Source organism: Glycine max, chromosome 4 (assembly GCF_000004515.6).
Source record: "Glycine max cultivar Williams 82 chromosome 4, Glycine_max_v4.0, whole genome shotgun sequence".
NCBI lineage: Eukaryota > Viridiplantae > Streptophyta > Magnoliopsida > Fabales > Fabaceae > Glycine > Glycine max.
The window spans coordinates 49,285,115-49,346,062 of NC_016091.4; the positions used below are offsets into that span (position 1 = coordinate 49,285,115).

General features: G+C 32.5%; 4 protein-coding genes and 1 long non-coding RNA gene across 9 annotated transcripts; 3 read left to right on the forward strand and 2 right to left on the reverse strand.

Annotated features, from left to right (window-relative positions):
• The first annotated feature begins 11,723 nt into the window (after nucleotides 1-11,723).
• Nucleotides 11,724-16,977, forward strand: LOC100814332 (CCT motif-containing protein). Of its 3 annotated transcripts, none has more exons than NM_001255954.3 (4): nucleotides 11,724-12,029; nucleotides 14,445-14,948; nucleotides 15,917-16,063; nucleotides 16,535-16,977. In NM_001255954.3, exons 1-4 carry the CDS (start codon nucleotides 11,925-11,927, stop codon nucleotides 16,622-16,624), a joined length of 846 nt encoding a protein of 281 aa, NP_001242883.2. In that variant the 5' UTR covers nucleotides 11,724-11,924; the 3' UTR covers nucleotides 16,625-16,977. The 3 variants fall into 3 exon arrangements, with proteins under 3 accessions (NP_001242883.2, XP_006577858.1, XP_006577857.1); XM_006577795.4 differs by lacking the exon at nucleotides 11,724-12,029 and adding an exon at nucleotides 12,079-12,840 and having other exon boundaries at nucleotides 16,535-16,898; XM_006577794.4 differs by lacking the exon at nucleotides 11,724-12,029 and adding an exon at nucleotides 12,861-13,012 and having other exon boundaries at nucleotides 16,535-16,898.
• Nucleotides 16,978-23,735: 6,758 nt separating this feature from the next.
• LOC121174809 (uncharacterized) lies at nucleotides 23,736-38,672 on the reverse strand. Its single transcript, XR_005891214.1, has 2 exons — nucleotides 38,346-38,672; nucleotides 23,736-23,906 (listed from the first exon to the last, which is right to left on the reverse strand). It is a non-coding gene; the product is annotated as an uncharacterized lncRNA (long non-coding RNA).
• On the forward strand, nucleotides 24,286-37,461 carry LOC100808761 (histone-lysine N-methyltransferase ATX4). Its single transcript, XM_006578847.4, has 23 exons — nucleotides 24,286-25,871; nucleotides 25,977-26,032; nucleotides 26,142-26,355; nucleotides 26,963-27,088; nucleotides 27,210-27,278; nucleotides 27,397-27,465; nucleotides 27,569-27,660; nucleotides 28,012-28,104; nucleotides 28,788-28,923; nucleotides 29,592-29,694; nucleotides 29,798-29,897; nucleotides 30,251-30,375; nucleotides 32,311-32,456; nucleotides 32,849-32,953; nucleotides 33,744-33,808; nucleotides 34,008-34,218; nucleotides 34,955-35,041; nucleotides 35,178-35,234; nucleotides 35,318-35,407; nucleotides 36,475-36,561; nucleotides 36,664-36,738; nucleotides 36,845-36,945; nucleotides 37,037-37,461. The coding sequence occupies exons 1-23, from the start codon at nucleotides 24,987-24,989 to the stop codon at nucleotides 37,125-37,127; spliced, it is 3,183 nt and encodes a 1,060-aa protein (XP_006578910.1). The 5' UTR covers nucleotides 24,286-24,986; the 3' UTR covers nucleotides 37,128-37,461.
• A 551-nt stretch (nucleotides 38,673-39,223) lies between the features above and the next one.
• LOC100809306 (probable plastid-lipid-associated protein 14, chloroplastic) lies at nucleotides 39,224-44,923 on the reverse strand. 2 transcript variants are annotated; one of them, XM_006578848.4, is made up of 14 exons: nucleotides 44,742-44,923; nucleotides 43,823-44,146; nucleotides 43,694-43,737; nucleotides 43,535-43,613; nucleotides 43,339-43,455; nucleotides 43,006-43,188; nucleotides 42,783-42,869; nucleotides 42,184-42,287; nucleotides 42,017-42,104; nucleotides 41,383-41,463; nucleotides 41,218-41,294; nucleotides 40,743-40,878; nucleotides 40,432-40,494; nucleotides 39,224-39,935 (listed from the first exon to the last, which is right to left on the reverse strand). In XM_006578848.4, exons 2-14 carry the CDS (start codon nucleotides 44,129-44,131, stop codon nucleotides 39,282-39,284), a joined length of 2,022 nt encoding a protein of 673 aa, XP_006578911.1. In that variant the 5' UTR covers nucleotides 44,132-44,146; nucleotides 44,742-44,923; the 3' UTR covers nucleotides 39,224-39,281. The 2 variants fall into 2 exon arrangements, with proteins under 2 accessions (XP_006578911.1, XP_006578912.1); XM_006578849.4 differs by lacking the exon at nucleotides 44,742-44,923 and adding an exon at nucleotides 44,321-44,723.
• Nucleotides 44,924-52,669: 7,746 nt separating this feature from the next.
• LOC100814864 (uncharacterized) lies at nucleotides 52,670-60,610 on the forward strand. Of its 2 annotated transcripts, XM_014774950.3 has the most exons (6): nucleotides 52,670-53,895; nucleotides 56,478-57,324; nucleotides 57,877-58,116; nucleotides 58,216-59,239; nucleotides 59,512-59,595; nucleotides 59,841-60,610. In XM_014774950.3, the coding sequence occupies exons 1-6, from the start codon at nucleotides 53,361-53,363 to the stop codon at nucleotides 60,495-60,497; spliced, it is 3,387 nt and encodes a 1,128-aa protein (XP_014630436.1). In that variant the 5' UTR covers nucleotides 52,670-53,360; the 3' UTR covers nucleotides 60,498-60,610. The 2 variants fall into 2 exon arrangements, with proteins under 2 accessions (XP_014630436.1, XP_003523374.1); XM_003523326.5 differs by having other exon boundaries at nucleotides 57,877-59,239.
• The last annotated feature ends 338 nt before the right edge of the window (nucleotides 60,611-60,948 follow it).

The window sequence follows — 60,948 nt, forward strand, 5'->3', positions numbered from 1 at the left end:
TTCTATCAAACATCACGGACGTTTCTTACTAAAATCGAATACTCAAATTAAATAGATTTTTTTTTACACGTGAACAAAATAAATTTTATACCATCATGTGAATCTTTTATATTTATCTTAATCTCAAATTAATATTTTTAAATTATATTTTATCTTAGTTTTTAAAATTGCAACATATAATTGTTTGTCACTAATCTCGGCTAGAAAGTCAAATGTTAAACATGCAATGCAATGTCTTAACACCATATTATTTAAGAAAACAATAGTATATTTATTGTTTATTATATAAAATCATAAGAAATAGTTAGCATTTTTTCTTGTCGAGTAATTAAAAGTATTTAATAGAGTATATTAAAATATATTTTTACTAACCTTGTAAGAAATTCAGAAATATTTGTAAGACTCTAAAAATAATTACAAAAAAGTGCAAATAAGTAAAAGCTAATATTTCTTATAAATTGACCTATACATATCAATGATGGATCCACGTGTTGTACTATGGGTAATTGCACCCACTAACATTATACCATTAGTAAATATAATGTGTATGTATTTTTTTTTCTTCAAGAAAGAAATCGTACTAAGATATCAACTCACATACATTATTTAATTAACTGACTTAGACTTTTTTATTATAAAATATGTATGTAAATTATAAATTATTTATATAATATGAAATGTAGTGGAAAAAATATTTTATAATTAAGTATTGTGCTTGTAAATTTATTTCTAGTTTCATTATTCTTACTCAATTAGATATTTTTCTCCTTCTCTTCTTTAAATGTGTACAAAATATATATTTTTATTTTTATTTGTATCTTAATTTTTTTAACAGCCTAACTCTTTTAATATGCTCTATTTTACTCTTTTTTAAATTAAATATCAATCATATTTTAAGAAATTATTATCAATAGCTACAAATAATCTAATATCAAAACTTAAATTCTTTGTCATAAATCCAAAGTTCAATTTATATATTTAAATATATTTATTTACTAGGAATTTTAATTATAATTCAATTTAAATATTGAAAACTAATTTTTATTATTTTAATTTTAATTATATATAAAAATATCATATTTATAATACACCAACTGAAATATTAATTTATATATATATATATATATATATATATAATTATTATCATGATAACTTAAAATTTCTAGATTGTCATTTGTATCCAAGTGCCATTGTAGCAATGCTCAATAATGGGTCAGCATCATGTGCATTACGAGTAGCTTTTCAATTTTATTTATTTTTTTGACAGCAAGCTTTTCAATTTTTATTCATGAAAAAAATATGCCGAATTGTTACCCCTCCGGCAGGAAAAAAACATTTGTTAGTTTTGTTCCTTATTTAATTTTTTAATTTTTAAAATTATAGAAATTATGTATTTTAGACTTTAGTCATTGTTTAACGGCTGTTGAGCGACTACAAACACGTAGGAATTAAAATCCAAAAATTTAAATAGAGATTAAAATACAAATATTTTATTTTAAAGGAATAAATTATGCTTGTATATTTTTTATAATAAATTACATTCTCCCTTTTTTTTTTATATTGGTCCTTAGTATCCACTCAAGGGGACCAAGTCCGGTATGATAAATAAAGATATTAAGAGTGATCAACGGTCAGGTTCGGGTTCAAAAACCCAAATCGCATTGACCCGTTAGTTTCTATAACAGATCCATTTTTGCCTTATATGGTCTTTCGGGTTTGTCCGGTCCGGTTTGACCTTGGTTGGATTTCAATCGGGTCAAATGGATTTAATCAGGTGTGAGTGATCAATTTTTTTTGTCTGTTTTTAAAAATAAATAAAAAATAGTTTTCCAGTTTTCACGAGCAAAACCTTTACTGAAAGTTTGATGATTTACTTAGCATGAAAAATTGTTTAAGGTTGATGTAAGTAAAGAATTATAAGGAAAAACAAATTATATGTATGATTTGAAGAAATTTAATTATGATTAAACGCTAATTGAAAAGGTAAATTTGATGGTTGTTGAAATTTTCTACAGTTTAACACAGAGCAATAATCATGTATATAAATAATTGATAAATATATTTTCTATTATAAATTTAAATGGAGCTTAAATATATTTTTTATTTTATATACGTAGAGGTGTCAAAATAAGTAAATTCAAACTTACCATGAATTAAGGTTTAAAATGAACAATCTAATTCAACTCACTTGTGGTGAGCCAAGAAGATCCTAATCCACCTCAACCCACCAATAAACCCACCACATTAGTGGATTGGGTGAGTTAACTCACTAAATTAAAAAAATGTATAAATAAGATAATAATAATGTTTTTCTTTTAAATAAAATCATCTTTTTTCATCTAGTCATTCAATGATTCAAATGATTCTATTACAAATATAAATATAAACATAAACAGTAGCACTGTAAATTAGTAAAAGAAATAATCTCATACATATTACTAAGGCTTTTACACCATTAGTCAAACCTTAATGGTATGATTTATTCAACTGATATGATGCTTTTTTTCATCATTCCAACTCATATGATATGCCTTTTATATACAAAAAATTGTGTTTAAAGTTATTTGTAAATAATATTTTAAACATAATTAATACCATCATATAACTCGATATCTTTAGGGGAAATATTAGAAAAGTGATACATAAATTATTTTTGTTTCCTTTTTAATTTTTCTTTGGAAAAGAAACATTAAAATAAAATCTCTCAAAATTGGGGATAATGATAATTCGTGTTTCTGATAATTAACATAATCCCTGTTAGTTTTTTAGAGAAGATAGTTTTTTTCCCGGATAATAATAATAATAATAATAATAATAATAATAATAATAATAATTATAATAATAATAATAATAATAATAATAATAATAATAATAATAATAATGATATAAGTTTCACAATAAATTACAAAATAGTTTAAAATAAATTAACGTTATATTTATGTATTTATTTAAGAGATATTTCTAATAAATAGATGTTTTTTTCTAAAAAAATGGATTAAATAATTAAAATTCAAGAATCCTGAACTGACCTAACTCACAAAGTCATGTATACTTTTTAATCCTATAAGCTTTTTTTTTTCACATAAACCTTTTGATCCAATGAACTTTTTAAACCCTAGCATGCATACATTAATAATATGTTTGGGGTGGTAATGAGATGAGCCAAAATTAATTTTCATTTCACACTAAATGTGAAGCAACATATTATTCCTATGGAAAAATTATGGTGATACCTTAGTTTTGAGATAGCCATCCTGTTTTTTAAAGGTATATAAATATGTTATAAATTAAGTGTGTGTTTGATTTATTGACAACATGCACTTCAAGATTGTTGAACAAACAAATATGTGAGAAATAGCTTTATTGGGGTAATTGAACAAAAAAACAAAGTGTCTATTTAAATTGACATGATAAAATTAATTTTGAATGAAATTAATTTTACATAATTACTGTATAATTTGTATGCATCATAATTGATTCAAACATATAAAATCTGATTAAAATTAAGGTCAAACCAACCTCACCATGATTTTAAAAATTATCCAAATAGACAGTAATTAAGTTGGATGAAATGAATAATTTTTAACAGCTCTATCCATGATAATGATTCTTGGAGCTAGCCTTTCTATTCACCCATGTCATATCAGTGCTGAGCTCCAAAGCGTGAGTTCCAGTTTGGGCCAGGAGAGAAGGAGCCCATTTACTAGAACAATTCCGATGACAACTTGTCTATTAGAGTATGAGATGGTCCCCTCCACCTGCTCTCTCTTTCACACACACACACCCATACTTGTTTTGTCTTTTCCTCTTTTGATCTTTTCTACTTTCATAATTCCTTCCCTTATAGGCGTGAATATGGGCCCTATTGACAAGACACTCCTTGCGTTCATTTGTCTATTAAGGAAAGAATTTCTAAGCTTAATTAAGTAAAATCTTCAATGTTCAAAGATTAATCAGCTTATGCTTCATGCGTGCATAATTAGATTAGTTGATTCACGAGTCAGTGATTTGAGCTGTCAAGCAAGTTGGGGTGGTGAAATAACGTGTATAGTAGTATTTCATTAAGTAAGAGGATAGCTGAAATAGTAGTGTATAAGATGCTTAATTAGCACACATAAACAAAAGATTGACCAAATTCATTTTATTTCCTTTTGCTAAGTCACCTGGTTCCGGTAAATTAATTAATCGCTCTCTGCCGTGATTCTTCAAAACTACAATCTCAAATTGTTTATTCTCGTTTTGATTCCATAAATTCAGTAACACAAACCATGGCTTTGAGATTCTACACCACTGGCCATTGGCCAAAGCACAAAAGAACTAAGCACGTTTTCCACCCATACAGGTTGTAAGCACAAGCCACAAAGTGAACCAATTTCCACAAAAAAGTTTATTTGCACTTGGCGGAATCAACAGAATTTTTGTTCATTAATTCTATGTCCGTAACACACAATGCATCTGCCAAAATGAATGCCCCCACGCGTAGTGAAGCCATCAGAACAAACAAAAGTGTTTTGCTCTGAAATGGACATCTCAAATTAGCTTTGTTTTGTTCTAGGTGATGGTATTTATTGGTACCAAGCTAAGAGGCTTTTTTCTTCTTTTTTCACATGACACATAGATAGGTTCCTAGAGAGTTCCTTTCCTTAAATTTCCTATTTTCTAATAATGTGGGACTTTAAGATTATAGTACCCTCCTATTTTAGCCATGTTCAGGTGAACATCCCATGTCTCCTCATTGCTACAAAAAGAAGAGCATAATAAAAACACCATTCTCTCTGAATTTTAACTTTTAAAAGAGTGGTTTGAAATTCCTCGCACACTTTTTCATCCGTTTACTTTACAGCCTAGTTTGAGTAGTTTTATATTCCCCCACAGCTATTTTATAAAGTTGACTTTAACGTATACGAGTAAATTAAAGCGCCAAGGAAAGGAACTGGACTTGTGCTACAAGGTAACACTTATTTTGTCTCAATAATAATTTGGGTTAACTAAGTTATCAAAATGAAATACTTAAGAAAGGAAAGAAGTAATTAATCTCCTTAAACTTTACCTCTTTTATAAGTAGCCATTTTAAACTTTAATTTTATCTTAATTCATCCTTAAATTTTATTTCTCATTTGTGAATTGATATTATGAACTTTAAATTTACTCCAAGTGATCCTTGAACTTCTATTTTTTTTAAATAGACACTTTAAAATTTAATTATATTCCAGTAAATTTATAAAAAAAATATATTATTTTTATTGCAGTTAGTTATTTTCTATCAAATTAGAGTAAAATTATTTGTCTTAAATAGTAATCACCAATTAATCTTTTTCTTATTTTGTTACATATTATTTCTTCATATATTAAAATATAATAAAAATATGAATTTAGGAAAAAAGAAAATATTAAAAAACAATAAAAAATACTTTATTCAGTTTTTTTTTATAAATTCTATCACGTTTTAATGTTTGGAAAGTAATTTATAAAAAAACTAATGATGTTTAAAGTACACTTTCAAAGGGAAAAGAGTACTTAAACTCTTTTTTTTCCTTTATAAAAATAGGGATTACGTACTCTTTCACCTTGAAAAATTATACTAAGTTTAGGTGTGCGAAGGCTTTCCAATGTTTACAAATTACAATCATACTCATAAATAGCACATCAAAATAGGGTGAGTTGAAGAAATAATAACTTTAAATGATTTCAAATCTTACTATAGTTGATGACATTGAGGTACAAAATGTTCTAATTAAGCTATTTTATTTTTATATCATATTTTACAATATTTTCTAGTATTTTTTTTTATCATGACATATATTTTATCTGATATATTTTTTTTATTTATTAAAAAAATATTAAATATATGAATGTGAATAATTTTTCATTCAAAAGTTTCTCCTCAATAAGAAATTTAGAACCATTGTTAAATATGAAAAAAATCAAATAATTGATATATAAATGTAATAAATACACAACTTTTTTTTTTATCAATTATAATAATTCTATCCAATTTTAACTCACATAATTGTCTTTCATTAAAAAAATATATGTTTGAAAAAAAAACTCAGCTACAATGAGTTATTTGAGTGTAAAATTCATTTTTATCAAAACCTTTGGTACTTTTTCGTAACAAACATTTTCATACATTTATCGTTTCTTTATATACTAATTTAGCACACACATAATTTAATTCTAGTATATTGTTAGCGTAGGAAATTATAAAATTTAAAAAGACTTGTTGAATAAAATATTAATATAAAATTAGATACCTCTATACAAAAAATTTACTCCTATGTCAAAATTAAATTCTAAAGTTGTACGGGTTGACATTCTTCCGTTCTGCATTGCACCGAGTTAATGGGAAATTGTTTGAATCAACCTTTCATTTGGTAAGCTTCAACTCACAATAAAATATGGAGTTTTACTTGTAGAATTTCTTATTTTTATTTTCAGTCGCAAATTAATGTTTCTTAAACTCAAATTTGTGAATGTGAACGAATAGAACACGCCACATCGAAAGAGAATTTGAATAATCTGATCAAACTGGAACACAGAATCTATCATCTTTAATTTCATGGTTTAGAGATAATAATATAAAAATGATACGACATTTTTTTAAAATTCTTCATCAATTACTATATTCAGAAAATAACTTAATTAATTTGACCTGTGCGATAAGTATCTAGGTTACAATTGCTTGTTTAATTTATTTATTTTTGGGGAGGCTAAGAACCCTCTTGTTATATTTTTACGTCTGCACACGCGTGATCAACATGAAGCTCACCCTACCTTCGTTCACTTTCCCTCCACAAGCATCGCTACTGCGAGCTATTACTGACGATAGAAATGCTTTAATTTTTATGATTTTTTAAATTCTAATGTAGATCTGTTCATTATTGGACATGTAAAGGGAATTCCGATGTATATCTGTTCATTGCTTATAAGGTGTTTGATAAAATATTCTTTAATTAAATTGTTTCTTTTGTTTATTCTGGATGTGATCGGAGAGAATTCGACAAAGATGGTTCTCAAACTGTTCTCATTTGGGCTTTGTAATGAAGTCGAATGACATCATTTTACTTTATCTTTTTAACACAATTTCTATTTAAAAGCTAAATTGTAATTATACATTACTTTTAAGCAAATAATTAAGGGGTCAACTAATTAAGACTTAATTAGGCAATCAATTTTAAGCAAATAAAGATTTAAGCATGATCATCATTCCAATAAGAGGTCGACCATTTAAGACCAAAGTGTGGTTGTCACTATAATAGGAAGTATACCATTGAAGACTTAATTAGACAACCAATTAAGTAAATAAAGAACTAGGTGTGGTCCCGTCTCATAAGAGGTCATCCATTTAAAACATGGGCAACCAACTAATCAAACAAAAACTTAGGTGTGGTCATCATCGCATTTAATGAAAAAGGGTCTTCCTATATCCTTTAGCTCACTTCACATTTTAAACTCAAGTTAGAAGTATGTAGAACATACCGAGCTCTAAGCCAATCTCAGGTCCATCATGAGCCGAGTACAAATTCTAGGTTAAATATTCAACTCTTGGGTTGATCTTAGGTCCATTGTGGGACAAGCTTTATATAGGTTAACCTTGTATTAGGTTGATCTCAAGTTCATCATGGGTCAAGTTTGAGCTCTAGACCAGATAATTAACTACAGGTTGACTTTAGGTTCAAAGTTGGTCGAGCTCTATGTGGATTAACCTTATTTTAGGTTGACCTTCTATCCTTAGGCAAGACCTTTGTTTTGGGGTAAGTAAAACTTGAAGCACTCAATCATAATGTTCGATATAAGGATGACTTAGTAGTTGAAGTGACTACTTGGAAAAGAAGAACTAGTGTAAAGGGCAACCCACAAGGACATAATTGTTTGTTGAATCTAGTGTTAACTTCCTATACACCGAGGAAAAAATGCAAAACACAATTTGAACTAGATTGGACATGGTCAATCTTCAAGATGATCTCTAAAGTTCTTCTTAAGCTGGAACAAAAGTAAATAGATCCTTAATAACACATTTTTCCAACAACTAAGTATTATATAATAGTTTAATATTCACACATTATCAATATAATTTTTTTCAACACAAACTATTCTAAAAACATTTTAAGCATGAATTTAAATTGATTATTATAAAAGTAAATAAGTTTAACATACATCAATATATGTTATTAAATTATAATATAAATGCATATTAATTAAATTCTTTTACATGGGATTTTATTACTTTGATTCACACCTACAATACTTTTTAATTATTTTTTAGCTACCATAATTTTAACATTTCAAAATCAAATTGTTTACATTATCAATACATATATTATTTATTCTAAATGTAAATTATATTTTTGGTTTCTTTGTTCTTTGTTGCAATTTTTACTTTTATTTCCTATTTTTGTAGCATTTTTGGTTTCTATACTTTTTTCTTATTAATAATTTTAGTCATTGTTATCAAGTAATAATGTTAATTCATGATGCAACAATTTGTTTGACAATTTAATGACTTGTCACGTCATCAAGAAGTTTATCATGAACAATCATGTATAATTTTTTTGGATAAATTAAATTAGAATAAAACTACAAAAGATTGTCTTGTCAAACTCCTCGATGACGTAACAAATTGGACTATCAACGTGGTTGTCATGTCATCGGTTAATGTTATTTCTTGACAATATAAACTAATAAAAATGATTAACAGAAAAAAAAAAGGTATAAGAACTAAAAAAATATTATAAAAGTTTTATTTAGGAACTAAAAATGAAACTTATAAAAAAATAAGTATCAAAAGGACAATTAACCTTATTATAAAATATAATGGATGACAAACACTAAATTAAAGAGTGAAATATTAAATTTTTATTACACTGGGTAAATAATTATGTGCAATGTTGGATGTTAAATATTGTGTTGAAATAGTCATCATGATAGAAAAGTAAATATTAAATATAATATAGGCAGTTTATTGCTTGTTTAATTTATAGGCAGCATATTGCCTATGCCTTTTTGGATTTATAGATACTAAATAATTGTTTTTTAAGAAAATAGAATTAATTAACTAGTCATGGTTGGTTAAAAGTGAATAATTAATATTATGTAACACATGCGAACTTGTACATGATAAAAAAATCAATGCAACATTTAGAGGGAAAGTTTTTTTTATGTGAAAATGAAAAAATAAATATTGATCGTTAAATTTTAGGATAAATAACCTATTTAGTCCTTGAAAGATCACCTCAGTGATAATTTCATCCTTAAAATATGAAAATAACTAATTTAGTCTTGAAATATGTAAAATGTGCAACGATTTAGTCATGTTGTTAACCATGAATTGTTAGAGTTAACATGAGTACACATGTGACTTTTGTTGACTACATAGTAATTCCAATCATGCATATGTTCATCCATGCCAGTGCATAGAAATATGGAATAAATTGTCAACATGAATATTATTTTTTACTGCCTCAATGTTCCTTCTTTATTATTATCATTGTAACGACTCCTTACCTTTCCCCTTTAAAGCTTATTCTTCACCTTCTCCCGTTAAGAGTAATGGTTCCCATCATTGGCTTTTATGTGTCTACTATTCTTGTGTGATTGTGTGGTCTGCTTGAATGGGTGATGGGTCGGACTCAACAAAAGCTACAAATTCAAAGAAAATGAAAAGGGCATGATAGTATTCAACAAGATGAATGTGAGTCTTCTACCTTTATCTGGATGCAATAGTGGTAATGTTGTTTACAATTATTGCGAGAGGAAGGTTGTGATTTGAACTTCAAAAATTATTAAGAACTTAGGGAAGTTGTTATACATATGTCAATTGCCAAAAGGTGGGGATTTTTAGTTTGAATTTGTATGGTTCCCGATATCTCTACAACCATGTTAACCCTACATAAGTGTAAACAACCATATATTAGAATATAAAACCTAGCAGCAAACTGACAAATTGGTCTTTATACTATGCCACTTAAGGTCAAACTGATCTTTAAACATCACAACTAACTAACAAACTAGTCTATGACATACATTGTATATAGTAAATGCAATCCAAATAGTAGACATGCATGCTTGCTATAATAGCTAACAATGTTGCCTTCTGGATGTTAGACTTAAAGTTCCAACCCAATTGGTTGTAATCCCCTAAATCTTCAAGTAGCAAAGTCAAAAGTCACTTACAATTATGTTTGTCTTCAATATCAATAATAACATACGAAACAACAAAAAATCCTAGAAGGCTTTGCTTTTGTCTTCAAATCCTATATCTAACGGTGTGGACGAAACTAGGAGGTTGCATTTTGTCTTTAAACAATGACAAAGAAAGCATCATCAAGATGAGTATGGAGGTGGTTAATGTTTACTTATTCCTTTGTAGAGAGCGAGAAGGAGAAAAATTCCTCACTTTGTTCTCAATTGTGCATGGTAACAAATGACCATTCCCTGAATGTTTACAATAATAGATAAAAAAGGCAAGCTTATTGGTGTCAATTTGGTTTTGCTTACTTAGCAATCGTGTGTCATCAAACTTTCACATAGGAGTGTCTTGTCACCAACAAGTGTAACATGTGCACTCACGTTATCTTTAATGATTTAGGGATTATTTTTATTTTTTTGTATAAAAAAGTTTAGGCAAGTTAAATCTCCGGGCTTATCAAGGTCAAGACATGTTTCAAGATTCCAGAAGCACTTACATAAATACTTACAAATTATTCACCATCAAGATACTCACATCCACAACGAGAATCAAACACAGGTTTTTATGAGATATGAGTCAATTCCTTATCAATGAAATCAATCTTTGTTGACAATGACTCAAATTTATTGTAGAACTAAATTGTTACACATTTTACAATTTTTAAGACTAAATTGATATTTTCATCTTCAAGGATGAAATTATTAGAAATGTAATATTTCAATGACTAAATATGTCATTTATCATAAATTTTATTATAAATAACTAATTTTTTTAATAAAATAAAAAACGAAAACTAAAACACATAAATCATGTAAAATTTTAAAAAAGTCAAGTAATGTTATAAATTAGCCTCCTTGTATTAAATTTTGACTTGAACATAAATTGTGTGGCCTAACTTTACTTTCTCTTAATCTCATGCTAAAAGTAGCCTTCACACAAAGTATCACAAAGTATATATTCACTGAATTAGAGTATAATTTATATATCACTATTTATCTATTTTGTGGTATGATTAATAAATAATTTTATTTTTTAAATATGTGATTACAATATTGATTATAATTTGTGTATATAAAAAATATCTATTAAAAGATGTTAATTTCTTAAATAAATTTTAATATTTCAAAAATTAATTTTTAACGGGTGATAAAAAAAAGATTTATACATTACAGTCCTTGTGCGTTGGGATGGATGTATGCCCACGGCTAAACTGGCCGACTGTTGCCCTGACTGATGAGTGAGGATAACTGTTACGTTCACAGTTCATCCCCCACCATCTCCTCCACCATCACCATTATGTTCACACTTCACTGCCATTGGCTTGGTGCAACTCACCTTCCTCTGCGATTCGCAATTATAAATTATATTATATTATTCATTAAAACCAATGCCCTTTTCTTTCCATTTTTCTTTAAAAAGGGCATGACAAGAAACATGATTGGGGACACTGCATTATAAAATGGTTCTGTCCTTTTCCTACTTTGTCCTTATTTAATACTTTCTTCTCACATCATATATTTCCAAAGTCCTGCAACTATACCATAATTATTGCCGTAGTTACTTCCCATTTCTCTTCATATAAATACTTTATTGCTTTGTCCTAAATAAATAAAATCATCAAAGCTCAAACCCCTCTACTCAAACCACTCTGTTTCTCTTGCTCTGCTATTACCCTGTTTCCTGTGGAACAAATTTCCATCTAGCTCTCCTCCGAATTAGGTTTTGTTCTGGAGAAATGTATGCAGAGACTGGTCTTCTCTTCCCATATTTGAACAACATCTCTCACGGCCTTCATCAGCTCGAGGAGTACTGCAAAACCCAGAAGTCCAATGCTTCAATGGTATCTTTCTATTTCTCTCTTAGTATCCTACTGTCTCTGCTCCCTCTTCTGTTTCTGCTCTGTTTATCTACATTTGTTTGATTTTATTTTCTACTTACATCGAATAAATTTCTAAGCTTTCTTTTCTTTCTTTCCCCGCTATTTCTTCCTTACTCCGAATGGTCCCTATTCATTTCTTTGGAGTAAATGGGGCTACAAAAAATGGGTTGCTTTGTATTATGGAATTAAACTTAGTTTTTTTATTTATTTATATGTTGTTGATGTCGTAATTTGCACGTAGATATTTGTTTCACGCATTTCAGATATTTTGAAAATTTCTTCCTCTTTTAGTTTATTATTTGGTGGTCTTTCCTTGATTGATAATATAAAGCTAAAGAAGAAAAACTGACAACCAAACATTTCCAAACTTAATATGTGCTTTTCTCATTTGAGTTTTGCTTCCTCCTTTCTTTATGAATGTTTTCTCTAATTAATACCACTAGTGGATACAACTGTAGTTGGATTCATTCGCTGGATCTGAAAAAGTATGAGAAAAGGAAATAAAAAAAGGGTATAAAAGGAAAGTGTTTTCTTTGTGATGGTTTCGTCATGTATAATCTTTCTTCCTATTGTTTCAAGTTTCTAGTGTGAACTCTCGGTGGAGTTTGTCTTTTTGCGCCGCACTGAAGAGGGAGATTAAAGAGAAAAAAGACTTTTTATTCGCTTTTCTTCTTTATATTAAGGCAAAAGGGTAAAGGAACGGGGTTTGTTAATGCTCAACTTAATCATTTCCTCATGGTATTTGTCGGGCACTAAATATAACTCTAGAAAGGTTACTTCTATTTCTGCTCCTGTTACATTTAAATAAGTGGTTAAAGTAGGTTGTTTTCATGTGGTATGGTTTTCTGTTTTGGTCACTGAAATTTCAAACAAAATTTGAGGGGATAGTGCCTTGTAATCAGGGAAGGTGCACCTTGACTAGCCCACCTTGTGGTTTTTTCAAAGTAAGCCCATCCATCATAAGCATAGGGATTTATAATGATATTGCTTGCAGCATAGCTTTAAATAATTGACAAAGATAGGATTCGAACCTTTGCTGCTTTGTATATTTTGATGTGTGAATATTCGTTCTTCAATTATTTGCTTTCAACTGACTTCCTTATATATACTAATTTAATCATGAGAAGGAAAATAGTGATCCATATTCTCCAGTTGAGTTATAATCATGAGTATTCTGGACTGTGTGGTGCTAGTTTCACTGTTTCAGCTGTTAAAACCCAGATTTTCTTTCAAAGTCAGGTTTTGGATTGACGCATGAGCTTTGAATTTGAAACCATCTATTGAATTCCAACCCGAATCTATGCAGAACTTCCTTTTTATGTGAATTGTGAAGGTTCTACTGAATATGTATTGGCACCTATCATTTACAGCAAGGCTTCTGCTTTGTAGCATGAATATGGGCATACGATCTTTGCTACTGTATATGGAATTTGGTTTGTACTGAAATTAAAGAAAAGTCATTTTCTTTTGTTATCTCTTTATCATTTAACCTGCAATATGCACTATTCTGAAAATAAGTACTCGAGTCAATTTACTATACTGGGGAATCTTACATATTTCTTAGAATGTGCTTGAAACTCTCGTAAGCCCTTGCTCAAGTCTCTTACTGACATATAGCTTTTTCTGTCAACTCACTGTCTCAGATTGATTCTCTCTCTTTTTTTTTTGTTTTTTCTCTTTCTAAAAAAGTTGAGGATAATCCCATCCATAAACTGTGTTTTGGTTGGATGACCATGATATGCAATTGGAATCTTTTGCCATTCTAAGAAATTTATAATGTGTCAGTTGCTTTAAGAATCACTTTACTTGATGGAATCATGCAAATATCATCATGAATACTTTTGGCAACTGGCATCAATGATGTCAGGAATATTATCATAGAGCAACTTCTCGACACTATTAAGTTAAACATGATAACCAATTGGAAGCAAGCCTTACATGCTCTAAACAATTGACTACTGGATATAGATTATAGACTCAACATTGAAGTGTTGTTGACAAATCTGTTTTCTGAGGGTGCAGAGTATGGGAGAGGGAAGTGTAAATCATTGTAACCCATACAGCATCCGGAATCGACATATTGTGATGTGTCCATTCCTTTATTTGTTTCATTACAATTATTAATTTTAATACAATACGATTATTTCATATTTGCCTGTAATAGTTAATTGTATGTGCTGAGTGCTATTCAACATCTTTTCTGTTTTTTTGTTCTAAAGCCAACATTCTGTTTTCACTTACTAGTTGTTGCATTGGTTTTACATTATTATTTTTTTATCATTATTGGGCTCTACAATTAAAGTTAATTTCATTTCTATAGCTGTATTACATCTTTTTGATTACGTTACCGTTTATTTCCCCATGTCTTTAATGCAGGATGACCTTGTTCAGTCTTCTGTCATGTCAGAGTATGATTTGGCAGCAGAGGGAGATCTGTTCAAAGCTCCTGAACCTATTATTGAAGAGCCAATCATGGATATGGATCCCATGACAGCCACCATCTCCATGATATCTTGTGGGGAAGATGTCTCCTCACAGGGACTAAAATCCACTGATATTGATATTCTTCAAAATGATCAGTTTCTGCATGAGGTGTTCTATGAATGTGAAAAGGATCTCTTAGAAAAGGCAGCAATAGAGCCACCATTCTCTGAGATTCTGGAAATCAAGGTTCCTCTTCTGAACATTGATGAGAACACAATTCAAGAAAACAAGCTGCTTCCTGACATGCAATTAGCAAAGAGTGTCAGCTCAGGAAGTTTGAGCTCAATGGACTGGATGCGTGGAGCTGCAATGAAGCCTGCTTTCATTGATATCCCTGCAATAGATTTCAATGCAGATTATGGCATGCGGAGATCATTTAGCGAAGGAGATATAAAGGTTTGCCTACACCTCTTTGTATATACATTGTGTCTCATGCTTTTTTTATTTTTATAAATTTAATTAAATCACCATGAAATTTAGCTGCATCTATTGAAGCTATAAAGGTAACAGTTTAAGGATGTGTAAAGGTCATCTTTTTTACTACACAGCAGTGGGAGCAACTTTGCCTTGAAGTTAGAAGTGTTGATGTTTTCAGAATTCAGCTTCTTTCCTTGACTTGTTTAGAGTGATAGCTAAAAATTTGATCGCTATGATAACTACCTTACCAAGGAATAACATTGATAATAAGTATTGGACTCTGTCAGAATCTTTGTTCACCTCGATGAAGAGAGAATTCACTACCTTTTGAACTCAATTAAGAACAAAGATTCACCTTTATCATGTATCATCTGATATTGTTAAGTCTCAAGATTTAAGCAGTATAAAGATGAAAAAGAAAGGAATGATGAAATGACCTGAACCTGATTGCTAAATTAGAAATAACAAATTTGACAGTCTTTTCTTATAATACCTAATGTATTTAAAATATTGCTTTTGTCAAAATCTGTTAGTTTAAATGTCTCAAATTCGAAATCTGCTTGTTATCTGAAATTAAAAGTTCAGAAGACACCAAATTTTTCTTCAGAGAATGATTCCTTTTGTCATGTTTCATGTATCCATATGATTGACTTGTTTCTTGCTATACTGGAAATGCTACTCCTTTAATGAACCTGCAATGTAATTAAATATCTGTTACTTAATCTGCCCTTATCTGAAGTCATGTCTTTTCAAACGTCCCCTCCCTTTTACATTCAGAAATGGGATACTTAATCCAGCAAATTATGCTTTCTTATGTGGGATCAAAACCAATTTCTGTTTTAAATACTTCCTAGTTATTTATTCCTTTAGTTAGCATGAATAAACTCACCAAAATCTTGTGATTTACTCAAAACTATACTGGATTATTGATACTGTTTTTGTGACAGACTCTTGGTAATGGTAACATGAACATCGTCCAATCACCCCTTGAGAGGCCCTTGCTTATCAGCAACTGCACCAGTGAGGAACGCTTTCAAAAGCTCTCAAGATACAGGAATAAGAGGACAAAGAGGAATTTTGGGAGGAAAATCAAGGTAATTATAGGTTTACCATCCCTCTAACACGTGAGAGTTTCACATGAATTATGAATAGAAAGCCTTGAAAATTCCACATGAATTATGAATAGAAAGCATTATTTGGTTAATGCTTTCTACCTAGAACATGGCATTCGTCTTTGTCTTCTGTTCTCAAGAGTTTCTAGAATTTGTTTTCTTCAATTCCTTTTAAGGTTGCGAATATGTCATGGATGAGTAGTCTATTTTATAAATGTTCATCATTCATTACCTCCACTCTTGAAGCTTCGGAATGTGACATCATCCATTCTTCTTGTTTTACAATATTAATGCAGTGAAATGCAGCTTCACTAATAATGCATAATCCTTTGAAATGCTTTTAAGTTGTTAAGTATGGCATCAACAGTAATTTCTTACGCAACCTAGTTTTATTGTTGCTATTTTCAGCCAAAACAAATTCCGAAATCAGCTGATGATATGCTTTTTTTTCAGTATGCTTGCAGGAAGGCTCTTGCTGACAGTCAGCCAAGAATCCGTGGGAGATTTGCAAGGACTGAAGAGTCTGATGTCAAGAGGGAATGAATGACTTATAACTGATTTAGTAGGAAGAAAGTAGAGTTGAGTAGCTATATCTGATCAAGCTATATGGAAAAACTCAGCAGTAATATGTGATTAGAACTTATGTGGGGATTCTCTGTATGCTTGAGCAGATATTTGCTGAATAAACCAGGCCCCAAACTTCTTGGGGTAGTTCATCTCTTATCTATTGTATTAACGCCCCTATAGACGGAAATAACCTTCCAGATATGTATATAGGTTTGTTGAATAATGGAAAGAAAAAGAAAGGATTTTACTATGTTCATATATATGATGAAATGACAAGGTAACATCAATAATTTCGTTCTCTAATGTCAATTTTAGTTTTAATTTAGTTATTCATTTTTGTGTTCTCTAACTTCAATTTTCATTTTAACAATGTTTTACTATTGCTTTTGTCTTGAAACGTTTTTGGCTTTGGCTCTAAGTTAATTTAGTCTTCTGCAAAACGTTTTAGTCTAATAGTGGCACAGCGGTGGAGGAAGAGGCCTTTAACTAAGGACCTGTTTTGATAAGCTTATCCATAAGCACTTCTAGGAGAAACATAACTAACAAGGAGTGGTGCTTTTGGTTGTGTTTGAAAATGGTGGAGCAATGATGAATGGCGCTTGGTGGAGATAGCGTGATAGAAGTGTGGCAATGGGCCAAGTATCTTTTATCTTCCATTCATTGGATTATAGGAGTGATCAAGAACGAGATTAGAATGTTAAAGTTAAGGAGATAGGTGAAAGTTGAAATTTAGTGAAAGGTCACAATTGCAATTGCTTGGTAAACAAAACACAACATAACACAACCGCTGGGTGGGCTGGGTGGAGATGCACTTCAAAAGTTGCTCCTACCCTAACCCAGTCAATCATTACATGCTAGGATAGTGCCTTGTAATTTGCAAAACGTTTCTTTTTGTAGTTTAGTTTAACTCTCTAGTGATGGCTGTAATATTTTTGATTTTCGACTTCTAAGTGACTTTCACATTAAGATATTTCACGTAATGATATTTCACTTAGTATATTTTGTTTTCACTCACATGTTTTATGGAAAACTTTTTAAAAGGTCATTCATCTTATAACTATTTCAAGTCAAATACACTGTGAAATTCTTATGAGATAGACTATCTAAAAGTAGATATATCTTATTACTATAGGTAGTACCAATTAATTATTTTAAGTCATACTCAACTGTACAGTCTTATAACTATACAACTTGTGAATTCATCTCATTTTGATGTGATTTGATCGAGGTGTTCCAATGAGAATCAGGACATTGAGCATCCTCTACATTTTTTCTAAGTATAAATGCCTTCTTTTCACCAAGAGGTGAATCCTTGGTAGCCTCCATTCAGTGGCTCTGGCTTCCTTTCCTCCTCCAATCCTTATTTGACAATTTTTACGTGGTTTGAAAGGGAAAAAAATAAATAGAAACTCACATGATCTTTATTATGGAGTCCTTTCTTATCTTTTCCTTAGTTTTTTTCATTTTGAATTTGTTTTTTAACTAAACACTTGAAGTTGGACCATGTTCCATGAAAAATTTTATATTTTGTTCGAAAGGATCTAAATGCGGCGGACGATTTAGGCGACTCTGGCTAATGACAATTGCGGCTTCCAATGAGTAACAAGACTTGCATAACACTTGCACAAATAGTCTCATGATCAAATTAGTAAGTGTAACTAGTGAATGATGAGACTTGGATGTATACCTATAAGCATGAAATATCCTATATAGTGCAAGATGGAGGGAAAGGTCACGTGACAAGTCCCAAAATACTTCCGTAACATATTTAATTTTTGAAATTTCAGTACATGTTTATTTCTCTTGTTTTAAACTTACATTTCTAGGATTACGGCATCCTTGAATGATTTTTGAAGGTTTAAATTAAGTGAACCGAAAACATCACTACATCGGGTTCTTGTTCAGCCACATGAAGATTGATGTATTAGACTGAAGCTGCTATGAACATGATCCTATCTATGCAGCTATCCTACAACGGCGTGGCATCAAAGACTTCTTCGTGTAGGTGTCAGATTACAATTTCATTTTGGAAGAACTTGTAGGGCAAAATAATGTTTTTTTTTTTAAAAAAAAAAATAAAACATATATGCAAAGTGTGTGTGACACTTGAAAAGTGAATTACATTAGCATATGGTGGGCTAAAAGTAAGATGTACTGTGATGTAGACTGGTGGATCATTTGCTATACATGTTTATGCCATGTCACTGTCACTTCATTTTTTAAAGAAAAAAATAATGATAATAATTTCAATTACTCAAGATCAAAACAACAGGATTGGAGGCAATACAAACAGGAGCTTCCTCTAGCCAAATCTAATTAGGATTAGAGGATACAGATTTTCTACATAGTTTTCTTGTCAACACATACTATGTGAAATATTAAAACCAATAAAATCTTGACTAAGAGTTACTTACAATTGGCAATAGTCAGGTTCAAAGGTTTTGGGTCGCGAGAGTATTAAATTTCTTTACCACAGCTTAATTGCAATTAGTTTCTGCTATTAATTAACAGTATGAAAAAGAAAAAATCCGTGCAAATGTGATGCATTGCGTAGACCAATGCTCCTGCAAGCACCACATTTTTAATCTGAGTACAAGATTTTACAGGTTGTTGCTGCTATTAACACACCTTTCTACATCCGTACTGTTGCAACTTGCAAGTGTTGTCTAGTGTTACAACTAGTAAACAAGTAAATTTCAACTAAAGAGAGTGTGTCTAAAGTGTTGCAAGCACCCCTCTCTCTCACAACAACTCCAACACCCCAATGATTACATGGCCCGCTTCTGCTACTTCAATGTTTTAGTTCAAGTCATCCATGATTTGGAGAGTTCCATAATCTCTGGTGTTTGATTCGGAGACTGTTATACTACAAAAAGTAATAAAAATAAATAAATCTAACATTTATCATTGTCAAAATTTGTGATAACGTTGAAATAATAAAATAAATATTATAAATAATACAATTGTTAAAATAAAATAGTGTAAAAAATGTGTGGGGGTGTCTGAAATAAGACAAATAAATAATAACTATCATTTTATTTATAAAGAGCAATAAGGAAATTTAATAAATATTTTAAAGATAAAAAATGTAAAATGAGAAATTAGTGTTTTAAAAAAATGTTATTATAAATAGCGTTTCATAAATTATTTGAAATTATTAAAATATTTGCTTACCAAACAATTAAATAAACTTTTTAGCTAACAAAAAAATTAAAAGAATTTATCGAAGATAACTTAAATAGATGAAAAATAATAGTATTAATATTATATTAAAAAAGTAATTAAAGTAAAATTTATTAGAAATATAAGTAAAAAAAGTAATTAATATTATCCTCACTCTCAATTCATATATAAACAAAAAAGTTATATTGTATTTTAATGATATTATTCTTAAAATATCATTCATGTAATTATAACTCTATTTTCAATGACTCTTTTTTATTCATGATAACAACAATGAAAAATATATTATGAATAATTTTATTTTTTTATTTGAGATTTTGGTGTTAACTAATTTTATTAATTAATGTAAAATTATTATTATTATATTTATATATGAGTTTAGAGGAAGTATTAAAAAGCTAACATCACAATTATTTTGAGATGGAAAGAATATATTAGTATAATTCTAAAAAATAAACAAAAACAAGAAGAAAAAAAAACCAGATTAGTTACGTCGCAAATAGATCAAAGTTTTGCAAATAGAAAAGAAAAAAAAAAAACGTTTAGTTAGGTTGCAAGTTTCAAACCATAACCAGACATGACTTGAAAATGCTAAATCTAAGTTAAAATTAGTGATGCCAATGGGACAAGGTGGTAGCAAGTTTGCCTATTCTCATTCTCATCTCTATCCGTAAAAGGTGAGGGTTGAGAAATAGAATCCAACCTCATCCTTATCAGATTCGAGAAAACTTGCTGGATAGTCATCCAACATTTTTTTAAATTATTTATTTATATACTTTAAATAAATCATAAGTTATTAATTGTATTTTAATTTAATCAATATATATTTTAATAAAAATAAATAAATAACGTAAATATATTTAAAAATTAAATTGTATAATTTTTAATTTTGTTATAATTAGTATTATAATTATAATATTATTTATTTAACTATTAAAATGATTATTCTATATTTTAATAATTATAATATATAAAATATGAAATAATTATATATAAATATAACTATATTATTAATAATTATAAAATATACACAACGGAATAGGTAGGGGACGGAGTTAAATATGAGATAGGGAGTGACATGCCCGATCTCATCCTAATTTTTGCAATTTTCCTGTGAAATTCCGAGTAGAATCGAACAGCTATATATGAGTTCAGTTTTTATTATCGTGGCTAGTTAAAATGACTTTGGGTTTTTGGGTTTCTCGCAGGTCGCAAGAGATGTGTAATGGGGACGTCGTCATAACGAGGTTTTAGAAAATTAAAATCCCATAAAGAATACTCCAATTAGTAGCTACTAGCTACTATTATTATTATTATTATGATGTTATTTTTATCTTTATATTTAAGAGAATAGTACTATAGTACATTGCATGTGCTAAAATATTTAATTAACATTTCTATTTACATAAAAATTATTTTAAATATTATCATTTCTTTATTTTATGATAAATATATAAAATACAAAAAATAAATATGAATAGAAATATAATGACTAAGGTTATGTTTAACACGATATTTTAATTAGTTTTTAATTTTATAATTTTCTTTCACTAATAAAAAAATTTGTTCGATTGTTTTTAATAGTTTTTAATGATTTATACTATTTTTTAAACTTTAGTTGAACTAATATTTTTTAAAATATTAACTTTTAGTTTTTTTATTTTTATCTTCAATATATTTATTTAATTTTTAGTTATCATTTATAAATAAATTATAATTTTATTATTTTTATATCATTTCATACTTTTCAATTATCTTAATAGTTAATTTATTTGACATTTATAATTTAATAAGTTAATTTTTTAAATTTTAGTTATTAGTTGACTTTCTAATTTTTCAGGTTTTGTTAAACATAATCTAATAGGTATTATTTGAAATTTTAAAATTAAATAAAAATATTTTTAGAAGTGAATATTGAGTAAATAAAAAATTTGAAAGAAATAATATACATTAATAATGATTAATGATTGGATTTGGAGCATTAGACAAAGTCAACTTGGCTTGGCCGCCAGCCTTGACTTATACTCTATTTGATTCTTCAAAACTATGCATGCAGGCCATGCCCAAGCCTGAGATTGCCAAGATCGCCACACTCTGTCACTACCCAAACTCTCAGATTTTATATTACTATCTCTACTCTCCATCTTTTTTATTTATCTTTAGTACATAACTAATTAATGAGAAACATCTTATTGGGTCAATGGCAAAAGGGATGAAAACTTAAATTAAACTATCGGGTGAGTTTAGTTGTGTATATATATATATATATATATATATATATATATATATAAATTAAAATAAAAAGATAAAGACATGGGGATCCACTTTAATTTCTTAAAAAATTTCTTGGTTTTTTTCTCTTTTCTTCTCTAACCAAACAAAGGGTAAAACACTTATACTTAACTGACCATAAAGAAAGAAAAAAAAGAGTCAATGATAAAAAATGGTCCTTCTTTCGATCTTTATTCTTCTTTTTTTCTAGTGATCCAAAGATAAGATAAGAAGAAGAAAAAAACTGAAAGGCAATCACCAGTACTATGATATCCCTCCTCTCGAAGGGTCTCTCAAGCAGAAAACAGGAACCGATTCCATCACAGGACCAAACTTACAGTGTGGTATCCGTTGCATCATTCAGTAATACACTTTGTAACATGACATGATGACTCTAGCCAAGTTGAAAGGGCCTTAAAATTAACTTAACATGAAATTAACTAGTTTTGCTACCCAGTGGCTCACAAATTTTTTGAGAACCTTTGGACACGCACCATGGTCCTCTACAAAACATGAACCTAGCAGGGAAAACGTATGCAACCAAGGTCAACACTACCTAATATCAACGCCAAAGACAAAAGCCATCAGCCTATTATTACCTATATATAAATGAAGTGCGAGGAGCCTAAAAAAAAAGTGGGAGGATAAAGGTAACTGCATGTAAAAAGTAATTAATCTTTGACAATTTAGATGAAATTAATTTAAATATTAAATATTAAATATTAAAGTTAACTTCACTCATCATTCTCTTGCTCCCTCGCACCTCATAACTTTACTCTCTGCATCTCTCTCTTTTTTTTCCCTTTAACTACATAGACAAAAAATAAGAAATCCACTAAACAAATTTTTTGTTGTTCGGAGTTTAGACTTTATACACTATACAGCCTCCCCCTATAGAATTTTCCGGTACACTGCTTTCCAAGTTATGAGTAACTACCAGCTTCTTGTTTAGTCTTTTTGGATAATAAATAAATCGTGTTATCCCTTAGCCATAAAATAGATACCCAAAAAAAGGGTATGCTTACTTTTATTCTATTGCTAGATACCACAAACAATAATAACGAATGATGAATAAATTTTCATGGCTTCACATCACACCAGCGACCGGGAGGTTTCGTTTACGAACAAAAAGCCAATAAAAAATTAATATTAAAACATCAATGTTTTTTCTTTTTTATAATTATGAAATGAGTTCTCTCAATTTTCTAGAACCTTCATCCATCGGTATCCATGGTTGATAGCCAATTTACCCACCGCGAGGTTTCGTCTACGAATCAAAAATAAAATAAAATTTCTACCTTTCAATTTTTCTAGAGAATGAAAACAAGCCATAAAATTGAGAAAGTGAAGTCAGTGGCGTAGAGTGCGTAGATCCAATCAGAAGAACTTGGTTTCCTGATATACCCACCCACCAAACACACTCAATTCCCACGTGCCCAACTCATCCTTGGTGCGGACGAAGAATCAAATCAAACGCCATCGTTCAATTCAATCCCTCACACATGCATCAAAATTAAATTACCTTCTTAACGAAATAAATTCAAAATCTTAAAATTCACATCAATAAATGTGTTTAGCCAATTAACTGTATTCACAGAAAAAAAAAAGTGTTTAACTGTTTTAGGGTTGAGACTGGTCAGAATAAAAGCCTATTGGCACTGTTGCACGTCGTCCTCTTACAACAGAAAACATTCTGGTCACAAAAAAAAAAGAAAATTGCCCTAGTCACTCCACCAGATCTTCGGAACCAAACCTAATAGCGATTTTCATATGAAATCTTCTGCTCCAAGCCCAACTCCAACGACTGCACGCACAAAAAAAATTTAAATTTTACGAAATGCAAATAACACCCCATCCAAAAAATATTGCTACAACTTCCTCCACCGGAGAATACCACGAAGCTTGCTATAAATATCAAAATCCAAGAAACAAATCCATTGTGGCAGTGACACATTATGGACAACAACATTAACACACACAAAAAGCATAGCAAATCATGCAACAAAATCCAAGGACAACAAGGTCTACGATAAAAAACATGTTTCCCACGCATAGACATACATAAGTGACACATTTTGGCTCCAAAATTCTTGAACAATTAAGTTTGGTGACCCATTCTCTCTGCTTGAAACATTGACTCAGCCATAGCCATGGCCATAGAAAATTACTAACATGAAAGCTTATAAGATACAACGTTGCACACGATGTTGAACCAAGCAAGAATGCCATCACCAAGCTCACGACTCGGAAGAAGAATTTGCGCTAGCAATACGCAACGCGCAAGTTAGCCTCTACTGGCCCCATCAACTAACTACATTACATAACAACATATGAACACACTCAAGATAATGCCGAGACTTCTCTCTCTCTCTCTCTAGTCTTACTCTGTTGTCACCCTTTTCCTTGTTCCCTCTCTAAAAAATTTCCTAAATTAAAACATCACCGTCCTATGTTTCAATTTTTTTTTTGTGTCCAGCCCCACATAATACAAATTACATTGCAATTTGTCTAACAAAAAAAAAATGTTTACGTTTCTCTTCTGAACTACTCTCTCTCTCTCTCGCACACTGAGAGATCCCTCTTTTTCTTCTTCTCTGCTCATTCGATCTTCTCGATCAGGTTCTCCGACATTCTCGCGCCCAATTCTTTAACTTTCTTCGACCCTTTTCGCGTGTCTCTCCACGAAATTCGGCCTCGCCCTTTCGCTTCTTTGGTTGCTCTGTTTCTCGGAATTTCAATTCGGGATTAGGGTTTAGAAGGTGTCTCGCGCGTTTGGCCTCGGGGGTGTAATTTTCCTTTCTGGGGTTCTACAAGTTGGGATTTTAACATCATTCGCGGCTTCAATTTAATGCGGGTATCGTGATTTGTTCCTGCAGCGCGAACCATGATTATTAAGCGGAATTTGAAATCCCAAATGCCGAGTCTGAAACGGGTCAAACTCGGTGACTCGGTGGGCGAGGATGATGAGTATTCTTATGCTCGTAAGAAGAGAAAGACCAACAGTTACTACCCTTTGAACCTTCTCGGCGACGTGGCCGCCGGCGTGATTCCGGTGAGTTTTCACGGGCTGCTCGGCGCCGGCGTGGCGGAGAAGAGGTTCTCTGCGTCGTGGTGCAACGGAGTGGAATCGAACGCGAAAAACGACATCGTGGAAGTGAAGAAGAAGAACGAGGTTCAGCGGCCACCTCTGGTTAGGACTTCAAGGGGGAGAGTTCAGGTTCTCCCTTCGCGGTTCAATGATTCGGTTATTGATAATTGGAGGAAGGAGAGCAAGAGTAGTGGTGGTTTGCGTGATTGTGATTACGACGAAGAATTTGAATGCAAGAAGGAGAAGTTCAGCTTCAAGGCACCCAAGGTTTGCAATAATCAGAAGAAAGGAAAAAGCGAGGAGAAAACGGGTTCTAAGGCTCGTAAGTACTCGGCATTGTGTAATGGTTTTGGGAGGAGCAAGTGTTCGAGTTTTCGTGGTGATGGTGCATTGGCCTTGAGGCGCGGTGGGGTGGCAGTTGAAGAGGATGAGAGGAGAAGTTTTTTGGAGGTGGAAGAGGTTGGTTTGATGGGTTTGAAGGAGAAAAGAAATGGGTTGTTTGGGCCAGAAGATTTTTATGCAGGTGATATAGTGTGGGCCAAAGCTGGGAGAAAGGAACCTTTTTGGCCAGCCATTGTTATTGATCCTATGACTCAGGCACCCGAGTTAGTTCTCAGGTCTTGTATAGCCGATGCAGCTTGTGTAATGTTTTTAGGGTATGCGGGGAATGAGAATCAAAGGGTATGTATCATGTAATGTATTGTAATGCGTGACTATTATGAATAATTACTTCCTATATGGAGAACACTTGTTGTGTATTTATTGTGGTTTTTGTGATTCGGGCAGGACTATGCATGGGTGAAGCATGGGATGATTTTTCCATTTATGGATTATGTGGACAGGTGTGGAGTTGTTGTAGGTTGTTTGTTTACATTGTGTGAAACTACCACCACTTGGTGTTTCTTTGTCGAAGGATTTTTTGCTTACTAGGCGTGATGTTTGTTGGTTTAGGTTTCAGGGGCAGTCTGAGTTGAGTTACTATAATCCTTCTGACTTCCAAATGGCAATAGAGGAGGCATTTTTGGCCGAGAGGGGTTTCACAGAGAAGTTGATAGCAGATATAAATACAGCAGCTACTAACAATGGTTATGATGATTCTATTCTGAAAGCCTTTCAGGAGGTCAGTGGTACAAACCAATATGCAGGATATCATTTTCTGAACCAGGTAAATCAACTACAGTGCTTCTTTTTCTTCTTTTGCCAACCATTTGGGGAACTGCGTAGCTGATTGGCTGTTAAAATTCTGGTGCATCATATTTAGGGGACACTTGGGGAAAGCTAATGCTATCTCCATCCCTATATAAAAACTCTTTTAACTATTTCACTAGACTTAGGAAAGTTGGTTAATGTAGTTTATAGCATTAAATCTGTTAACAATTTGTATTATTTTTTCAAAATTGCCCTTTGATTATTTGACTTATGATCTCGCTCTTTCGGCTTAATTGCTTTCCACCCAATTATTTGTCATTTTCTGCAATCCTCACAAGAGAGAAAGAGTTTATCTTATTAATTTATAACATTTATTGTTTATTGATTACGGTACAAAAATTGTAACGTAATTAACGGTATTTTGATAAATAAATAAATAAATAAAAACAATTAATGCAAGAGACAATTTGAAGGTCTTATAAAAAGGGACAAAAAAATTTCTCAAAAAAAGTCTTATATGCCGACATACTTTTTTATATGCTTTAATTATGTAATTATCACTCTGTATAAGTGAGGAATGGTGCCAAAGTTTAATGGTTCATTGATTTGAATTTCCGTTACAGGATTTATTTGATAAGAAAGAAACACGGCCCTGTGAAGCCTGTGGGTTGAGCCTTCCTTACAAGATGTTAAAGAAAACAAAAGATTCAAGTCCTGGTGGCCAATTCCTATGTAAAACATGTGCTAGGGTTTGTATATCTTGCCTTTTTCTTCTAACAGATTAGATTTAAGTCTGGAACAAAAGCATTATAATTGAAGTTCTGCATTTGTTTAGAATTTTTTCAGTCTTCAAATCATTTGCTTTTGCAGTTAACAAAATCAAAACATTATTGTGGCATATGCAAGAAGGTTTGGAATCATTCAGATAGTGGAAGTTGGGTAAGTTAGTTTAGTCCTGTTAACTAATTAAGGTTATTCTTTGCTGCTCAAAGACTCTCATTGCTTTGTATTGTAGTATTATTTTTTTTTACCTTTGTGAATGTCTCCCCCAAATTAGGTGCGCTGCGATGGATGCAAAGTGTGGGTGCATGCAGAATGTGACAAAATTTGTAGCAACCTTTTCAAGGTATATCCATTACTTGATATCTTAATATTGTCACTTGTTGGCATTTGCATAAAGTGACTTTTTTTTTTTTTTTTTGCTGATTGGTGTATTCTGTTTTTTGTAGAATCTTGAAGGCACTGATTATTACTGCCCTACTTGCAAAGCCAAGTTTGATTTTGAGTTATCTGATTCAGAAAAACCACAGCCAAAAGTCAAGTAAGTTTGTTATTGTCCTTTTATTTAAGTCCTCCTGCCCTGGCTTTGTGACATAACCTAATGATTTCATTTAAAGTTCTCACGAAGCCTATCTATTGTGATTCAAGTTCATATACTAATTTAGAATATTTCTATGTGGTAAGAGGAATGCTAACAAAACACTTTTTCTTATTGGGTAAAAGTTTATGTTAGACCCATTAGTAAATCATGTGGGTCCCACTCACTATTTAGTGGGACCCACGTGAAACTTGTCCAATAATAAGGAGAGTGTCAAAGAAATTGTTGTAGCACTTCAGAAAAAAATGTTTAGATTATTTATTATTTCTAACTGTAGTGGATACTTTGGTACAGGTGGAGCAAAAACAATGGGCAGCTAGTGCTTCCAAATAGGGTCACTGTTCTCTGCAATGGTGTTGAAGGCATATATTTTCCAAGCCTTCATTTGTAAGCACAAAGTCCTTCCGAAGAATTTGACATAAAAAATTTCTCTGTTGTGACTATCATAGTTTTATTAACTTGTTAATTTTTAAAATTGTCAAGAGTTATTTATTACTTGTAATTAGTCATATTTAAAAGGTGTCATAAGTAGAATATATTAATGCCTTTTTCAAGATTGGCAATTAATACCTATCCGATATAATCTGATTTTGTGATTTTGCTCTTTAGAGGGAGAATGTAACACTAGCTTGTTAATGAGATTCTACTTTCCTAAAAAGGAATGAAACTGTGGTTGGAATTTTTAGGAACATTCCTGCTTATGTTCTTTATTGTAATTCTTTAAGAGTTAATAGTCTTATTAGAAATCATGCCCAAAGAATATTCTCTTTTTCTCTTATAATCCTTGGAAGAATTCCTAATTTTCATCAATGTGTACATTGACTAAATTTCCACCAAAATTTGTGTTAGACAACAATACTTGGCATAGTTTGTTTCACTCATACTTAAGGTGCTAGCACAGCTTTTCTAATATCTAATGTAGCTTAACATTCAAACATCATGTTACAATGTTCCAAATTGGCTGGTGTCATATTGAATGTGCTTTTGTTATTACTTCTAGATTGGAAAATGATTAATGTCTTCTCTCTCTCTCTCTCTCTCTGGTTATGATGTGTGTTCTTCTCTTTCAGAGTTGTGTGCAAGTGTGGGTTTTGCAGGACAGAAAAGCAAGCACTTAGTGAATGGGAACGACACACAGGTTCCAAATTAAGAAATTGGAGAACAAGTATTAGGGTGAAAGATTCTATGCTACCTCTGGAACAATGGGTTTGTATATTACTATTACTTAATTGTGGTTCATAATATTCCCTTGTCTCTTTGTGCTAAAAATATACTAATTATTGGTTAGTATAGTCTATTAAGATTGTTCAAGTGTCTACCCACCCTCTTTTATACATTTAATGTACTTATGGGCTTGTTATGTATAAGTAGAGTACAGTATTCTTGTTTCAATTAGTATTATAATCATTAACTGAAGTTTTCTCCATCTTATGGATTAGTAGGTCTTAGATTTATTTGACAAGGATTTTTGAAGTAGTAGAGGGTAGTATCACTTGGATAACCAGCAGATGTATATTCCATATATAGCCATAGTCTGGTTCCTATTTGGACTGTGTTTGTCTGATTGAGGAACCATCTATACCTATGTACTCAGTACCTCTGGTACTTCATTTTCATTTATATATATATATATATATATTTTTGCCGATAAAAAAAAGATTTATTTGAATTTTATTTCTTCAGTGTCAAAATGCTAATGAAGTCATGATACTGACCTATTGAGAATGAGAATCTGGGAACTCATAATATTATTCTCATTGTATGACATGGGACACTTGGAAGAAGAGTCGGGTTGCTGTTTTATTTTTGGGAGGGGGGTTCTCTGTTCTAAGGCATAACACATGCAACTAATACACTACTATTTGACTTCTCAGATGCTGCAGTTGGCAGAATTTCATGCTACTGCTCAGGTTCCCACCAAACCTAAGAAACCTTCTCTGAAAGAAAGAAAGCATAAGTTGCTTACCTTCTTGCAAGGTGACTTTTACTCATTCTGTTTGCAGACAACTTTTCATTTTGATGAGTTTGCCATATGAAGTTCTCTTAGTGATAGTTGTACTGTAAACTATTTCTCTGACAGAGAAGTATGAACCTGTTCATGCTAAGTGGACTACAGAACGCTGTGCTGTTTGTAGATGGGTTGAAGACTGGGACTACAACAAAATTATCATTTGCAACAGGTAATGTAACAGTTTCAGTTCATTTTTTATTGCATATATTCGGCCAATATTCAACCCATAAAGAGATAGGGATTTGAACAAGATGCTGCATGTTTCTACAGATCTTGTAGCCAATAATGATTTAACTCAGATTTAATTTTTGTCTGTATTTTGAAATATCATTTAGAGCAAAAGTACCTCTAGTGCATTTGACAAGAATATGCTCCTCACTTGATGATTTCAATTATATTTACTTTTTGCCATTCTGACTATTCAATGTTACAGCTTTGTCATTGATGCATATGAAGCTATATTTTTGGGGTTACTCTATGTTGTATTGCAATTAAATCACAAATAAATTATATATGTTACAGATGTCAAATAGCAGTTCATCAAGAATGCTATGGAGCAAGAAATGTCCGAGATTTTACATCTTGGGTTTGTAAAGCTTGCGAAAGACCTGACATCAAGCGGGAGTGTTGTCTTTGTCCTGTAAAAGGTATGTCTTTGACAAAATTTCAAATGTTTGGTATATAAAGTGATCATCTTTTTTTTTCCAGGTATGATGTAGACTCGCCTCTCTGTGATATCTATTTTTTGGAACTGTTCTGCCTGATTTTTTAACCTTGTATGTTCATATAAATCAATTTACTCTTCTTGGCTGAGAATATTTTTGCCCCTTTACTATGAGTTTAATTCAATCCACTATATGTGTAAAACTGTTTCACATTTATCACCCCATTATGTAAGGTTTATTTTTGGAATTGTGCAACTTTATTCTTTTAAAGGCAAATTATGTTTTTAGTCCCCCCAATTGTTGGGGGTTTTGATTTTTAGTCCCCTTAACTTGTTTTTTGACTGGTCTTCGTCCTCAAAGTATTTTTTCCATTATACTGTTCATCCCTGTTGTTTGAGAGCTCAGTTAACTGGTGACAAGTTCTTCTACATGACAAATAAGTATATGCCACGTGTCAAATTCGTTGACACATGATTATAAATCATATTTTTTGTATTATAATAATTTTAAAATTATTGAAAAAATGTTTTTAATTTAATTAGTTTTATTAACTCTCTCTCCTCCACACTAAACCACCATGACCATCACTTAACCCAACGCCGGGGAACCTACCCTCCGAGATTCAAGCCGAGTCACCACCCATCACCACTGCACGTGATCAGATCCAAGGTGGAACGACCACTAACACCAACAAACCTTGTGCACACCAAACCCACCGCCTCATCAACCTTGCACAACCCAGATCTAAGCCACCACCCATCACTACCGCATGCGACTAGATCTGTGGCGGAACCACCACTAATGCCGACGAACCTTGCGCGCACCAAACCCACAACTTCGCACAACCCATATCTGAGCCACCCATTGACAATTTTTTTGTTTTTTGTTTTAAGAAGGATGGGTGTTGAAGTTAAATTTAATTTGGAAATATTTTTAATAATAATAATAATAATAATAATTTTAAACAAAAATTCTATTGTGAGGGAACGTGGTTTAAATAATTTTGTATTGTAGTATGGGTCTAACTTGTTTACCTGGTCTAAGAACATGGTTTGGAGATTCATCCCTTTGGCCTATTTGACAATGTTTTAGCAATTTCCCATCTTTTGATACTTTTGAAGACTGATTCTTTTGGATTCAATCCTTTCAATTTTGCTTATTTGAAGAAAAACTCATTCTGGGTAGTTCTTTTTTGCCCGAGTTGACTTTTGCAGGCAACAAGAATGATAAAAAAAACTTGAAATCTAGCTGCTTCAAGGATCATGGGGGTATTCTGTTCCTTCAAGTGTTGTGTTTGTTGTTTCAGAACTCGGGTTAGGTGATGGTCGTGGTGGTTTGGTGTGGAGGAGAGAGAGTTAATAAAAGAAAACTAATTGAATAAAAAACATTTTTCAATAATTTTAAAATTATTAAAATATAAAAAATATTATTTATAAGCAAAATTAATAAAAGAAAACTAATTAAGCAAAAAACATTTGACATGTGGCACATACTTATTTGCCATGTGGAAAGACATGTCACCAATTAATGGAACTCTCAAATGGCGGAGATGAACAATATAATGGAAAAATACTTTGAGGACGAAGACCAGTCAAACAAAATTTGGGGGACTAAAAACATAATTTTCCCTTCTCTTAATCTATATACAGTATACACATGTTATTCAATTTTACTCATTATGGCTGAGAATCCTCCCTCCCTTTGACTGAGTTATATTTTAATCCATTGTAAGTGTAAAACTTCTTTATACTATCATTTAAAAAGTTTTATTATCATATTCAAAACTTCTTTTGTACTATCATGTTTTGCCATGAACTAAACAAAGTTTTACTATTATCAAGGAGCTCTGCTGACATGTTTCTACCTTGGTTTTGATGACTAGAATATTGTTCGCTTAAACTATTTTTGGACTCCCAGGTGGTGCTTTAAAGCCGACAGATGTTGACACATTGTGGGTTCATGTCACTTGTGCTTGGTTTCGACCTGAAGTCTCTTTTGCTAGTGATGAGAAGATGGAGCCTGCTTTGGGTATTCTAAGTATTCCATCAAATTCTTTTGTAAAGGTACAGTATTTGCTGCTAGAAATTTCCCCTGAAAAGGAATGCTAGTCACCAGGTGAAGTGATTTTATTCTTTGTATATTCCATGCTATCTCAATTGTCAGAGAATTATTTTCACCACTTTAAAAACTAGAAGAATATCTATCTGATTTGATTATTTTGTTCATTGAGTGTGGTATAAAGGACATTATCTAGACTCTGAATTACTTAATATTTTTATCATTTTGTGCAAATCCTAGAAATAGCCTCTTTGTTTGCAAGAGTAAGGCTGTGTTCGTCTACCCTCCCCAAACTCCATTTGGTGGGAGCTTTTTGCATTGGGTTGCCTTTTGATGTCTCTTGGTCCACTACTCTTAACAAATACAATCTAAAAATCTGCATTACTTGAATTTTCAGATTTGTGTTATTTGCAAGCAAATTCATGGTTCGTGTACACAATGTTGCAAGTGTTCTACTTATTTCCATGCCATGTGTGCTTCAAGGGCTGGTTATCGAATGGAGGTGAGGGGTCACTCAGATTAAAGTGGCTTGCTTGATATCTTGTGATTTTAAATTTTCTTTTAATTTTAAGCAAGTTTAATGGCAATTTTCAATTTACTTCCCTGTTTTAATTAAAACAAATATGACTTTATCGTTAATCATTAGTTGATAACTGATTACAATTACTCACCAGTCTCATTCATAGAACATGCATTTTCAATTTGGACTTTAATAAGAACAAAAGACAACATTTTCATGGTATAAGAAGACTGACAAGGATCAGACTATTTATAGGGCCCATTGGCATCAATTAATCCATGTAGCTGAACCATATCTAATGAGATAAGACTTGATTGTTGTTGTATTCTGTTAGACTTCAGAAGCAGGACATGGTACAAGAAGACTAAGATCATACTATTGATGCCCATTGGCTTTAGCTAATCCATGTAGTTGAACCATATCTAGTGAGATAATACTTTATTGTTGTTATATTCTGTTAGACTTCAGAAGGAGGAGAGGACATGGAAAGTGTACATTAGAAGGAATAAAAACAGTTACGTAGTTACAAAAGCTAGATGCTTAGTCAGCAGATATTCTGTTAGTCAGTTGGGTGGTTAAATAGGGTCAATCCTTGTAAAGGAGAATTCTCCTTTTTCATTGAGTGTTCTAATAAGAGAATCATTCACTATCTTCTCTTCTGTGTTTTATTTTCTATTAGGATTCTTGGGTTATAGAGCCCTAACACATTCTTGAATGTTGAATGTTTTATCTGTTGGGATAATTTTATTAAATTTCTCCCCATTAAATGCAGTTGCATTGTTTGGAGAAAAATGGCAAGCAGACAACAAAAATGGTCTCTTATTGTGCTTACCACAGGTATGCAATCCTCAATTATGACTAACAAAATGATTAACCATCCTCTTTTGCCCATTTCTACCATTTTCTTTGTAGATTTTTCTTTTTCCCCAACAATTATCTTTTTGTAATTGCAAAAATATAGGTTTGTCTTAATTTCTCCTTAATCTAAATCTTATTTTCAGCCTTCCATCTTAATCACATCTATTGTTTTTTGCAGGGCTCCCAATCCAGATACAGTTTTGATTATGCAAACCCCTCTTGGGGTCATTTCAACTAAAAGCCTTCTCCAAACTAAGAAAAAAACTGGTTCGAGGTTAATCTCATCTAGCAGAAAAAAGCAAGATGACTCTCCTGTTGATAACACTGAGCATGAGCCATTTTCTGCTGCTAGGTGCCGTATCTTTCAAAGAACAAACCATACCAAAAAGGTAGATTGGAGAAAATTGTTGTTCATGTTGGTGAATGTTTGTAAGCTAGTACTTAAACAACATAGCTATGTCTCTGATATTTTTAATATGTTAATGTTAATTGTCCTGTTTCTATTTCCAGTGAAAGTGTTTTTTGTGTTTAAACACTAAAGATATTCTTAGAACGTGAGTTTGGGCCTAACTCAATCCCAAAAGCTAGCTGATGGGGTGAGAGTTGCTTCCCACTTATATATTCTATTGTGGCCCTATCTCTAGCCAACATGGGACTTGAGTTTTTCTCAACACACCTAGGCACTATTGGGCTTGGTGTGTGGATAATATGGTGGTTGACCCGTTTAATGGATCTAGGATAGGCTCTCATACCATCTTAAAATGTGGATTTGGGTCTAAATCAATCCCAAAAGCTAGCTCATGGGGTGAGAGTTGCCTCCCACTTCTATATTCTATTGTGGCCTTATTTCTAGCCGATGTGGGACTTGAATTTTTCTCAACAGATATATTAGCTTTTAATCTGTGTTACCAATATCTAATGTATTTTGCCAACAACTAATACTGCTTCACCAAAATGTGCTGGATACTGCTATCGCATGGATGCAAACTTGTATGTGGGGCATATCATAAAAATATCATGGTTACTGCTTTTATTGCTTTGGTTTCTTTGTTTCCATGCTCATCTTTTGGACATAATTCTCCACTATTGCCTCAACTTCTAATTTTTATTTCTTCTTTTTGTTAGAGAGCAGCAGATGAAGCCGTTTCTCATCGAGTGAGGGGTCCCTATCATCATCCTTTAGATGCAATAGAGAGTTTAAATACACACAGAGTAAACCTTTTATCTTCTGAAAATTATATTAGATTTCCTTATTCTTTTAACTTGGATTTAAGACTTGAACTGTGTCCCCCTCCTTTCTTTCTCTTCTTTTGCTAATGTATTTTTTCTTGTCTCTTCCCTCAAGCAGGTAGTACATGAACCTCAGGCATTTTCTTCTTTCAGAGAACGCCTATACCACTTGCAGGTAATTCTAATCTTTCTAAGGTGGATTATTTGCTTCAGTGGTCAATTTTCTGACTGTTTTATGGGTACTTTGTATGATTCCAGAGAACCGAAAATGAACGGGTTTGCTTTGGTAGATCAGGCATACATGAATGGGGCCTCTTTGCACGAAGAAATATTCAAGAAGGAGACATGGTATGAATGTTATGCTCAACTATGATAACATTAATAGACCCATAATGTTGGTCAATCAACAACGATTTATATTTTTATTAGTATTATGAGGACCAATGGGGTTTTGGACTACTTGAGCATTTGGAACTTGGAAGTACAGCAGAAGTGATCTATTCTATTCTATTTTGCATAAAATAGAGGCAGATAAAGGGGAACCCTTTCAAGAATCATCATTATGACATCTGTCCTGCAAGGGAATACCCATTTTCAAAGCTGTATTCTTCAGGCTTGTCAACTAGTATTAATATAATATAGTGATTCATTGCAACTAAATATCTTTAGGCCTGTTTGATTTTAGAAAACATTTTGTTTTCACAAATAATTATAAAAATGCCACTTTGCTTTTATTTTGTTTCCTATTTTCATAAATTTTAACAAAATACAATGTAAATAAGATGATGTTTTTGCAATTATTTGTGAAAATAAGGAATGGAAACAGAAAATGTTTTCTAAACCGAAACAGGCCCTTGATAACCTTTGGCTTTCTACATAATTTCATATGGTAGAACATAAAAACCATGGAGAGCAGTTCAAGTAACAGACTCTCTAGCACACTCTTTCTAACGCACTCTACCAGTTGTTAAAATTGATTGAAATCTACAAAATTAGGAGAGAAACTTGTTAAATGAGAAGTGTAACCCGCCCAAATTTGTTATTTCCAATAAATTTTAGCCAATGATAGAATGTAATAGAAAGTGTGTTGCTAGCATTTCTCAAACATGGAATATGTCACGGTATTTGCTGGCTGATAAGGCAATTTCAAAATCATGATAAGCCAGACAAAGTCTGGTCTAATTGTCATCTCCTCACCTGTATTTTTTTTCTCTTTTGGCTGTTTTGGTCCTGAGGATTCTTCCTAGTTCAGATGTTTGGAACATATATCGTCCATTGCTTTCATTATGATTATTCTAACATTAGCAAATGCATGAAATGATTGTTGTTGGATCCCTTACATTTTCTTGAACATTAGCTTTCCATGTACAACCTTTTTCTGTAGCAATAGTGAGCATGATTTTAATCCTAAGCAGGTTCTTGAATATCGTGGTGAACAAGTGAGACGCAGCATTGCAGATTTGAGGGAGGCACGCTATAGATTAGAAGGGAAAGACTGCTACGTGAGTTAATTCCTCTATGTCTGCCTATTAACAGCACACTGGTCATCATATTATTTATATGTTATGTTATCAACCTAAAATGCCCTACTCTTGTCTTTGCAGCTGTTTAAGATTAGTGAAGAAGTGGTGGTAGATGCCACTGATAAAGGGAATATAGCTCGGCTGATTAATCATTCTGTAAGTCAACCTAAACTTGAATTGGCATTTTCTGTACATCACTGTCATCTCGGATTCTCAACACAGGATAGTCATCTTACCTGTTCTCTGGTTCATGTTAATACAGTGTATGCCAAATTGCTATGCAAGGATCATGAGTGTCGGTGATGAGGAGAGCCGGATTGTACTCATCGCTAAGACTAACGTGGCTGCCGGTGATGAGTTAACGTATGTCTCTGTGTGTGTGCACGCGTGCGTGCGCATGTATCAGTATGTGCATGTTCTTTATAGTTGATGCTGGTTGTTTTGGTTTGGGCAGGTATGACTACTTGTTTGATCCTGATGAGCCAGAGGAAAACAAAGTCCCATGCCTATGTAAAGCTCCAAACTGCCGGAAATTCATGAATTAGGAAGGATTATACAAATAAATGAACACCAGATGACTAGTATTGTTTCTTCTCCGCAAGGAGCACTAACCCCCCATCCCCTCTTCTGCAGGGAAGCTCACAGTTACACCAAAGCTGTATTTTTTATCAAACCAAAAGAAGAGAAAACAAAGTAGGGAGAAAAAAAAAGGCATAGTTTAGTGTTTTTCTTTTACCCTTTTGATTTCCTTTAGACATTCATCGAATTTTAATAAAAACCTAGATTTGGTAGCTTTTGGCTCTTGGCGTCTCTGTAAATGTATCACCTTACATTTTACTCATTTTCTTCTACTTAATGTCAACCGATTTCTTCCCTTCATGTACTTTTCCGATGATCTACCAATCTAATTGTATTGAAAGATAGTAATAAAAAACGTGTTGCACCCAGATGATGTACATTTGATTTAAAAGTAGTGTTTCATCCATCTACGATGTTTCTCCTAATAATATTAGTATTTTATATAAAATAAAAGTCATTTAATATTTTAAAAACATACAAAGTTTCTTATACTGTTTTATTTGATAATCAATAAAATATTAGTGGAGGATTTAAAATTGTTCAATAAATTTTTAATTGTTGGATACGTTAGTGTGATCCTTTGAATGAAATTTCGTCCTTAAAAGCTCTCGAGTGTTTTTTTTTTTTAGGTAAACTGCAGATATTCAATGGAGAAGTTGTTTATATAACTTAATTAATTTAAGAGAGTAATATTTGAAAGACAAAATTAACAGTTTATTCAAAACGTTTTACCTTTTTTAGTTTTTACTTAAATCCATGCTATCACCATTACTTTCACATGAAATAACTTTCAGAAAAAGTTGTCTTAAACTATGTGTTCACCTCGTATTAAAGGTAATAGTTTGTCTATTCAAATTAAAGCAAATAAATAAATTACAAATTATAATATAAGTTAAGGAGTTTCTTTTTTTTCATTATCATTATGGCCTTGCAGAACCCTAGCTATTGTAAAGGCTTTTGAGCGTGAAATGCAAGAGGATACAACATGAAACATCGGTTAACATGTTTGTTTCACAAGGCTTATCCAACACAATCTGACCGTATAATAATAATCATAAAGTAAAGCCTTATTTATAACAATGGATGGTTAAAGCTTAGAACTATTTTTATTTACAAGGTAAATTTCAAAGAAACAAATGACAAGAGCATGAAGATAGATTGGTGTCCCAGTACGAAGAAATTACCTGATTATTGTTTATCCTAGGATCAACCCAAAGTGATGTGAAGTTGTTGGAGAAGAGGTGCAAAGTTAGATGAGATCTGTGTCACTCTGCTAACACAATACACTTCAGTGTACTCAGTACTGTGTCCCATGTTTACTGTTTTGTTTTCTTGTCAGTTTTGTATATTACTTATCATATGCTTGACACGTTTTTCTTTTAATTCTCTAATATTAATTATAATTCCATGAGCAACGGTGGAGGGCGGACTTGGAAATTTTCTGTGACGCAATACATTAAACAAAGTTTTGAATGATACTTTAGCGATACTTTTTTTATTGATATTTTAATGATAACTTGAATGTAGCATTTTTCAATCTCTTCTTGTGCACTTAGGTGGTGAGGTGATTTGACCTTTTTGTTTCAATTTGATGTTTGTTTGAAGGCTTTTCAAAATCACTATAGATATATATTTTTTAATAAATCTGATATATTTTTTACTTATCAAATGCTTAAGAAAAAATGGACAGCTCAATTGTCGATTTATTAAAATTAGTTTATTCATCGCTAAATCACAAAATCGTTGCCGTCATAAATATTTGCTTGTTTCCTAATGAAATTAATCTTGTAAACAATATCATGGCATAGGTTAAAAAAACACTACTATTACTCTCTCTCTCTCCGTACATTAATTATTTAGGTGAAAAATAATTAAGTAAAAAAAAGGATATAATTAATCTGAATAATAACTTAGAGTAATTTTGAAAGAATATTATAATTACAGACAAAACTAATATAAAAAATACAATTTTACATCTAACGTTGAAACGAACTTGAGGAGGGACAACTACTTCTTGGGGCATGGGAGGAAATCGTTCATTTCAGATCACAATCGACCAAGCTAATCGAAAAGGAAAAATATGCATTCAAATAATAATTTTGAATCTGCTACAGCAACAACTAACTAGAACCGTTTCTATCCACAAAAGACCTTGTAAATAGGAGCGCGGATCCATTAACACCTCGTAGGACAAGCATTCTTGAGTCCACATATGTTCCACACACAAGCCTTGACAAATCAAATATTTCTGGTGGAATTTGTGTTCTTAGTTCTTGTAGAACATTTCTCGCAGTATCAACGTTTCGATTTAATGGATCATCAAGATTCATTCTCACATCAATATCACCAGATGCAAGCTTGGCTGCTGGAAGACTTGATGGAAACTCCTTGAAAGGGACTATCTTTCTCCATTTCTTGCCCTTAAATTTCTGAGCTAAAGCCTCCACATTGCTGGAAGGGCCAAAGAAGAACTTCTCTGTGGTCTTGTCTTGTTTCAGATATAACCGTCTCCCAGATCTTAGTGTAAATAAAGAATTCACCTGCAATCTTCCACTCTTACCAGCTTTGTCATGAGGCCAGTCCTGACCAATCATTACAGAGAATCCAATGTCAGAGCCAAATGAAAGATTATCTTTCAATTTTGATTCTCTTGTCACGGTTAAATGCACGTCGCTGACGAGTACACGGAGAGGAGGTTGGCGAAGGGTCAGGCCTACATGCTTCCCAGTGGAGTATAATAGACGCCATTTGCCTGGAAGCAGCTCCAACCAGTTCTGCAGACATGAATGTTGACACAAATTAGCATAAGCATTAAAAAAATTCTTTTATTTAAAAAAAGAATTCATACCAAGTTTTAAGGTCATGGTATACATCCCTCCAATTAATAAGAATACTTAGTAATACCAAACAGTGAAAGTTAATTACTGCCATCAAGCATTGTATTTATTTATTTTATCGTGGATGCACTGGGGAAATCTCCACTAACTAATGGGCCACAAGTGAACTACACAAGGAAACTAAACACCACATCCAACTTAAAATCTTTAGACATTTCACACATATGTTGCTCAACTTGTTTATTCTACCCAAGGTGGGACTTTTTACTTTCGACTCCAACGATTGGTAAGCAAAAGTGCAGGCAAAAATGGCTAAGGCTCTTGGCTTGGGTATTAACTATTTTACTATAGCAACAAAAGAAATGGAACTTAAAGCAAAAATAGTAGAAACAACAAAATCAGGAAAAATACACAAGTTTTAGTCACAAATTACCCTTGGCTGTGGATGGGGATTCAACATCTCCATTAAGTCAATGAAGTGGGCAAGCCTGCTTTGCTAAAACATAGAAAACACCCATTAGTCAAACTTTGTATTCCATATATTCCAATTACTAATTTTCTTTAAGTTAAATGTTCCCATCAAGACATTAAGGACAGTAAACAAATAATGAAAAGAAACATTAGTAAGGAAGAATTTGTGGACACCAGACACTAACAAATATAAAAACTCTTATACAAGCATCAAGGAACTCAAAAGGAAATAAAAGGGTATATTTCATATACGGGGCATCGTTGGATGAATACCTGAGGCTGACGATAGATGTACTTCTCCCTAATACGCATTGCAGTAGAACCCAGACCCCATCGGATAATATCCATTGATGGGACTACTCGCCATCTTGGCCCACAAAGGAATGGGTGTCGAAGAGCATCCAAACAACTATATAAAAGTTCACATGGTTAACACAAGTACAACTTATAAACTTGGCCAAATCAAACTAGTATCTCTAATCAAATGCCATTTATATTCATGTTTTAACAAATTCTGAGAAACTAGCTACATGTTCCCAAAACATCAAGCCTCCTAAAATACCAAAGAAACTTAAAACACTTTTTCTCTATGACTTTTTTTTATACCAGAAATTTCTTCATGGCACTACCATTTTTATTTTTAAAATCTTGACGCACATGCAAGATATAATTTATCTCAGCCCAATATGGGAGCATTGATGAACAAATTATACACACTTTCAACTAGCAATATTTCTTCATAGCATACCTTATCCTTTGAGAAGGTTTAGTAGCAAGCAATAAAGATAAAAGGTGCCAACCAGCTCCCCAGTTCCTATCAAGTATCTGCAAGAAATTAGAAAGGCATCAAAAGACTTGAAAACAAGAATGTAACTCTAAATACCAAGCATCTTTCAATGAAGAATAAACTTACTTGTAATCCAGCATTTCCATAAGGGGAACTTCTGCCAAGGATTTCCAATATAAACTCTCGCAGACATGAAGGATCATACCCCTGAAGATGAGACATAAATTATCACTAGAAAGTTTACATCAATGCATGACCCTTTCCTTTAGATAGATGAAAGAATAGGCAGCATAGAAACATTTGATGTATTAGGTATCTGAAAAAAGGTGACAAAGTGATGTATAGAAATGAAATATTTGTTAAAAGAAAGGATTAAGTCTGGTAAAATACTTCTATATCAATTTAGAGAAAACAGATGATTGTCAAAGTAAGTCACCCAATATCTTACTCTGGTAAGATTAGATATATAACACAATGCTAACTTCAGGATGAGTATCCACCTACAGTTGTCCTTCAACTAATCTTTCCTGAGTGATCTGCTACGGATCATGATCATTAACCATTAATTTTGATTAAAATGACACTAATTTCAGAAACTGCTCAATTCAAATTTTCATGATAATGGTTTATGAGCTGCTATCAATGAATGTGTGTGTCTAGAGCATTTAGGTCAACTAGTTTCTTTTTCCTTCAAAAAAGCTTGAGTTCTTTTTAAACATTCAAGAGGCTAAAATTGAATAAAAGAATTAGCTTTTCATACCTTTGTGAGGAACGATTTGAACTTTGCAAAAATCAAAGGATCCATAAGTTCCCGCATTACCATTTTAGCCATTATGAAGCCCATGCATCTTTACAACAGAGATAACCAGGTATCAAAAATATTATATAGTTCCAAACATACTTCACTGAAAAATTCCAAGACCATACCTCATGTCAAATGCAATCATCATCTGTCTCCTGTCCAAGTTGTCCAAAGAGCTACCATTCGAACCATCCTTGTAAAAGTCAGCAGCATTACCCAATATACCTACCTGTTAAGTAAACTCACAAGGTTAAGCCGAGCATGAGGAAAGATTGAACAGATTATACATCAAAAGACACAATTATCAATTTCCAGCAATTTGGATTGCATGCATCAAACTTTCAGTGCCAAGAAACATTAGACCTCCGGAAATCACCACCCAGCAAGTCCATATCATTCATCCTATCAGTTATTTTTCCTTTCCCACATTTATTGAATTTCTAGTGATAGATTCTAGTCTACTTTTGTAATTTAGCATATAAATGGCTAAGCAAATTATCACAATATATCATTTCATTGTGTGGAATCACAATAATTTTCAAATCAGCAACAAAAACAAAATTCTAGGTTTGTCTTTGTGACATTCTGTGAGTTTAAAGCACAATAAATGCATTAAACCACCTAAAGGATCAGGCAAACAGAAAATATAATCCACAGAAAAGACAGAAAATGGATGAAGAAAGATGCCATAATTATAATGTTTTAGGAGAATGACAATGCTTACTTTAATATGTCTGTCTATTGGACTTATATGAACATTTTCCAGTCTCAACTCTGTATGGGCAAGACCATGGCTGTGCAAGTAATTTACCTAATTTAAATAAACAACAGAAGAGAATATCATTTCTCCTATTGCTATGTAGTATATACAAAGCACTTACAAGTAAAAATGTCTTCATTCAAAGAAAAGATTAAGGGATTTTTTTTTAAAAGGAAAAAAAAAATACCCCAATAAGAAGATCCCTCATCAATATTCGAACAAGTCGCAACTGCCTAGAAACTGCAGGACCTCCAGTGAAATCTTCTCCTACCTTCCTAACAGACTCTTCATCCAGTGCAAGAGTAGCCTCCAAAGTTGGAAGCCAATCCGACTGTTGAAGCCAGTGTCTCAAAGAAAAACTACCGTGATACTACAAGGAAAAATAATTTTAAAAAAAACATTCAGTTTCTTATTTACAAAGTGGCAGAAAGACTCAAATAGAGCAAACGTTCAGAATAAGTAAGAATCAAGCACATATGAAAGAATTAAAAGAATAAATCTTACAAAGATTAACACCTACCCCATGTACTAGGATAAATGAACCACTAGCATCACTTGCAGGCAAAGAGATATAACCATGAACTTGCATTGAGTAAGAATGATACAGCAGTTTACGCCGAACCAGCTTCTTTAATACCTGAAAGGTGACAACAAAAGAATTGTGATGGTATATAACTATAAACAATTTAAATTGTGATATTAAAAGATCAACATACCTCTATTGCTCGTTTCCCACGACGCTGAGCTTGTGCACTGGAAAGCTGTCGAAGTACAACTCTTGTGTTACACAAAGAGCTGCAGAGGAAAATGAATACATACAGATGTTATGATTGCAACTAAACATACAACCTGAACCAAACAAAGAATTAACTTACCTACCACTATCCTTTACCATGCCTTCAAAAATTACCTCATCCGGCTACAGGAAAACTTAAATCAATCAGACCAGCATTAAAAAGTCTATCCAGTCATGACACATCATAAACTTATTTTAAATTGCATACCCTCCCGCCAAGGCCAACACTAACAGTATCTAAAATCTTAAAGTCTGACATTTTGAACTGTATAACATGATCTGTTTCCTCCTCCAAGCAAACTGACAAGGTAGTTGGAGCATCTTCCAGTGACTCCTTAGAAGATGCAGATGCAGCATTCCTTAATGAAGAGCAGCACACTCCCTTGCGCTTTCTCCTGACTAAATTAGAGAATTGTCTGGTAAAACGCAGGGGAGCAGGTACAATAAGTTTTGTCGACAAATTTTGAGCTGAATAACTCCCCGGAATTGGGTTCGGCCCAGTTCTACAAAGCGCCATCGATCAGACCTCTGACTGCCAAAAAAAGAAAGGATTACATTATGTATCAGCAAATCTTCAAAGTTCAAAGGGGGTCCATCAATGGTGCAACAAAACATAACAGACATAAAAGAAACTAACTTCACATCCCATTTAACAGATAAGCATAAGCAAAAAAAAAAGAACATAATCCGGCTCAATGATACATACAGAAAGCAACAAAATACGTGATTGTCTTTAACTATCAACCCTCAGTTTCCCTCGCATGCCTGAATTGACGAAATAATTCTCTATTCTGTAACAACAAACTCAATTCCCAACTTTGACCAAGGTGCCAAGTTCCTATTTATGATTTCCCACATTTCTGGAGCAATTAACTAATATTAGTTTTTTTTGTTTTTTTTTTTTTAGTAAAAGAACATAAGAAATTGCAAAACATTTTACTTGTTGGCTCAACCATAACAAACAAGGTGAGTAATCTAAGCATACAGACGGTGAAATCCAAATACAAGCATCATAAGAAAAGGAACAAGCATTTAGCAAAAAAAAAAAAGAGAGAGAGAATTAGAAATTGAGGACGTGGAAAGAGGAGGAAGAAAAGGGGAATCGGAGAAAATTGAAAATGAATTACCAGAATGAGAAACGGCAAGATAAGAGCATGGAGATGCAGAACAAGTGTTGTACATAACTACATATAGAAACGAAGCGTGTGAGAGTTGCATGCGAGGGAATGCTCGAAACGTTTTCCCACGTGTTTCTCGCACGTCAACTTCTGCCTCCCCCAAATATCTATTTTTTTATTTATCCATCGACCATTAACCTCTTCTTAGTACTTCTGACTTTCTTGTGGAACCAACCAAGGAGGTGTGACAGATTTATAGATAAGGCTTGTCTTGTCTTTTAATTTAATTATGTAGTTTGATTTCTAAGTCAGTCTGAAAAGAAAATTATTTGCGTAGGGAAATCAAATTATTTATTTAAATAAATTTTTAATATTTTTAGAAAATAATTTTTTACTTTCAATTAAAAAAATATCTATAAGTTCACTAAAACAAAATATTAATTCACAAAAATAAAATATATACTTATATCTTTAGAAAATGTTATTGATATATAATTTGTGTGAAAATTCAAATTGTGCTCTGTCTTTTTATTTGGCTGAGCCATTTTATATATTGTTTGAAATAAGGAAAAGAGGAAGAAAGGAAAGGAAAGGAAATTAATACACATCTTTAAAAAAAAAATTCCTTCTTTTGGTACATATAAAAATAAGAGAGGAAAGAAAGAAAAACTAGAAGTCCCACGTTATAATTTGCTCTCTATAGTTTGGAGAGAAAGCTAAAAAAAAGTAAACGATTAAAATTTTTTATATTATTTATAATTAGTACATCATATATATACAATGGAAATTATTATATCTCATTTTTATTAGTTTTTTGTCTTTTTTTTAAAATACACTTCTTTCTATTCTCTCATTCTAACAATCATCTCATTTTGCATTCATTATCTCTTCTTTTCACTTTCTTTTTACTTGCTGTTATTTATCTTTCTTTCATAAACCAAACAACAAACATATATAATTGCATCTTGTTTGTCTTTTGCTCTTTAAAATTTATCACGTTGCTATCTATATTAGGTGGAAATATTTGTTTAGTTTTATAAATGACTTAAAAATGAAATATTTGTAGCTCTCAAACTGTCTGAAAAGTCGGGCATTTAATTCTCATTATTATTCCTGGATACTTTAACTTACTCAAAGAGTCAAAGTCTATGCTTCCAAGATTCAATTAGGTTCGTTGGATGAGTAAAAGCATAGAAACTGTTCGTTCATTTTTATTTTTTTACAGCAGAAACTATTCATTCATCTAAGAATCCATAATAATGTTTATTTAAAATTGATTTTCTTATAAAAACATTTTTTTTCCTTTCATGTTTGGCATAAAAAGTATACATCATAGATATTGTCATCTTAGGTCATAATTCAATAAGAATTCAAGAGAAACACGTTAATTCCAGACTTTTTCTTTCAATATGTTCGTTTCCAGTTTATAGTTTTTCTAACTTTTAAAAAAGGCTAACCTTTGCTATAGTCCCGCATCTACAAGCAATAATATCAGATGGTTCTTTCATCTCTGTCTCATTGCATGGAACGTTGAAATTACATGGATTATGATTGTACGACTAAAATGAATCTTCCTCATTTGTGGTTCTAAGTTCATCTTTCATATAACGACAGTATATTTGACGTCTTTTTTTTTTATGATGCTATTTGATGTCTCTTTAACTGTTCTGACGGATAAAATAGAATGGAAATAATAAACAAAGCAAGTGTGGGCCGATTCGAACATTGCACGTTAATCATGTTGGGCTTATGGTCCCAAAATTTAGACAGTTACTTAATGCACATCATTTTTTACTTGGTGCACCTCATAAGCTAAAATAATGAACCGCAATGGACTATTATACCCCTTGGTAGTGTTTTACTCAACAGGATAACAATAAGGGCATGAAGGCTTAAAAATCTGTTCACATTATATTGGCTTTGTTTTACTTTCGAAGAAGAATAATGTCAAACCATTGGAAAAGTCAAGGAAACAACGCTAGTTAGAGAAAAATACTAGAGAAAAATATGAATGATGCATATAATTTTAGGCTAGGAAAACAAGCATAGACATATGAATGACAATCAATGTGGTTATGTTTCATATCACAACTCATAAAATGAATGCTTAGTCCTCCACCATGTTGTTACCAGGGGTAGACCAAGACTCAGATGACAGGGGTAATCATAAAAAATAAAATTTATCTAGCAAATATATATCAATTTGTACACAAAATACTCATAGATTGATGTTTCAAAATATTAATTACATTAATAACCTATCAAAACACGAAACATTTTTATTAAACTTTCTAGTAATTTTCTTTTCAATGTATATTAACAAACATTCAGTCAAAAATTCATTTTTCATCTTGTTGCAAAGTGTAGTCTTCTTGACTATATTCATGACTGTGAAAGATCGCTCTGTAGTAGTTGTAAATCACAGGAAGTGTGAGAATAAGAGTTATCATCCTATACACAAGAGGATAAACTTGTGCTTTTCTAGTACTAACAAACCAATGACATAGATTAGAAATAATGACACTTTGAGAAACAAAAACTCCTTCATTTGTAACTTGCAAGAAAAATAAAGTTTTAACAATTATAGTTTAAAGAAAAAAAACTGATTATATAATAATAGCTAAAATTAATCAAATATAATATTAAGATGAGATTTCTTTTGCAAAAGATAAAATTGCTATATGGATTTTATAATTTAAAAAACCAAAGATAAAATTTGATTGTATATTTGGTAAAAAAAAAAAAACTGATTGCATAGTAATTAAAATACGATAAAATATTATATTTAAATAAGATTACATTGTTATTGATTTAATAGTTTAGAGAGAGAGAAAAATCAAGAGACAAAATAGATTATGTAATATTAATAACTAAAATTTTATCAAATATAAATTTTAGATCAGATTCTCTAAAAAATAAATAATAATCTATAGTGTGTATTATATTTGGAACAGTTTTACACACTCAGCATATGGAATTGGAACGGTTTGTACTTTACTACTAGACGCACAACAACAGGAGACGTGCTATTATATAGGAAAAATTCAGGGGGGCATGGCATTACTATATATATATTGATGCATATGATGTATGAGATGTTATTTATCTCTTTCCTTCTTCCCTCCAAACAGGAGTTTCATTTTTTAAAAAAAAAACATAGTATCTCTATGATCTGACAACATTTATTCGCAATACTCACTCTTTTTCATCTACATAGGTTTGAAATTATCTTACCATAAATATAATGTATATTCGTACTTGGTTTTTAAACTAAAAACTAGTTAAATGAATCACATTATAGTTGAGAAAGCAAATTTTCATTGGCTTGTACACTATTGGATAAAACAATATAATCATATATGTAAAATAAAGTATTAATTATTAATTTAATAGTTATCAAAACTACTTTATGACTAAAAATCAAGAAATCTAATGTTGCACATTTTAGGTAATTTAAATAAGGCTAAATTGTATTTTTTTTGTCTCTCCCTTTAATTATTGATTTGGGATTTTGCGGTTCCCCGAATTTATTTCACGATTTCAGTTTCCATTTGGTTCAATCCTCTATTGTTGCATATATTTTTTTCCTTTCTTTTTTACATTTTAATTAACATTTAAAATTAACATCTAACTAACGATTAAAAATAATTTAATTACAAAATCGTTTGATAATTTATTTTAAAATAGGTAACTCCTTATTTGCATTGTTATTTTAATTAGAAAATCCTACTTCAGTCTCATGTCAAATTATCAGTATCCATCATTCAAGCCTATATTTTTTGCAAACAATAAAACAAAAATCAATTGCATAAAATCTACATTAATTAACAAGTAACAACATAAATTTAAAAAATGTTAAAAATATTCACTTTCTTGTAATTATACTTTCATTATTAGATGAATTTTAATTTGAAAAATATTGATCAAACTAAAAAAAATATGAATTATTAGATGAATTATCAACAAAAAATATTGAGTAGTCGCCTACATTGAGTTATCAAGGCTTCTTTAAGAGCTTTTTATTTCAATTTTACCTACATATATTTACATAATATCAACAATTAATTCACAGTCTTTGTAAGAAAAAAAAATGGGTAAAAACTCCGTCTTTAGTTTTATCTTTGGTGTTGTACCCTCTACATATTGATTTCACTTCCCATTTTAATTATAACAACCTACAAATACTAAGGTAGAAAATAATATAGGTTCAATAAAGATGATGTATGTGTAGAGTTATTATAAAATAACACAACAATCACAGGTTACCAAACGTGTTATCTTAATCTCTTACAACCTAGATATAAACATGGCCATGTTTTCTTCGAAGGAATTCCTAATTCTAAATCCCAATTCAACAACCTATCACAAACTTAAACACACCAGGAGGTGGTTGCAAGTTATACATATTCATGTGGTCATAGTCCTTGTAGACCAAGACCTAGCGCATGTGATTGTCGGGCCCGGGCATAACTTTTCATGTCAAAGTATATGGAGTTATTCAAAGAGGAGAACGAGTTGACTTTCATGTCGGAGCATATGGACGTAATTATATATCAAGTTTTAGAATCTTAGAATTGAATTTAAGCTTATCCAAAAGTTAGTTTCAGTAAGGAATTATTCCTTGTTTATATATTTTAATTTGACTTTATTTTTAATTATAAAACTTGAATTTTTTCCAACATCAAAGAAATGAAGCTAAAGGACGCGATCAAGGTGGAGGTGTGTAGGACTGAGTACAAGTTGGAGGTAGATTTTGTCCCTAACAAAATTTCTCACAAAAGGTATAACAACCTAATAATGAAGGTAGAAAAAAATATAGATTCAATAAAGTCTATATATGTATATATAAATTATTATAAAATAACACAACAATCACAAAAAGATTATGAATTACAAATTATTAAGTAAAAAATTGGTCTCTTTGTGGTTATAATTATGAATTAGGAGTATTCAAAAAACTATTTTTAATTGAACGATATGAAAACTGCATTGAACTAAACTATAAATAAATTGAATTGTTTTTTGTAAAAAAACTAATTATTATTTCTTAAATTCAGTTTTATAAAATTGAACTGTTATGATAAGTGGTTCAGTGCACTTGAACTGAACTGAAAGAAAGGGTAGATGGGATTTTTGATTGTTGAGAATCTATATTATTAGAGATACCTTGTAGGCATGTATAACTCATGTATAGCCTACAACAAAATCCAAAAAGACACTCCTATATATTCTTATTGAAAGGGAAGAGATGCATGGTATAATTTAATTGAAAAAATTAAATCTAGTATATGATGTTAGAATTAATGTCTTATGTGAGAGACATGTGATTTATGTAGGGATCAATAAATAAATAAATAATAATTAAGGATTAAATTGAAATTGAAGTAAATATGAAAAGTTTTTAGAGATAACTGTTACTTGATAGAAGTAATGGTTATAAAAAGGTTTAATACCCACTAAAGTGAAACAATGTCTTATTTGGGACAAAAAAATATTTTCTCTAACCCCTAATCATCACAAACGTCGTAGAGAGACATAAAAAATAATAAAGGAAACAAAATTTTGTTTCTCTCCTCTTTCAATGAATCAAAGTACATCAGAGAGAAACTTAATTATGGAGAAAAATACGTATTGTTTATCTATTATTTGTGAATATCATATATTTTAAGATCCTATTGATTTTTTATAATTGTTAATTTAGGAAACCCTTAAGACTTACATGTGGTATCAGAACATAGGTTATGAAATTTATGATTCTCCAAGATATATTCCATTTGATATACTTATAAAAAACTAAAATTGAAATTATATTTAAGTAAAAGCATTTGAAAAATAAAAAATTAAGATAGATATTTAATGCAAGGAAATCCCATAATTTAATAAAAAGGGCATAACTCTTTGAAAAATGAACATTTAAATTTAATTATAATATAAAAAGTAAATGAATTTCCAAAGCATTTATAATAGGATATATGCTTACTCCAGTCCTTGCATTTTGCAGATGCTGAAAATTTCATTCATATACTATAGAAATGATTAATTTAATCCACAAATATACAAATGATGTTGACAATTTCGTCCTTAAATATGAAAAATATCAATTTAGTCTACATATATACAAATGTACTGACAATTTAGTTTGATTGTAAAGTCATCTCTATTTTTGTTAATGTTGAATGCATATGTGACATGTTGATGGTGACATAACAAATCCATGAATGTAAGGAATGTTCCAGGTCAACCAACAATGTTTTGGACTAAATTGTCAGCAAACCCTTTTTAATGGTTGATTTTTAATTTTACAAAGATAATGAGTATTATGAGAAGAAGGTTATTCTTCCTAATTTAGGGCTAATACGTTCTTATGCTACGACAAAATGACCCCTAACAAATATAACTTGATGGCAAAATGGTCCATGACAATTACGTGAATTTTAAAATGCACATTAAATGGGAAGAAGTCTTACTTCTTCAATTCCATTCTAAATCCAAATATGAATCAATTCAAAATCTTAAACCACAAAACCCCAAACCTAAGAATTAGGATTATTAATTAAAAACCAACAAATCTCTTTAACCAATTAATTTCAAATTTCGAAGTATATGAAGGTTGAGTTCGCAAAGGTCCTTCTTGTAATGATCTTGTTCTATAGCTATGAAGGAGTCAAAGATGAGGGGTTCAGTCAGAGCCCGAAGATGAAAAGGTTGAATTCACGAAGGACCTTCTTATGATGGTCTTACTTTGTGGTAGAGGTGGCCTGATCGTAAGAGGCTACAGTGTAATTGAAAGAGGTCCTTCTTGCAATGATCTTGCTCTATAGCTATGAAGGAGCCAAAGATGAGGGTTTGAGTCAGTGCCTGAAAATGAAAAAGTTGAATTCACAAGGGACCTTCTTGTGATGATCTTACTCTATGACAAAGGTGGGCTGATCCTAAGAAGCTACAATGTAATTAAAGTTGAGGCTTTCTTTGGGTTGGAGGGTTTAAGAATTGAAAAAGGAAGAAATGTATACAAAAAAATGCATGTAAATTGGTCCGCCATTGGCTAGTGACAATGCAAAGGGTGGGAACAAGCATACTTAGCAACGACGAGTTGAGCCTCTTTCTCACCATTGGTTTCTTTGTTGTTTTTTTTTTAATCTTAATTATTTTCAAGTGCATAAATTGGTTTGAACTTTGAAGGATTTGAAATTTGAAATTAATTGGTTAAGCAATTTGTTGATTTTAAGTTAATAATCATAATTCCTAAATTTGTCAAAGTTTTGCTGTCTAGAATTTTGTATTATTTAGATTTGAATTTAAAATGAAATCAAAGAAATAAAGTTTCTTTTCATTGAATGCGTGTTTTTAAATTCACTTAATTATCTTAAATTATTTTATCATTAAATTATATTGGTTAGAGATTATTTTACCATTGCATAAGAATGTATTAGTATGGAATCAAGAAGAACAATCTTTTTCTCAAAATACTCATTATTTTTGTAAATTTAAAAACAATCTTTAAAAAAAGTCTAGTGACAATTTAATCCAAATCAAACTAAATTATTAACGTATTTTCATATTTATAGATTAAATTAATTATTTTGATAATACAAAGATAAAACTGTCAACAACGGCAAAATATAAGAAGTAAATTAAAAATTTATCCTTTATAATAAGCATTTGTCTCCCTACCTGCTAAAAAAAAAGCATTTGTCTCTGCCTGTAAAAATTGAAAGTACGTCAGTATTGTAGGAAAACTGTGAGTAATGTGTTTGGATACATGATGAGCTTTGGGAGGATTTCAACAATAAAGCATACATGACGAGCTTTGGGAGGACAATTAATAAGTTAATCTTTATCAGGTTTGATAAATATTATTATTCAATTAGATAAGCACAAAATTTAACTATAGTTTATCACGTGTACAATGTATAAAGTGAGAGTGTGAAAAATCATATATTTCCATGTCATTATTAATTAAAGATAAAACTTCCACAAAATAAACATCTTTTTTAGGATATGGAAATAAACAGTGTTGGTTTTGAAAAGCAATGTATGGAAGGAAGGAGATTTAAACTAAAGACCCCACGCGAGCACCACCACGAAACGCCGTGTCTATTTCCTATTGGAGAGCTTCGTAACCTAATTAACAGCACCGTGAACCAAACACGAAACTCGCGCCGCACAGGGACACCACCGACATAAGGCCAAACAAACGAGGGCATTTCCGTTAAAGCACACAGTTTCCCATTATCCCCACTCCCCTCCATTTCTCATTATTCATTAACGCCGATAAAGCAAAAAATACACCCTTCACAAGTTCACATACACGCACCCCAAGAGAAAGAGAGTCCTTCGCTTTTCGTCTACTGTTCAACTTAAGAACATTTACGCGCTGTTCCACATTTAACCCTAACCGACCAGAGTGTATACTTCTTGGACCTTCCCGTAATTTCGCTCACATTCGATCTCCGCGATCCAGTGTGTGGAGTCTCTCTCTGTCTCACTCACTCTATTAGGGCTCCGGCGTTTTGTTCTCTGTTACTCGTTTCCTTCCAAATTAGGGTTTCCGTTTCCGATTCACCAGACTTCTCCCGATTCGAATTCGCTGGGTAGGGTTTTGTTGTTCCGCGTCTCGCTTCCGCGATGCCGCGCAGTTCGAAGCACAAATCGAGCAAGCACAGTTCGCGTGACGCGAGGGAGCACTCCGACTCCGAGCGAGATTCCGGCGCCAAGGATCGGAGGAGCAAGGAGGAGAGCGGCGGCGGCGGCGCGAAGAAGGATTCGAGTTCCGCGGAGAAGCGGAGGCCGGATTCGAAGGACGCGCACGGGAACGGGGAGTATTCCGACGAGTACGCGTCGTCGTCGAAGCGGCGCAAGGACGGCGGAGGCGGGGGAGACCGGTGGAATGGCGGCGAAGAGGGATCGAAGAAGTCGAAGACGGTGGGGGATTCGAAGAGCAGGAGGAGGGACGGGAGCGTGGGAGTGTACGGTGAGGGCGAGGAGGTGAAGAGGAGTAGCGGGAAAGGGGATGGGAAGCATAGGGATTCGGCATCGGGGCGAATCAGGGAGGGTGCGGCGGAGAAGGAGAAAGAGAGGAAATTTAAAGAAGGTGGTAGGAGTGAGGAATCGGTTGATGAGCAAGAGCAGCGTGTATCCAAGCAGGTCTTTGAAATTAATGGTAAGGTAACTTGACCTAATTGATTGATGTTGTTGCATTTATAATGTCATGACTTGTTTTGAACTGAACTTAAGCACGTTTTGCGTGTGTTTGTGTGTTAAGAAGGATTGGCATGGTAATGGGTTTGATTCTTGGCTTTCAGTTTTTTGTGTTTTATTTGGATCAAAACAAAAAGGACAAGCCTTTTAATTGTGGAGGCACTTCCTTTTAGTTTAGCGACAATTGGGACAAGCCATTTGATGATTTCTTGTTATGTCTCTGAGTTGCCTCTCTCTGGAGATAGTTTTTAAGCAGTTCTGGAATTGTGTGACCAATTTGACTAGCGGCTGATGACTGCTAATTTAAACGTCAAATACAAGTATTTTTCTAGGTTGGGCAGATTAAAAATGCTGTTACATTTTTCCTTCTCCTTTGAGAACAAACTGTAACAGTTGAATATTCTAGGCAGTTCCCTGCATTCTACATGTTAAATGAAGTGATAAATTAACACTTCATGTTAAGTTTCAATTCATTGGTTGGATGTAGAAGAAATGAATGCTGTTCCGAGTTGATCATTAATTATAACTATAATTAGATTAAATAATGTCACTATAATCCAAGTTACATATCAAAATAATACCTTATCCTGGATGACTAATTCAAATTATATAACAAACCTTTTTCTCAATAACAGGAGGGAGTATTTTTATGTGAGAGTCATTTTACTATGAAGGATTATGATACGTGTTGCTTCCTCAAAATTTATATAAATTATAAATGCTCTTTGTACCTATTTCTCTCATAACACACACCTCTCTGTTAGTTAATAAAAGGACAGAATCTCATAACTCTCTGCTTGGACTTGTCACTCATATATGCAAATCTTGCATAAATGGCATGGGTTATTTTCTACTCTATATGGGCTGACAATTAAAAGCAATTAAGAATCATTGAGTGGGAAATTTAAAGGTGGTAATGGGGGATATATTTATTGGTTTTGGGTAAATTCCAAGGTAATCAAAGTGAAGTTTTCTATATTGTAGATCAAATGTGGTTATTTCCAAATATCAAATTTTCGTTGCTTGAGTAGTTGGCATTACATGACTTAGGCCTGAGTACTAGTCATTGAATAAATTAATATGATTGCATATAAATTTATTTTTTTTGTGTTGAAATTATTTTGTAAGAAAATTAGTGGCAACAATGACAAAGAGGATGCTACACAAGGTTCTTTAATCTCATTTCTTGTGAGAACTACACGTTTTCTTTATTGATAGAAAAGGTAATTTTGCCGGCAACCTGGCAAGTGGCAACTATGGAGTGGCTATTTTTCCTATATGTTGAAAATTTGTTGTGAATTGAGCATGGGTAATAATTCTTGTTTGTGTTTAAATATCCCTTGTGTACATGCATGTTTGAATCTAAACATATGTTTTTACTATCTTTTGGCAGTGGGCATTTATGTGTTTTTTGGTGTATTGAGTTGAAGCCGAATGCTCAAATTCAAGAACAATGTGTTATCCTTAGATCTGTAAATGGGACAAGATTGTTATGGTTTCTATTTGGCGCTATATTCTGGTATCTAGTAGGCAATTTTCCTGTCAGACATGCAGTGAAACTGCAGAGATTTGTTTCACAAATGAAGTCGTTTACTTTTTCTGTATTCTTTCTCAGTGTTTCTGATCAAGAGTGCTCCTGTCCTCTCTGATTTCTTCCAATCACGTTTACCTTCTATCAATGTGGCATAAATTAGACTAGTAACTTATTTTGGAGGGAAAAAAAATCTTCTTAGGAAGTAGGCGTTGTACATCAAGAAAAAAAATACTTCAAGAATACATACATGACACCAATATTTTCTCTGGATATAATGCTTTGATAGATTCTCTTTACAATATTTTGATTGTGAAATACTGTGGATGTTTTCAGTATCATTTTTGATCCTTTGGGAAAGAAACATAGGATGCATCATATCATGTACTTTTAAATCGGGATTCGGCTGTTTTTTTGTAGCAATCTTTCATTTTTCTTACTTTCGTATTAGGTTTTGATAGTTTCATGAAATGTTTAGTGAAATTATTCTGTCCTGCAATCTCCCTGCAGCATTTGAATACGCGGTCAGTAAATATGCTATTCTAATTTGAATAGTTTAACTAAACATTTTTTCTCCTTGTTTTATACCAACTAAACTGAATATCATGTTGGGATAGATCTAGCAATATTGTTCAACCAGTGGTTGTGATTAAATGTCTAATTAAACTTTAGGATAGTTTATGTTTGACTATGGGATGTTAAATTAATGCTATATTTCTACCCATGCCTCTGGGGTTCTGGTTGTGAATTATTTGAAAAATTAAATAATTGTTTGTGTTGTTGATATATAACATCACTTGCAATGTCCCAAGCTCAGCACTTCCTTGAATGATGTTTGTGATGTGTAATGTTTGGTCCTTATTTTTTAATATTCTTTCTTGTAACACATTCCATATGAAGCACATAATTTGTTCTGGACTGTTGTATACATTCATATAATTTACTCAGGTTTGTTCAGAAGACATTTGTTGATTTTGATCTATGTGGATCTATGTGGCTATGCTTTTTTGCAGATTCAAAGAAAATTGATGAGTTGCAAGGCCCTGAACCTGATAATCAGCTTGAGAGGCGAACAAGGAAGAAGAGGGACGACTATAGTGATGGTGACAAGCATCAAGATAATGCTGGAGATGGTTATGATAGGCATTTGTCTTCTAGGGATGACATTGCCAAGGATGGAAAAAAGAAGGATGATAGGCGAAAAGAGGAGAAACATAGAGACAAATATAGGGAAGAAATAGACAGGGATAACAAACATCGACATGACAAGCAACATGATGAGCGCCCTGCTAAAGATCATACTACCATTAGGTCTGATGATAAACATGCTAGGGAAGAAAAGAATAGTCTAGAATCACGCCAAAAGAGAACCAGGCTTCCAGAGAGTGACAGGGACCATAACCGTGATCGCGACGGGGATCGTGATTTGGAATCTGTTCGGGATCGAGAACGCCACGGTGAACGTGATCGTGATTATGATATTGACAGGGATCATGATTATGACAGAGATCGAGATTGGGACTGGGATCGAGATCATGATCGTGACCGAGACAGGGATCGTGACCGTCGCCGTGATTGTGATGGGTCACATGTGGATGATAGAAGTGGTAGAGGCAAAGAGAGTGGAACAAAGAAAAGAACTTTGGATGATCGTGATGATTATAGTGACTCTAAATCTAGAGCTGTTAAGAGCTACTATCCTGATGCAGAGAAGAGGAGTTTGAGCACCAGCAGAGCTGAATCTGATGTTGATAGAGGAAGATCTCAACCTCGACAAGCTCATGCAGATTCATCTGGAACTAGCAATAAACACAGATCATCTCCTGCCTCAAATACACATATTGGCAAAGATGACTATAGGTACTATTTAATTTTGTTTAAAGTTTGGTTGAACCATTGTGAGTTCATTTTGTACTTGACTTTTATGTGGTATTCCCTTCCCCACTTTGTAATTTTCAGGTGGGTATCAGAGAAGCAGTTTTATTCATTTTTGGTTTCATTAGTTTTTCAGGGCATTGCTGCTTTGATGTAATAGTAGACTATGTTTGCTGATAAAACAATTTTCATGTGTAATTTGCTTTTAGGAAGTTCCAATGATTAACATATTCTACTCATTTATGATTACTGACATTGTCTGTATAAAGAATACCTTTAAGGTATTTTATATCATTAATAACTTGGTTTTACACTTCTGTATAAAAATGAGAGTTTTTTAAGCTTAATGAAGAAACTTCCCCTTTGCCAATAGGGAATTAAACAGTTTGTTGATTTATTATAATTAAAACTTAAAAAGTTTTGCATGCTTGGTTTAAATTTTATGGTTAGGTCTAACTTTTGCTTGCATAAGCTTGTAAGTATGGGAATATTATATCATGATTAATAGTAACCGGTTCCATTTTCCCCATGTTTCAGAAATGCTAAAGCGGAAGATTCAAAGTACAGAGACCCATCAGTAGAACAGAGAACCAAAGGCTCAAGAGAGGGTTACTCTGGGACATCAGATAGAGGTCCTAAATACAAATTAATGGAAAAACCCATTAAAATAGATGAATGTCCTGCTGGAGACTTGTCAACTGAAAGATCTTCCAGTGCCAAGGCTTCTCCTGGGGGCCTGATGGAAAGATCTCCTTCATCAACAAGCATTGAGCGCAGGTATGTGAATAGAAGTAGTGTTAAGCGGAATCTTGAAATTGATGAAAGTGGAAGGAGGAACAGTACTGATGTAAGAGATTTCTCTACTTCTGATGATAGACTTGGCTGGGAGTCTACTCTAGAGAAACCACTCTTGGATGAGCCCTCTCAAGCAGATTCATCTTTATATGGTAGGACTAATCAGAGCAATGCATCATTGATTCCACCCCCACCTGGTTTCAGGGCTACCTTAGATAGACCTTATATGGGTTCTTTAGAGGATGATGTTAGAGATAACTCTAATTCACGATACAGAAGAAGTAGTGAACCTGGATTTGGAAGAGGACATGGTGGCAATTCCTGGAGGGCAGTTCCAAACTGGAATTCACCAGTACCAAATGGATTTGTTCCCTTCCCCCCTGGGCCAGCTCATGGAGGTTTTCAAACAATGGTGCCGCAGTTTACATCTCAATCTCTCTTTGGTGTTAGGCCTCCTATGGAAGTTAACCACGCTGGCATTCCTTATCATATTGCTGATGCTGACAGATTTCCAGGTCATTTGCGCCCACTTGGGTGGCAAAATTTGATGGATGGTACAGGAACTGCTCATTTGCATGGATGGGATAACAATAATGGTGTCTTCAGAGATGATCCTCACATGTATGGTGGTTCTGATTGGGATAGGAACAGGCATTCCACTAATAGTCATGGATGGGAATCTGGTTCAGAGACTTGGAAAGAGCAGAATTGTGATTCAAAGAAGGAATTGCCTTCCCCTGCCTGCAAAGATGAACCAGATCCTGCCCTGGTTGATAATGGTTTGACTGATCAGACAAGTCAGATGTCTCAGGATGAACATAACCGGGAAGAACTTGTTGAGAAATCTCCTGAAAGAAAGTTGTCCGGTCTCAGTTCTCCAGCAGAAGTACCATTGAACTCTTCATCCTCAACTGTTCTTAAAAAGGTGCCTGACACTTCGATGCCAATTGACAATACTTCCCTCTTCAGCCGTTTCTACCTTTCCAAACTTGACATTTCGGTGGACTTAGTACTGCCAGAATTGTATGACCAGTGCATGTGTGCTCTGAATATTGACAAGAATGCTACAGGTGATGCAGTTGCCAATACAGAACTATTATTAAAGGTATCCTAGAAAACTTTTTTGCTTCCAAAACATACAGTGCTTAAACTATAATTGACTTTCGTTTAGGCTTTTTCTTTTTTTGATGCCTTCCATAACTTACAAGTGATTCAGAGCAACTTCTAGCTGATATCCTTATATTGAAGCTCTAGAGAATTGATTTTAGTTTAAGTGAACTGGTGGTGTAATTGAAACCTTTTTTATTACTCTCGATTAGTTTAATGCAACAAATCATCCCTGACATTATTAGTTTTTCCTGTTTTGTGATTTGACAGAATGGTTCAAGAACACGACAGAAATATGCTGCCACCTTTTCAAGGCATTCACCTTTTCCAGAAATTGATAATTCTATCTTCCAGGTAAAACTACTTGATCAGCTGCATTAATGGTTACAGAAATTATCTGTAGGTGAATACTGTCCGTCTTTAGAATTTTAACAATATTCTTCTCTAACCTTCAACTGTGGTAATAATTTATTTGTAATGAGAATTTGCATTATCAAGAATTTTATTTTCCTACACTTGTCCATTTTGTTAAGTTCTATGAATGCTTAAATATACTAAATTCTGGAGTCTTGATGAGTGAAATTTTCTCCAATTTGCAGAGAGCCATAGACCTTTACAAGAAGCATAGCATGAACCTACTTAACAAGGGGGAGGTAGATGATATTGCGGTATCCAACCAGATGCAAGTGGATGAGTCATTTCCTATTCCTAGTTTGGAGAATGGGCATGTTTTTGTCTCAGCATCCAATGGGATAAAAGATGTGCCAATGCCTACATTAGAATCAGGCAAAGTGGAAACTACATCTCCTGCAAAGGAGCAATTGGAAGAGATCAATCAAACCTACGGCCAAATGGAGGAAGATCATAACAAGACTGGCCTGTCTAGACCATCTTCTGGTTGTGCGAACCAAGAAGCAGCTGTAGCAGGTTTGCAAGAGAAAGAGCCCAAAATCACTTCTGATAAGGTGAATTCAGGGGATGCAAAGGAGGATTACACTTTGGCAGCTAAAAATGAAGCTCAGTTGGCCCCTACTTTGCACGGAGAGGGAGATAACATAGATAGCGAAGCCAAAACTACTGGTTTTGCCCGTTGTGCAGATGAAAAGCTGGGTTTTGGTGACACAAAGGTTAATCCTAATCCCTTAATTGTTGAGGATGGGTCTCCCAAAGCTTGTGATGCTTTGATGCCTGGTTCAAATGAGTCTGAGTCACTAATTTTAAGCCGGATACATCATTCTCCTGAAAGTACACATTGAGACAATTTCTATATCTTTCATTGCTTTTTATCCATCAGGTTTTAATTTCCTCCCTCTTTTTTGTTGCTTTCATTTTGAGCTAGAATAAAAGGAAATGGCATTCATATTCCCTAGAATAGCGCATTTCTGATCCCCCATGCATGAGTTTCCTCGCATTTCGTTACTTCTATTTTAGCATTTCTGTTCGTGCATGCCGTGGCAGTAAGTTTCTCATCTTAGTTGCATTCCCTTCTGCATAAGTGCAATGGATCTTAATTTCAAAAAATGCTTTTCCAAAAAAATTGACAGTGGTACTACTGTTTGAGTTATCTGGTTCTGTTCCACGTTTTTGCATTTACAACCCACGACTTATTTAAAACCAACTTTTCTCCAATCTGTTTTTTTCGCTGATTATTGTAAACCAAGTTTGCTTGTAATACATTTTTTGAAATACTCTTTTCAATGCATGTTT

Coding starts and splice junctions, on each gene's coding strand:
- LOC100809306 (XM_006578848.4), bottom strand. CDS start 44,131: ATGGCGCTTTGTAGAACTGGGCCGAACCCAATTCCGGGGAGTTATTCA. Junction 43,189..43,338: donor CATTTATCCTAGTACATGGG/GTAGGTGTTAAT, acceptor TTTTCCTTGTAG/TATCACGGTAGTTTTTCTTT. Junction 42,870..43,005: donor TGAGGGATCTTCTTATTGGG/GTATTTTTTTTT, acceptor TATTTAAATTAG/GTAAATTACTTGCACAGCCA.
- LOC100814864 (XM_003523326.5), top strand. CDS start 53,361: ATGCCGCGCAGTTCGAAGCACAAATCGAGCAAGCACAGTTCGCGTGAC. Junction 53,896..56,477: donor GCAGGTCTTTGAAATTAATG/GTAAGGTAACTT, acceptor GCTTTTTTGCAG/ATTCAAAGAAAATTGATGAG. Junction 57,325..57,876: donor ATTGGCAAAGATGACTATAG/GTACTATTTAAT, acceptor CCCATGTTTCAG/AAATGCTAAAGCGGAAGATT.
- LOC100814332 (XM_006577794.4), top strand. CDS start 12,899: ATGTGGTATGGTTTTCTGTTTTGGTCACTGAAATTTCAAACAAAATTT. Junction 14,949..15,916: donor TTAGCGAAGGAGATATAAAG/GTTTGCCTACAC, acceptor TTTTTGTGACAG/ACTCTTGGTAATGGTAACAT. Junction 16,064..16,534: donor ATTTTGGGAGGAAAATCAAG/GTAATTATAGGT, acceptor CTTTTTTTTCAG/TATGCTTGCAGGAAGGCTCT.
- LOC100808761 (XM_006578847.4), top strand. CDS start 24,987: ATGATTATTAAGCGGAATTTGAAATCCCAAATGCCGAGTCTGAAACGG. Junction 27,661..28,011: donor AAACCACAGCCAAAAGTCAA/GTAAGTTTGTTA, acceptor ACTTTGGTACAG/GTGGAGCAAAAACAATGGGC. Junction 29,695..29,797: donor GTTGCTTACCTTCTTGCAAG/GTGACTTTTACT, acceptor TTTCTCTGACAG/AGAAGTATGAACCTGTTCAT.